This window comes from Aegilops tauschii, chromosome 6, assembly GCF_002575655.3.
Source record: "Aegilops tauschii subsp. strangulata cultivar AL8/78 chromosome 6, Aet v6.0, whole genome shotgun sequence".
In the NCBI taxonomy this organism is placed as follows: Eukaryota; Viridiplantae; Streptophyta; class Magnoliopsida; order Poales; family Poaceae; genus Aegilops; species Aegilops tauschii.
Window position 1 is genome coordinate 477778720 of NC_053040.3, and position 71883 is coordinate 477850602.

General features: G+C 44.4%; 4 protein-coding genes, 1 long non-coding RNA gene and 1 pseudogene across 5 annotated transcripts; 2 read left to right on the plus strand and 4 right to left on the minus strand.

The window, feature by feature from the left end:
- Positions 1 to 12198: 12198 nt before the first annotated feature.
- Positions 12199 to 18039, minus strand: LOC109762209 (cysteine-rich receptor-like protein kinase 10). The gene is made up of 7 exons (XM_020321023.3): positions 17167 to 18039; positions 16955 to 17059; positions 15003 to 15163; positions 14385 to 14595; positions 13998 to 14229; positions 13095 to 13248; positions 12199 to 12835 (listed from the first exon to the last, which is right to left on the minus strand). The coding sequence occupies exons 1-7, from the start codon at positions 17996 to 17998 to the stop codon at positions 12584 to 12586; spliced, it is 1947 nt and encodes a 648-aa protein (XP_020176612.1). The 5' UTR covers positions 17999 to 18039; the 3' UTR covers positions 12199 to 12583.
- Positions 18040 to 20336: 2297 nt separating this feature from the next.
- LOC141026228 (uncharacterized) lies at positions 20337 to 20999 on the plus strand. The gene has a single exon (XM_073502222.1). It carries the CDS (start codon positions 20337 to 20339, stop codon positions 20997 to 20999), a length of 663 nt encoding a protein of 220 aa, XP_073358323.1.
- Positions 21000 to 27316: 6317 nt separating this feature from the next.
- On the minus strand, positions 27317 to 29862 carry LOC109762207 (uncharacterized). Its single transcript, XR_002232691.3, has 3 exons — positions 29640 to 29862; positions 29333 to 29531; positions 27317 to 27810 (listed from the first exon to the last, which is right to left on the minus strand). It is a non-coding gene; the product is annotated as an uncharacterized lncRNA (long non-coding RNA).
- Positions 29863 to 40266: 10404 nt separating this feature from the next.
- On the minus strand, positions 40267 to 41609 carry LOC141026229 (uncharacterized). Its single transcript, XM_073502223.1, has 2 exons — positions 40905 to 41609; positions 40267 to 40824 (listed from the first exon to the last, which is right to left on the minus strand). The coding sequence occupies exons 1-2, from the start codon at positions 41607 to 41609 to the stop codon at positions 40267 to 40269; spliced, it is 1263 nt and encodes a 420-aa protein (XP_073358324.1).
- A 3479-nt stretch (positions 41610 to 45088) lies between these two features.
- LOC109762189 (protein FAR1-RELATED SEQUENCE 5-like) lies at positions 45089 to 46586 on the plus strand. Its single transcript, XM_020321010.3, has 2 exons — positions 45089 to 45555; positions 45671 to 46586. The coding sequence occupies exons 1-2, from the start codon at positions 45089 to 45091 to the stop codon at positions 46584 to 46586; spliced, it is 1383 nt and encodes a 460-aa protein (XP_020176599.3).
- An 8764-nt stretch (positions 46587 to 55350) lies between these two features.
- On the minus strand, positions 55351 to 59231 carry LOC141025444 (cysteine-rich receptor-like protein kinase 15; annotated as a pseudogene).
- Positions 59232 to 71883: the final 12652 nt, after the last annotated feature.

Below are 71883 nucleotides of genomic sequence, written 5' to 3' on the forward strand. Positions count from 1 at the left end.
TACATTGGTTGTGATAATGATCGCATTTGTTATTGCATCGAAAGGTTTTACATAGTTTCAATGTATGGTTTAACTAGATGTTCTGGAGAGCTATATGTTGTTCAATTTGAAATATGTATGTACTTTGGTTTTAATGTGATGATGAACTTCTATTAATTTGGTCACTTATCTATCCATGTGAATCTGTAATGGCTTTCAACCTTTTCAGAGTTCATTTGAAATGCTTTTGAATTTCAGGGTCATTTAGCTCAAAAAAATCAGTAAATGCATGAAAAATAACAAATGAAGTCAGAAAGGGTTAAATATTAATGATGTGGCTTTGAATGGTGCATTTTGAACACACAAAAAGCTGGAGTTCAAAAAATGAAATCTCTTTGTAACAGATGAGTTTCCGTATGAAACTCTGATACTTCAAAAGAGATTGTCCGTTTTGTACACGAAGTGCATCTAGTTTTTGTCGTAACCCTCTCAACTTTTTAGCACATGCTATGTGGGTGAAATGATAATACCATGCAAAATTTCAACATTTTCAGAGTTCATTTGAAATGCTTTTGAATTTCAGGGTCTTTTATAAAACTCCAATAGCCAAAGGAATCAACTAAAAAGCTTTTATAAAACTCTAATAGCAAAAGGAATCAACTAAAAAGCTTTTATAAACCTCTAGTATTTTTTAAACTAAAATTATATAAATTTATGCAGCTAAAATTATCAAAGTATTTTCTGTTCAAAACATGAAAAGCAGAAAGAAACAAAATAATCTTTAATAAATAAGTAGAAACAAAATAAAATAAAATAAACTTTAATAAAATAAATAAGTAGACAAAATAAAATAAACTTTAATAAAATAAATAAGTAGAAACAAAATAAAATAAAATAAAATAAGTAGAAACAAAATAAACTTTAATAAAGTAAAATAAATAAACTTTAATAAAATAAATAAAAATAGCAACAGTAAGTATTTTGTTATAAATAGAAACAAAATAAAATAAATAAAGCAACAAAGAAAACAAAAAAATAAAAAAGTGCCACCTACTGGGCCACCACGGCCTGAATATGACTAGAAACCCAACCATGGGCCAGGATTCAGGAACAGGAGGCCCAGTAGGGCCACCGGCACATCGTGACAAATTAGGCCCGAAAGCCTGCAGTTGAGAGGAGCTCGAGAGGGTTGGCGGAGCAGCGCTGATAAACCACTCTCGAGCTCTCTCGACTAGCGAGGTGGGACTAAACTTTTGGCCGCGACACGGGCAGCACAAGGCCTTTGGTCCCGGTTGGTGCCACCAACCGGGACTAAAGGGGTGCATTGGTCCCGGTTCGTGGCACCAACTGGTACCAATGCCCCCCCCTTTAGTCCCGGTTGGTGCCACCAACCGGGAAAACTTTGGGCTGCTGAAAAGAGACCTTTGGTCCCGGTTGGTGGCACCAAACGGGACTAAAGGGGGCATTGGTCCCGGTTGGTGCTATGAACCGGGACCAATGCTCTGGGTATATAAGCAGAACTTAGGAATTTTGCAGAGTTCATCACCATTTGCCCCCGACGACGCCGAGCACATCGACGCCGCCAGGCTGCCCCGACGCTGTCCGCCGCCCCTGCCGTCGCCGTCGCCGGCGCCCCTGCCCCAGCCCGCCCTCGTCGTCGTCGTTGCTCTCGTCGCTGTCGCTGTCGCCGTCGCCCGCGCCCCTGCCCCGGCCCGTCCCCATCGTCCTCGTCGCCCTGCCCCGAGCCCGCGCGCGGCCCTGCCCCTGCCCCGACCACGCTCTGCCCCGACCACAGGCCGCCGCCACGTTCGGTCCGGCCGCCGGCCTTCCTCTCTGTTTTTTTCATATATATGATGTTTTTTTTTTAGATTATGTGCATATGTGTGATTATATGTATGTGTGTATATATGATTATATGTATTGTTTTTTCAGATTTTTTGTTCATATATATGATGATTTGTTTTTTGCTTTTTTATAAAAATGTATATATGTATGTATGTTCTCTGTGTATATATGGTCATATATATGCAAAAGTTAGATCTTTAGAAAAGTTTTATCTATATATATATATATATATGTTCTCTGATTTAGTACATTTTAGGTTAGTTTCATTTTTAGAATAGTTTTATATATTTAGAAAGAAGGAAGAAGAAGAAGAAAAAGTTTTATATATGCAAAAGTTACATTTTTAGAAAAGTTTTATATATCTAGCTAGGAAGAAGGAAGAAGAAGAAAAAGAAGGAGGGGAAAAAGGAAAATAAGAAGAGGAAGAAAGGAGAAGAAGAGGAGAGGAAGAAGAGGAGAAATAAATAAGAAGAGGAAAAAAGAAGAAAAAGAAGAGGAGAAGAAGAAAAATAGAAAATATTCTATTTTTTCTTCTTCTCCTCCATTCCTTTCTTCTTCTCCTCTTTTTTCTTCTTCTTTTTTTCTTCGATCTTCTCCTCTATTCCTTTCTTCTTCTCCTCTTTTTATTTCTTCTTCGTCTTCTTATTTTTTATCGGGTATGTCGTTGTCGATATACCCCCTCCCGATAACTTCAACATGAGTGGGGGGGGGGGTTGATATACCCCCTCCCCGATAACATTATTTTCCCATGTATGTATGTCGTCTTTGTCGATATAACCCCCTCCCCGATAACTTCGACATGGGCGGTCGATATACATATATACCCCCTCTCGACCCCGATAACTTATACCACGGGAGCACCCCCCCCCCCCCGCCCTCTCGCTCGACCAAAACTCTCGAGGACACCCAAACCCTAGAAAAAAACGATGTCGGTCTCCTACCCCCTCCCGCCGCACCCCTACCCGACAAACTCTCTCGAGGCCACCCAAATTACAAGTTAAAAGAGCATTGTCGTCGAGGCCACCCCAAACCCTTGAAGCATTGTCGAGGCCACCCCAAACCCTTGAAGCATTGTCGAGGCCACCCCAAACCCTTGAAGCGTTGCCGAGGCCACCCCAAACCCTAGAGAAGCGTCCAGGCCACTAATATGATTCCTTATTGTGATTAGCTAGCTAGTTCTACTTTTGCCACTAATATATCCATCTGTCATGTTTGAATAATAATTGCAATGTTGTAAATATTTGCAGAAACTATGGAGCACCCCTGAGACGAAGAAACAGAAGCGGCGTTGGGGGACATAATCGCAGCCGGAAGTGATGTCGTCTTGTCGTTTCTCAACGACACCGATGGTCTGGAAGGACAGGGTGAAGAAGCAGGCTACGGTGATCGAACACTGGAGGAGGAAGGACATGATTATGATGGCTCCGGTTACCGAATGCCGGTGGAAGAAGGACACCGTGATGACGGCTCCGGTGACCGAACGGAGTCCGGCCAGGTATATATATTAATTAAGCATGTGCTGACTATAGCTAATTGATGCATTAATTCTTTTCGGTATGTACACATATTAACTCTCTTCTTTCTTCTTTTCTAGCCCTCCGAATCGAGCAAAACTTCGGTAACGAGACGAGGCCCGAAGAGAAAGTTGCGCTCGGATGAAAGGTACACGATCACCGAAATCGATCGCGATGGCCAACCGATTGAACCCCTCCGGACCAAGCAAGAATTTTCTGCTCAGTGCGGGGTTCTTGTTAGGGACATGATCCCGATCAGCATCGAGCAATGGTTTAAGCCTAAGGACGAAGACTCTGGGGTGTCTTATGTCGACGATATGCAGAAAGCTGATCTTTGGACCGCGCTGAAGGCAAATTTCACCCTACCGCCAGGGGAGGATCCGGAGAAGCCAGTTAAAGAGCCATTGATCAAGGCTCATGCTCTTAAGAAGATGGATGAGCTATTCAGGAGGTGGAAGAATGAGCTGAAATCAACGTTTGTCGACCATGACGAGACTCCAGAACTCATCTGCCGATTTGAGAAGATCAAAGATCACTGGGACGCATTTGTCGCCTAAAAAAATTCTGAGAAGGCCAAGAAGATGTCTGCGACAAACAAGATAAATGCTGCAAAGAAGAAGCATCACCATCGCACGGGGTCAGGTGGCTACCTGAAAGCCCGGCCGTTGTGGGACAAGGCTGAGAATGACCTGATTGATAAAGGGATCGAACCAGAGACATTGCGCTGGCCAGACCGTTCAAGGACTTGGTTGTTCGGGGTTGGGGGAACATTGGACCCTGAAACAGGGAAGTGCGTTTGGATGGACGAGCAGCTGAAGACACCCATCACGAGGCTTCAGCAGTTTATCGAAAAAGCGCAGCAAGGGATGTTCGTTCCGGACAGAGAGAACGACGAGCTCACACAGGCACCAGGCACGCCAGGCTCTGTTTCATGGAAGGCTGGGTTTCCTGAGGCAGGCGGTTACAAAGGCCGGGGGAGGAAGAGGAAAGTGGAGTTGACCGAAATACAGGCGCTAGAGGAACAAGAGGCAGTTCGCAGCTTGCGACCTGCCGAAGCTACCCCCGAAGCTACCCCGCCATCTCAGCGGAGAAGCAGCGTGGCTTCCACCGAGCTGATTCAGGAGCCTGTCTTCATGGCTCCTGCTAGCTACCCCGTGGATGCTATCACGGAGTCTCAACATTGCCACCATATGACGCAATGGCTGAAATTGAAAGTCAAGGCAGTTGTTGGCTCAGTTGCACCTCCTGAACCTGGCGCAACTTATCACTGTCAAACGATTCTTCTAGGGTGATGGTGGATGAAATAATGGCGGATTTGAGGACCTCGAGCTTGACCACCCTACGGGTGAAGGGGAGACTCGGCTGGGTTCTTCTCTGAAGACTCCATGCCTATGGCCGAAGGAGCTCATCAACCTTCCGAACTGGACGCCTCCGCCTCCTCCTCCTCCTCCTCCTCCTCCTCCGGCGAGTCAGGGCACTCCGCCTCCTCCTCCGGCGAGTGATCAGGGCACTCAGCTTCCTTCTCCGGCGCATGGCGGCACTCCGCCTCCTTCTCCGCCTGTGCCGGCGCGCCCGAGCAGCCAGCCTCCTCCTTCTCCGCCTCGCCAGCAAGGGGGGAAGAGACCCGCCGCCGCTCCGGCTGCTCCAGCATGTCGTAGTCCTTCTCCTCCGCCTCGTAAGCAAGCACGAAAGAAGACAGCCGCAGCCGCTCCGTCTGCTCCGGCGTCTAGCAGTACAGCCAGAGGCGGGAGGCATTACATATTCGTTCCATCTCTCAAGCCTCTAGAGAAGTTACCATATGAGATGACCATGGAGGAAAACAAGAAGATCGTGGAAACCGAAGTGAGGGACTTCTTTCAAGCGGTGAAAGCAAAGAAACATCCACCTCCGGAGGAGAAGATAGATCCGGTGAAAGCAAAGCGCACTATCGATGCCCTGAAGCGACCACCACCGTCTCCGCCGCAATCCAACTATGATCGCATTATTGAAAGGTCATTTGTCGAAGCGGATCGGTCGGGAAGTACTGTCAGTGATCGAAGGTTAGCAGAACGACGAGCTGGGAAAAAAATTGCCCAGCTCGGCGAACAAGCGAACCAATCGTGCTCCCCCGCTCAAGGTGTCTAGCGATATCGTCGCTAATCATTCGGATATTTTGCCCAATACCAATCTTGGAGATTACCTGCCCGACGATGTACATTATAATTTCTTGGAGGTGGACGAACACAAATACCACTACGGGAAGCCTCTCGTCAAAGATGAAAGATCTCTAACAACGATGATCCGAAGATTCCATGATTGGTACATGAGAACCTGCAGAGAGTCTGGGGGGAGGAATACTTTGACGCTGAGAGTTAGAGAGGAGCATGACCTCGTTGGAATTGAACTGTTGAATGTTCCATTTGAGGAGTTCTTCCAGTTTTTCAATCAAAAGGCCCTCGATAAATTAACGATCACTTGCTACTGTCTGTATGTACTACTTCTGTCATTAAGTCTCTATATATAGGTCAGCTCTTTCATTGCATGTATATATAATTATCCTCACTATATTATGCAGATTGAAGATCGCCGAATTGAAGAAAAGACAAATCGGTGATATTGGGTTCATTAACACAAATCTCATAGATGCATATACGGTTGAATTTCATGCCAAAGATACTGAGGCCAACTTGCTACGATCGTTGGTATTAAATCAAAACAAAGCTATAATACTCTTTCCTTACAACTTCAAGTGAGTGTTACTGTCTTTTGCATATTCGGTTTCCCTTATTAGTCGAGGTTATAGTAATGTAATTGATGAGTTATGCATGCGTGCGCAGGTTCCACTATATTCTCCTAGAGATTAAGCTTGAGCAGGGACTAGTAACCGTCTTAGACTTGAGACGAAAAGATCCCAAGGAGTATGCGGACATGACTGAAATGCTCGAGAAGTAAGTTAAATCGATCATTATTGCATCATATATATCGGCAACTTTGTTCATTTCCTGATATCAAGTAATTGTTTTCTTTGTCTGGCATGGTTTGGAAAAAATTCACCTCAAACGCTCCAGGACTGCCAAAGAAGCTGTAATTTACACACCCGAAAGTAAGTACTACTAGCTAGTTCCGTGCATCTCCTAGTGATTCAAGCGCTAGTTTCATCAATACCATTTATCATGCTTGCTTATCAGTTTGATTGACCTCTATTTCTTGTAAAGTGGTTGTGGCAGGAAGCCGGGAATAATTACTGTGGATACTACGTTAGCGAGTCCATCCGCCACACGACCTGTGAGTGGGGCTACTCTAACAAACAATATGAAATGCGTAAGCAATAATATTCACAATTTTATTTTATTACCATCATTTGTGTTGAGTTTTATTCATTCATATATATGTATTGACCTCCTTCTTCAAATTTAGATGTTTCGGATGCGGGATGAACTCCTAGCACCAGATCGCATGCGAGCAATTCAAGAGGAATTGGCGGCATTCTTTCTTGACCACGTGATCGATAAAGACGGAGAATACCATGTGGACCCTGAGTTCATATATAATTAGGGGATTATATTGTAAGAGATCTTAATATTGTATATATGTAGCCAGTAGCGTCGGATAGACGATATACGAAAACTTGTTGTTCGACCAATCTCTCGGAGAAGGAGAGGTCGATATCACTTCTCTCTGTATGCATATGTTCATGACGATCTTCTGTTTCCTTCATTTCCTTTACTAGCTAGCATGTCGAGTCCTCTCTATACGTATAGTACGTAGCGTCGACCAAGCACGGAGATAAGAGATGACACTTCTCTCTATTAATTAGATAGCAAACACAATATATGAAACACCTAAATTAACCTCCGAAAACCCACTAACACACACCCCCCCCCTTAAAAAAACAAAAACCCTAGCCCCTGAAATGCTGACGCGTGGACGCTTATTGGTCCCGGTTGGTGCTACCAACCGGGACCAAAGTCCCTCCTGCCCGGGCTCGCCGCAGCGGCCACGTGGAGGCCCATCTGTCCCGGTTCGTGTAAGAACCGGGACTAAAGGTATAGGGCTTTAGTAACGACCTTTTAGTCCCTATTTCATAACCGGGACAAATGGGCCTTACGAACCGGGACAAATGGCCCTTTTTCTACTAGTGGGATATCAGAATTGGATAGTGATGCATACATGATTTTCCATTAAATAAATGGGTGAGTTTGGGTTCATCTGCAACCTTGTATGTCCCTAGAAAATTGAGTACAACACACACATTTGCGATGTGAACTAACCAGAATGGATCATGGAAAAAACAATGCATGTGAGGATGTGCCAAGATGCATTATTGCTATTAAAAAATAGTATAACACAGCTAACTAGGAGCCTCCTCAGTGATTTGACGCTCTGTCCCGTCGAATCATGCTATTCTACATCTCGGATCTCTCATGGTTCCCACAGCCTCACTGGATCATCGTTAATCCGCTCGTGCACACGTAAACGGGCTGCTGCTCCGATGAGCGGTCCAGGTGGCCTGTGGTTTACCAGGCCTTGTCTGGTGGGAATGCCGTTTGGACAGCCAATTCTTACTTCCTTTACTTAGTAGCCCATTCTCGGACAACGCTACACCTACGGACGCTTTGCATGGGATCACGTTACAGGATGAGTTGTTAAGATGGGATAGGAAATCAAAGAAAGAGGGGGGGGGGGGGGGGGGGGGGGGGGGGCACCACTAGAAATCAGGAGGTACTAGATGATTTTTTGGGAAGCGAGTCCGTAGGCAAAACGCGTGAAAACCATCCGTAAGTGTAGCATTTTTGCCCATTCTCTGGAGACATATAATTCATCCGTCCGGCGCAGGATGTAGACAAGAGGGACGCCTAGCCTCCTGTACCTCCACGCAGACGAGAGAAATAACCATAGCCTCCACCACGATCTTGCTTACACCGGGATGGGGCATTCGACACATCCGCTGATTCAGCCATTCAGGCCCCCTCTTCTTCCCTAATTTCTCTCGCTCTCTCTTTCCAAAGATTCACCCAGTCTAACAAACACAATTTGTTGCATCTCATTCGTCCACACCCTGTCTCCAAACGGCCGAACCCTACCGTTGAGAGATCCCACGGCTAGAGACGGTGCACGGGCCGACTGTTGCATGATGCTTTCTCACCTTCTCATGCAGGGCATGCAGTGTTGGCAAGATGATACGGGAAAGGACTAGACGAGGGCGACATTGCTGCTCTGCTGATCCAAGTAAGAACGATCATATTGCCATTGTCCTATATGTACTGTGTCTGCGTCTGCTTCATGTTTTACTTATTTTTCAAGAAACGATGACAGGATCTTGCATATCTTTTTACCTCAGTTGTTCTCGAGTAAGGATTGGGGGTGCCTAGAATTATCATAGTGCTTGGATTGGTGACCATTGAATACTGCTGGTCAGACCTCCTGTCCTATCTTTGATTTGGAGCTACATCATGTACAATTGGTTGAAAACAAGTGACTAGAACACATCCCAACCCTATGCTTCTCATTTTTTGTTTTGATGAAAACTTAGATGATTTGGACTCTCTGAACCATATTCGTAATAACCAGACTTTGTCATTGAACATTTAAAATTTTCTGAATTGATGCTATGTACTACAGGGGACCTCGTTGTTGGTAAAACAGGTGCTTTTTGTGTGTAGGGCTACCGGTGTCATCATAACTTTGATACAAAGTTGTAGGCAGAGGCAAACAAAATAGAGGGAAAAGCCTGCCACATATGAACCAAAAAAGACCAGTCGACAGTGAACCAAGGCTTTTATGGATGTGGCAGACAATGAGTTTTCTCCATTGAATTTGTTTCCCAGCTCCCTCGCATGTGCTATTTTCATTTTTTTATGAAGAACCAACCATTTGTAATTCATACTTATGTTTGCTCTACATGACAATATCGTCCCATTTAAAGGAGAACAAAAGATTTTATGATTCTCTACACAATTCATTGAAGACGTCCATGGTAATTTGTTGTACCAATTATGCCTTCACAATTTATTAGAGTTATGTCTAAACCAATTTTTTGTGACCTACATAATAAAAGGCTTCTCATTCTTTTTACTATGTAATCATGCACAAATATTTATGTTTGCTCTACATGCCAGGGTCGTCCCATTTAAAGGAGAACAACAGATTGTATGATTCTCTACACATTTCATTGTAGACGTCCATGGTAAATTGTTGTACCAATTATGCCTTAACAATTTATTACGAGTTATGTCTAAACCATTTCTTTCGTGCTACTGAAAAATGAACATGTGTTCATAAAAGGAAAGAATTCTCCCGAGGTCACAAACTCACAATGTTGGCCTTTCAAGTCATAAATAGTTGTTTGATAACCAAAATAAATCATGATATACATCACCAATATTAAGGTTATTTATATCAAATACTTGTTGTGTTGAACTTCTGGTGTTCATATATGCTTTTACTAGCCATGCTATAACTCTGGTCAGTATGATCTTATTTCCCATGTTTATGATCTTATTTCTACTGAAAAATTTGTGCATATAATTTTGCAAATTTGTATCTATATCGAATAAAATATTCAGGATATATCTCAAAATGTTCCAATAAAATCACGAAATATTTTGTGCCATAGGTAAAATGTTCTAGTACTTGAAGAAATATGTCTGTATTTCCTAAACAAATGTCCACATATTTTTAAAACAATCATGTATTTTTGGAAAATCATTTCGTATTTACAAAAACTCAAAAACTAGCTAATATTAACAATAAAGAAGTAAGTATAAACAAAAAGGTGGGACATATTTATAAAAGTGAAAATAAAAGGATAAGGTAAAATAAGAAACAAGAAATAGAGAAAAAAGCAAAACTAAAACAAGAAGGACTAGAGAAAATAAGCCAGAAATACCTATTTCTGCATAGGGAGAAATTCCTATTCTTAAAGCGCCCATAATAGGCATACATGTACCCAATGCATACCCTTAAATTAACGAAATTACTAATTAAGGAATACTTCTTTCAAAGGTCACTCCTATCTTCCCACGTTGCAACAAGTAGCGTAATTATTTGAGTCACTTGTCGCAACCTAGGAGCTTTCCCTTTTCTCGTGGATTCGTTTATTCAAAACGTTTGATCTCTCAAACCATGCGTCCAAATCTCGAATCTTGTTGATAGGTTTCAATGAACTTTTTTTTACGAAAAAAATCGAACCGGGGGCACGTTTTCCCCTTTCTGAGAGGTACGACCGTGTCTCTCACGAAAGCAAATCTATGCCTCCACAACAAGTAAATCCGTCCATCTCGTGAAACAAAAAACACGTTTTTTCTTTTCCGAGAGGAAAATCCGTGCCTCCACAAGAAGTACACCCGTGCCTCTCGTGGAATAAAAAAAAAACATGTTTTTCCTCTTTTGCGAGAGGCACAGCCGTGTCTCTCACGAAAGCAAATCCGTGCCTCCACGAGAAGTAAATAAGTGCCTCGTGCGGAAGGGAAAAAAGAAAACGTGTTTTTTACCTTTTTCCAAGAGGCACTGCCGTGCCTCTCGCGGAAGCAAATTCGTGTCTCCATGAGAAGTAAATCTATGCATCTCACGGAAGGGAAAACACGTTTTTTCGTGTTAATCTTTTGTCCAAATCCTAAGAAAAACCGGGGGGAAACCGAAAAGCCAAAAAAACAAAAAAATCATCTTAAAGCCGAAAACATGTATAGAAAAATAAAAAAATCGGAGGAAGCGCCCAGAGCGCGACATGTGACGGCAGCTGAGAGCGTGCCACTTGGCGCGCTTCCAGCCAACCCTAGTTGACCCTTGGGAGACTCCAGAAGTAGTACACCTTGATTAGGCGCTCCCTCAAATTAAACGCTTCTACTGTGCCCAATGCCGAAGTTATTTAGATACATAAGTAACTGGGCTGGTCCACAACATTGAACTGTTCCAAACATTTTATTTATTCTTTTGTTTTTGTGTTATTTAATTTCCTTATTTTGTTTACCTTTTAATTTTTCAGTAAAATTACTAAAATTTTCATTTTAAATTTCCATTTTTTCCTAAATTCATGATTGTTTTCCATTTAAGAACTTTTAAATAATTCGTGAACTGTATTAATTGTATGAACTTTTTACGAACTCGGGATTTTTAAAATTTTATGAACCTTTTCAAATTCATGAACTTTTATCAAAATAGTGAACCTTTTTTCAATTTATTCTTTTTTGAATTCATTAACTTTTTCAAATCCATGAACATGTCTCGAATCCGTGAAATCCACACAAAAAATTCTACATCCACTAACCTTTTTCATAAAAAAAATTAAATCAGATCTAAGATTTTTTTTTTTCAAAAGTGAAGTATTGCCGGGTGAATTGTTGACCAGTCAACTGTGAACCAATCGAACAAGCACTGTCTCGCTACCTCGTGAACCGAGCAAAGAAACAAGTAGCCGGTTGTTGGGTCGGCCAACATGAGGTGGCGGCGAGCGCTACCTCGCTACCTAGCGCGGCGGGCGCTGAGGTGGAGGTCTCCAGGGGGAAATCGGATTGCTGAGAAACGGAGCAAAATTATTTGCTTACATGTGAAGTGTAAAGGTTCACATCAGGCCGCGCAGTAGTGAGCCTACAACCCGTGAAAGAGCTTGCTTCGAGCAAAAGTCCCACATCGCCTAATCATTTGCATCGAAAATCATAAACTTGCCTAAAAATATCGAAAATCCTAAATCTATGGACATGGGTTACAGATGTGTCCTGTCCTCACTAATCTCCCATAGTTTTACTTTGTGACCCCCCTTCCGCCCTATTTTCAATCAGATATTGCCACCGCAACATTGTAGGCTTAATTCCCTAGGATTTGGTCCGTAGGTGTTGCAACTAGCAAAACTCCGTCTGCATGGGTCATTTGGTGTGACGTTTTTTTTCCTTTTTTTATATAGATCTCAAATATGTATATATTTTCACTATTTTTATAAAAAGTGTAATAACAAGTGAAAAGAAAAGTTTAGCGTCTTGCAACTGGAAAAAAATGTTAGGTAAAAATATAAAAAGAAGTATCCATATATCTAAAAAATATGTCCTTTGGTTTATGATCCTCTTTTTGACAACAAGGAATATAGACGGACTGACGGGTCTAAAGATCGCCAGTGAGGGCATTTTTGGCCGGCCAGTAACGGGAATAGTTTCTTTGTACTACTGATGGGATCATCAAAACAGTGTATGTATCATCTTCACATTATTGCTTTTCTACAACAGATTACAAACATCACCAATGTCCACACAAACAAGCCCTTGCTTGGTTCAGGCTCACAACTCTATTTCAGTACCGACGTCGATGTGTACGCTGCAAGAACCGGGCTTCACAGGTAGGAGCAGCCTCTTGCTTCCATTGCTCAACATCATCGTCACGTCGCGCATCGCAGGCCTGTCCTCCGCGCTATCCTGGACGCATAGAAGCGCGATCTGGATGCACCTCATAAGGTCCATCTCCGGGTACTCCTCGCCAAGCGAATCATCCACCAGCTCGTCGCACCTCTGCTCTCTCCACAGCTGCCAGGCCTGTTGTCCAAAGCAGATTATGCATTTGCTATAAAAAAGTATGCCTTGCGGTCAAAGTAAGTACGTAAACGATCATTTTTCTGAAAAGGAAAACAAGGAGATGAACCTAGGTACAGAGGTTATCTTGTGCGGCCTTGCGGGGAACTTATATATAGAGATTGAAACATGAAATAGTACATAATGATTACTGGCTTAGTAGGGATATTGAAGCAAAGCGATGTGCTAATTCTTTGATTTTGACATATTTGATTTTACTCACATATTTCCTGAGCTCGTATGATCTTCCGGATAGTTGGTAGGAACCGACGGCGCTCTTCCCACTTATGATCTCGAGAACTAGGATGCCGAAGCTGAAAACGTCTGACCTTGTTGAGTAGACATTCTGGGAGTAGTACTCCGGTGCGATGTATCCACTGTAATGAAACAATATATGGCAGTAAGCTCACTATAAACATTATTATCATGATCGATCAAGGGAAAAATAATGACAGGTGACAAACACATTTGCTCAAATCATTTTCAATGTTGATTGAATTTTTTATTCAATAAACCTAGTACTATTGCTATCGCAGATCTGCAAGAAAAATCGCCGAGATGAGGAGAAGTTGTACACTTAATTGACTTAAGTGTCAGAATGACTTGTTCAAGTCAACATTGATATAGGTCATAAGGTATGAAGATTCATGCATTAGACAGCTCCCTTGGCTTGTGCAATACGTTTTGAATGAGTATAGACTACTAAATTTCCGCTCCATGACCTCTACACTATGATATTATACATGCACGTATTGCACACACACACACACACAGAGAGAGAGAGGTCTAGTTAGGACAATATTTTGACCAATAATTATGCTATTATTTGTAACTTTTATGTTGCAAAAAAAAAGCATTTTGCAACATGAATCTAATACGTCGATTTTATGTCACATAAAGTCCATACTAACAGAGTAGTTGTTGGTAAGCCTGTTCAAATGAAATCTAATATATGAAATATTTTGAAACCAGGGGGCAATGATGAATCATGGAACTCAACTTACTCTTGATTAGCATGGCACTTCAAGAAAAACACTGAAATATATCCATCATTTCAATAAGATTTTGTTACTAACTAACTATAATTCCGGTCTCAAATGTGAAGCTTGTAAAATCAAAACCTTACAATGTTCCAATAGCCGTTGTCGTATTTGATTCTGTCACGCTGGAGAGGCATATCCTTGCAATCCCAAAGTCAGAAATTTTTGGGTTCATTTCATGATCTAATAGGATGTTGCTTGGTTTCATGTCTCTGTGGACTATGCATTCATGCGCATAGTCATGCAGATAGAGAAGGCCTTCTGATATCCCTTCGATTATGCCGCGACGTACGGGCCAACTCTTCTTTGCTCTTACCCCTATTTAATTCCAATATGCAAATGTGAATATCAAGATACAAATTTATTTTTTTCACTACATTAAATAAATAGAAATTATTTCTGCCTTTTCTCATTTTATGGGGGGCAGTGGGGTGGGCATTATATTTTTCATTTTGTCGGGAAAGTGGACGTACCAAAAATGAACTCTTCCAAGCTACCGTTTGGCATATATTCATACACAAGTATCCTCTCTTTGCTTTTGATGCAGCATCCAAGAAGCCTAACCAGATTCTTATGTTGTAGGCTGGCTATGAGTTTGATTTCATTCATGAACTCGCGGAACCCCTGCACCGAATTTGGAGAAAGCCGTTTGACTGCTATGTCCTGATCGTGACACAACTGGCCCTGATGAAGTGTACATGAACTTTTATATGGCAGAGCAAATGGATAAATGATACTAGCTTGAGTATATAGCATTTTATGTATTATTTATGCAAACATTCTGCATTAAGACAATTAATATGTTTGTTCACAATTCTATGTTGGGTGCATTTTGTAAGGAATAATGATCTTTCATGTATATATGTGATTGATGCATCATTGGGATAAAACAAAGTTTTCTTGAATTTAGGTAAAATAAGCCGCATTATGAATTTTGTGTATGTTTGATTTGATGAATATTTTTGAAAAATAAAAAGAATTGAAATATTGTGTTTCAAAATAAAAAAGTGTTATTTTTCTTGGTAAGTCTAATATTTATGAATGCGAAAATTGAAGCCACGTGTTCTTTTGATTCAAGAGAACGCAATTACCTTGTAAACAATGCCAAATCCACCTTCTCCGAGTTTATTTTTATCCGAGAAGTTATTAGTAGCACTTCTTATTTTCGAAAATCTGAACAACGAAAACCTTGAGTCGCTTTCATTTACAATTTCCTTTTTCAAGGTGACTAATTCCCTCTGCAATAACGATTCTGCACAAGGAATAGGTAGGTAAATATCATATTCATGCGGAAATAAAATTGATGAATAATTCGATATGTGCAAATAAAATAACATTATTATTATTATGTGATACAGAATTCCTGGTGTTTGGAGGGTTTCTTAGAAAATAAACTTTTTTTGCTCCAGCATAGGTTCATATTTGTAAAGGGCACATGCTTAACTAGGAACCTTGTTATTGAAAAACAGCATCAGTGCTTAAGAAAAAGTTGGTTTATTTTTAGAAACGCCTCTCTAAGAACATTGCATTTAAGATGGACTATTATACTCAAACCGCAATAGAGAAGAAAATACAGAAATGTGCATGAAATTCTCGCAAAGAAGCAAAATAGCTAGTTCTACACCATATTACAACACCCTGGGTCGCGCTATTCGTCATCCTGGGTGAGGAATAGTTATTCTTCACCCCTCACTTATTACATCACTACACCATACTTTTACATCCCGTAAATTTTGTCCTAACATTGGAAGTGAAACGAGAAAGTAAGAAAATGTATGTTGGTCGAAAAATATATTTTATGTGACATAAAATTATGAATGTAAAATATAGAAGAAAATATACATATAAATATGAATTTTGTGTTTTATGACTCATATCTTACTTTTCTTATTCCAATTTTTGTTGTATGTATGCATGTATCTGTACATAGCGATACCTAAGCAGATCACATCTGTTAGATCTCCATAATTATACCTAATAAGATCATAGCACGTACATTTTCTTATTTAAAAAAAAATCACAGCCGATGGATCATCATAGTTGCACTTACACAAATCTCAGACAGAAAAAATTAAGCGCACATGTTAAGAATTAGGTGAACTATAAACGACAAGTACATTTCATGCACACAAAAAAGTATATTTTACGCCTGTTTTGAACATGTTGGTTCTAACCACATACTCCAATGCTAATCTAAAACGACGGATAGATACGTGAGTGGAATCCAACGAAAAACTAGTCAATGGAAAAATCTCCTCTTACTTTTTTTTGCTTACTATTATACGCTATGTATGTAGACACTTCGTACTATCAGCGTAGAGAATTCCACAAGAGCAATACAAAAAGAAAATGGCTGAGAGTGATTACGCACCAACACGAGTATCAACAGAGTACATAAATGAGAGTTGATTACTGGCAAAAGCATGAGGCATGCTGATCATTTATTTTTTATTTATAAAAGATGGATTCAATTATATGTTCAAGCATGGACCAATAACCATGCGAGGAGGCCGTATAGTAATAAAGCCGACTAATTCTATACAGTCAGCACAAAATGATAAATGAACGTAGAGTTATATAGCATACAATAACTGTTCTAGAGGGCACATAGATTGTGGGTTAGTTCGGTTGCTGTCCTCACAGCTCTAACACTTGACTGAATAAATAAAAGTTTCACAATTATTATTTATTATTTCTTGGAAACATAATCAAATATTTATATGTAAAATAAAGTCAAAGATACACATTTAGAAATGTTTCAATGTCTAAATACCACGAGTTAGATGTTTCTTATTAATTAAAAATTAGCCATTTTGATTTCCCATTCGGGGTTGGTTTAATTTATACTGCATAATATATACAATATGTAAATGCCGTGAATTATGCAACGAAAAGGGTAAAGAGGAGTACAAAATATGTCTACATGAGACAAAAATAAATACTTAACAACTTCCAATACACCAAGGATATGATGATGCCCTCGCAATTATTATAAGGAGCACCATGCTAATGACGATGATGATGACTTGGCCAAAACTCTTACCTCTGACTTTCTTCACGATGTATGGCCTTAGCAGCAAGCCGAGGATGAGCAAAACTAGGAGAGGAGCTCCAACTATGACAATCATAAACACAGCGCTCTTCCCATCTTGGATATACAAAATACGGAAAATCACTTTAAATTCTAAGTACCACTATTGCGTTTTACTTGAAATATACTGTCACGGGAACTGTAAACGGCAAAGCAGTGCTTACTTTTAGGCATGTCGATCTTGATAGTGTCCCTTGTCTCCTCGAAGAATAAGTCCTTCTCATATCGCAGATTACACCGAACCCCCAAAATCCTGCCCCCGACGCGGCTTAAAGAGGCCTCTTGGTTGCTCATATTATTGCTCATAAACAGCGTCGGCAACTGCTTGATAATGCCATCAAGGCAGCTCCTGCACTGTAGCCCGGTGAGGTCCAGCCTGCACTGCACCACCCCGTACACCGTGCTGACGCCCTGCTCGCCGAACCCGGCCTCGCCGGTCGCGTAACTAGTCGCCCTTGAGCTGGAGATGGCCAGGTCGGCAAGGTCGTTCATCAGCTTCACCACCGTCTCCATCAGCCGCGGCGCCGCCTCTGCGCCCCTGACGGAGTTCATATTGTTCGCCGACCATTCCGGGTCGTTGCTGGTGCTTGCGAAGGACCGCTCGTCGTCGGTGAACCGGAGCATGTACTGGTCGTAGTAGACGACGCCGGCCTTCCGGAAGAAGACGCGCTCGGGCACGCCCTGGAAGGCGGCTCTGAGACCGTCGGCGCAGTTGGCGCCGGTGTAGTCACCCCGGCAGAGCACGAAGCCGTACACCTTGTCAGGCGCCTCGCCGTAGCTGCCCTGTGCGAAGCCCGACGCGCCGGCGCCCGCGGCGAGGGTCGCTCCCAGAGCTCCAAGGTTGGACCCGTAGCTGCTGTTTGCCGTGTACGTGTCGGCGGTCTCGTCGGGGAGTGTCTGCAGCGGGCTCACCATGGCGGAGGCGGCGTCAACGCTCGCCGCCGGTGGCCACAAGCACAAAGCGAGGAAGAGGAGGAGGAGGAGGTACGTGGGCATGGTGGTGACTGGTGACTGCTGGGTGGTGAGGTACGTACGTTCGAGCGTTGGATTGGTTAATTAGCTACTCCAGCTTGGAGCCTTTGACTGGAAGCGCGCGGGAGCTTGCGAACATCACACCGTGACGACCAACCAAAACAACGGGGTCTTCCAACCAATACCGTGACCAACTAATAGTAGAAAATTAGGCTTGACGGGATGTACTTGGCTTGTTTTCCATAGATTGTCATCAGTTTAAGGGTGGACACTGGGCACTTGGGAAATTGCCGCGAGTATTCCAGGGACCAGAGCAGAAGTTTTGTGACTCTGACGTTCTGTTCTTTATCGAAGAATGAACCTCCAGTTCTGACTTCTGACATGGATATGCACACTATATTCTGGATTGGATGTGACGACTATGTACAGTTCTTGAAGTCAATGTTCCACGAATGAATAGACCGCGCCGACTAACATTATGTATATACTCAGTTCGTCCCAAACTAAGTGTCTTAACTTTAGTACCAGTACAAAGTTGGGACACTTATTTCGAGACAGAGAGAGTACATCATGTATTGAATTTGGGTTACTTTTTCGTCTACCTCAAGATGGTTTCAGCTATCATAGTTTCCCTAATATTTTAATAAAAACACTTCAAATCACCTAACGGGTTGCAGCCCGGCATCCATCACCTTCCCTACATGCCACGTGTCCCTCATGGGCCCACCACTGCTTCCATTGCAATTTGTTATGGAGCGAGCGGTTGTGTGTGGATCGTGCTGGCATGGCAGCTTCCACTCCTCTGCAGCTATCCCTCTCCTCTTCCAGCCCACCTATTTTGTGGCATGTCAGCAACCCATTGTCTTCTACCACCATGACCTCGTCGTGATAACCGCCTCAAGCTGTTGTAGGCGTCTCCTCCTTGCGTCCCCTCATCTCACGCAAGCCAGAGATGGGGCAGAACAGGCGGTCGTCCGCACTGGTTGTAAAAGCTTGTCACCCCCTATCCCCTCCTCCTCCTGCCACCAACCACCGATGCTACGAGCCCCAGTGTTGCAAAGGAGGTGAGCTGCAAAGGAGCCGGTCGATACAAGTCTTGGGATTGCAACACTGTACATGTTTTGCTCAAAGGGAAAGGTGACAGGATGGAAAGGCCAAGGTTTATCGAAGGCTGCGAGGGAAGTGCTAGTTAAATCAGGACTACAATCTATCCCGACGTTCACTATGAGTTGTTTTCACCTCACAAAGAAGATATACCGGAATCTGACTTCTATCTCTTCGAAATTCTGGTGTGCAATTAATGGTGAAAAGAAGGTACATTGGATTTCCTGGGAAAAGATGTGTGCTTCTAAGAGAGAGGGAGGACTCGGCTTTCGTGATCATGAAGGTTTCAACCAAGCTCTGTTGGCGAAACAGGCATGGCGGATCCTGACTACTCCTTCTTCATTTTGTGCTAGGGTGCTCAAGGCCAGGTACTTTCAAAGATGAATCAATTCTGTCAGCTACAATCCCATCCAATTCATCATTCACGTACCGCAGCATTTTACATGGTCGAGACCTCTTGAGAGAAGGCCTTGTGTGGAGGGTGGATGACGGCTCAAGAGTTAATATTCACCATGATAACTGGATCCCGAGACAAGGGTACCTAAGGCCACTAGGTCAGCAGTACATACATGGGATCACGAGAGTTTCTAATCTTTTGAGTCAGGATGGAACGAGTTGGGATGCACGTAAACTTGAAGCAATGTTCTCGGATTCTGATCGTGTGGATATCCAGCAAATTGCAGTTGGAGGCCCGGGAATGGAGAATTACCTAGCATGGAATTTCACCAAAAATGGGATGTTCAGCGTCAAATCTGCTTACCATCTATGGGTGTCAAAGAGGAGAGCTAGGAGGGGCCAGCAAGAGAGCTCGAGCTCAGTTCTAACGCACAAAGGCCACATGGCCTTGTGGGAAACGAGGGCGCCACAGAAGGCCAAAATCCATATGTGGCGCCTGATTAAGAACGGACTGGCGGTTGGCGCCGAGCTTCATCGCAGAAGAATCAAACCAGGAGTTTTTTGCGTGGCATGTGGTAGAGAGGAAACCATATACCACCGTTTTTGGGCGTGTCCACACTCCGTCCACTTCTGGAAGATTCTGCGCGAGGAGAAGGGCGTTTCTGTGGCACTTCCAGCGGTTCCGTTGGACAATCATGGTGAGTTATATCGCTGGCTCCTTGAATGGTTCGCTAATGCTGATGGGGATGAGCGGGAGGCAATGATATAGGCCACTTATGGCCTCTGGCTCGCGAGGAACTCAGCAAGAGATGGGAAGAGGATTGACCAACCACATGAAATCATGGAGTCGGTATGCTCTCACATGGCAGAATGGAGCAGCGTGCATCAACCAAAGCCGAGGCAAGAAAGGACGGATCAGCCACAAAAATGGGAAGCACCTGAAGATGGATGGGTTAAGATCAATTCTGATGATGCGGTTAATAAAGGAGGGAGTAAGGCTGGTGGTGGAGCGGTGCTTCCGGACCATAATGGGGCATTTCTGGCCGGAGTGTGCCATCATTTTCCACACATTGTGGAGCCTGAAGCAGCGGAGATTTTGGCTTGCAAAAGAGCTTTGCAGGTAGCTGAGGAGATCAATGTACAGAATGTCCATTTGGAGTTGGACTGTTTGCCGGTGGTGCAAATGATCAACCAGGAGGGCATCAATTATTCGGGAGCTGGACCATGGATTCAAGAAATCAAACAGATGCTGGTGTTGAAGAATGACTACAAAGTGACGTGGGTGAAACGCACCGGTAATGTTGCCGCGCATAAATTAGCAAAAGTAGGGGTAGGTGATGAATTGTGTAAGGTTTGGTTGGGGGTTCCCCCAGACTGCATTTTGGATGTAATTTCGGATGACATTCCGAGCTACACTTCATTAAATAAAAGCGGCAACCTTTTCCCTAAAAAAAAAACTGTACATGTTTTTGAACACATGGGAACCGTGGTAGTGGAACACAATGGTGCCGTGATGTGGGCGTGACGACGTTCCTGCAACATAACCCCTATTGCAAAGGTTGAGGGTGTCGCTCAGTTGCTCGATGGCGCAGATATGACGCGTAACACTCCCCATATTTTAATCACATGGTTTGGTCGCTATCGTGGCTAAAAAAATCTCATTGCAATTTGCCTCCATAACTATATCATGGGAATGTAGGAAATACCACCACTATCTCATTTTAGGGCTGCCACGATAGATGCTTGAAGCACAATTTTAATCCTTGTGTTTTCCCTCTCGTTATAGTATATTTTTTTCTTGTCATCCTACCATTTATTCATGAATATTGTTTCCTTTTTAACCTAAATATTATAAAATTAATAACTATTCTTCCAAGGGATCCTTCTGCCAATATTGACCAATTATGGTATTATAAACATAAGCTTAATAAATTATCTGACTTCTTTTACTTATTGCTCCTTTCATTCCAAATATGGTGTGTACGTATTTTTCGTGAAGTTATGCCTTCTAAATTTTTACTAGGTGTATAGAGACAAATATACAAATCTATAAGACAAAATAAATATAATTAGATACATATTTTTAGTTATTTATTTTGTATTATTAATGTTGATAATTTTATCTATAAACTTTTTTAAAATTTACAAAGTTTGAACTTAGAAAGAATCTATGCACATTAAAAGGGAGTAAATAGTAGCATCCAAATTTAGCAGGCTAGAATTAATAAGGTTAAACTCGCTTAGAATTAACAAACATATATCATGTAGCTTCCATTGACTACTCCTTGATTCCTAATGTAAATAGTTTCATAACTAAATTATTTGAAGAAAAACACTTCACCAATATTAACAAAAATATTTGTAGCATGTACTAATAGTAGAACCTAGAGATCTCTTTGCCCATCGTAATCTAATTGTTTGTGCTGCTTGATATGTAGATTTATCAGTATATATTATCTAAAGTTGCCAAAACATTCTATCTTGCACATTAATTATAGTTTTTCCTAGTGCATTTGTTGTTTTGTATTGACTTATATTCCTTTGGCACAAATAAAAATATCTTATAGTATACTTAACATGAATTTTTCTTTCAACCTTTTATTGTTAAAACATTATACCTTAGTAACTGTTTTATAATCTTTTGCTTTTTAGTTATCATTAGGTCAATATTTTTATTTGCCAATCACCTCTCAGTCACTACAGTCACGACTTGTTCTCTTTAACATTCCCATGTTGTTTTGCCGATTTTTCTGGTCATCTATGTAATGCACAATCTTATCACGGAAGTCGAGTATATATTCATTTTTGTTACAACATCAGCGCCTCTCATTTTTTCATTAATTATCGATGTATATTTATTAGAAAGTTCTAACATATTTTCCCTTTCACTCTTCCTACCATATATTGCTCTCTTTGATAGCACACACATTGTTTAGCTAAGGCATATATATTTTCAGCACAATCAAAACAACATATTGCATACTTTTATTGCTATAGTCACTCCAAATATCATTATGGAATATAATTCAATACAAAACAACAAATCTATGTCATAACTTTTCTATGGAAATACGTTCTCTATGGAAATACGTTTCTTCCTCAAAGATGGTTTGATTTCTAAATAACCTATGTCATGACTTTTGCAAAACCATCTCAATTTTTTACCACGCACTACAAGGATCATATGATGAGACCATGCCAAGTTTCATGTTTTTTAAGTTCGTCTGCATTTTTTGAAATAAAAAAAACTCAAAAAACTCATGTTCAGGGTCAAGTCTTGGCACCCTCATGTTTGTAATTCCTGTCCTTTTCTTCTATAATTCCTAAAAATAGACTCAAGAACACAAATATGATTTTTTGAAACCAGTTTTGCCAAACTTTTCAACATCTTACAACTCAAATTTAAATTATACTCATTAAATGTCTAGAAATACACTTAATGATGAGACCATGCCAAGTTTCATGTTTTTCAGAGTTCGTTTGCATTTTTTGAAATAAAAAAAATCAGAAAACTCACATTCGTGGTCAAGTCTTGGCACCCTCATGTTTCAAATACCTTTCCTTTTCTTCTATAAGTCCTAAAAATAGACACGGGAACACAAATATGATTTTTCAAACCAGTTTTGCCAACCTTTGCAGCTACTTACAGTTCAAATTTGAATTGTATTGGTTAAATGTATTAAATATAGCAAGCACACTCGGAAATATGCTAATTTTTTACATGGTTCATGTAATGGTGTATCTTAGTGTAGAATTTTTTTTCGATGCCAACGAATGAAGCATCGGTTGCATTAACTTACTGCCTATAAAATGAAATAGAGAAGGAGAAAGAAATAAATAATAAAAACTCAAAATAAATGAGAGAATATAATAAAGAGGAAACAAATAATGTAAAAAAGGAGAAAAAAACACGAGAAAGAGATGAAAACGGAAAAAAATAAATGTTTGTCGGGTGCAATAAAAAGATACCCGGCAAAGACACGAGAGAAGAATATTTAAAAAGGAAAAAAAATATTTGCCAAGTCCGAAAAAAAGAACTCGGCAAAGATTTCTTTGCCCAGTTCAAAAGAAAAAGAACTCCGCAAGGATTTCTTTGCTCAGTTTAAAAAAAAAATCGGCAAAGATTTCTTTGCCCAGTTCCCCAACAAAAAGAACTCGGCAAAGATTTATAACTGGGCGAAATCTCGGATTCTTGTAGTGTCTGTACTCTCCATCCAGGTGTAGTTGATCGTTTCTACTTCATGCACGTCCATGTCCCAGATGAATCAGAAAGCAACCGGATCAACTCAACCGGATCAACTTGTTGGTTGCTGGCATCAGCAGCAATGATGTCATCACATATATCTCACCGGATTGCTCTGCCGTTGGCTATCTCACATATATCTCGGACGTGCATGAAGTTCATCATCATACTACATTGATCATACATAGATCATCATTATACTACATTGTACTACTAGGGGCGAATCTGCGGGCCGTGCAGCGTATCCGAGCCTACGCTACCAAATTCGACGAGCTCGCAGCGGCGACAACGTGGCGGAGGAGCCGAAGGAGCTTAGTCCTCGCACTAGTAGAAAACAAGGCTTTCGTTCGAGCCTGGCCAGCCCATTAGTCCCGGTTCTGCACGAACCGGGACCCATGGGGTGCATTAGTCCCGGTTCGTGAGCCCAGGGGGCCGGCCGGGCCACGTGGGCCACTGGTCCCGGTTCGTCTGGACCTTTTGGTCCTGGTTCCACGCACGAACCGGGACCAATGCGACTCGCCCCTGGCCCATGACCATTAGTCCCGATTTGTGCCACAAACCGAGACTAAAGGGTTGGTCCTCGTTGCGGTCAGAGTTTAGTCCCACCTCGCCAACCGAAGGGCGCTCACACCGGTTTATAAGCCCGTCCCTCTCTGCCTTATTGAGCTCCTCTCAAAATGAAAATAGATGCCCTTATACAGTGAATTTGACCTAAATTCAAAGTGAATTTCTCTGAAATTCATAGAAATTTATTATGAATTTAGGTTGAATTCTCTCTATATGCGCATCTATACTCATTTTTTTATGTTGGGGTTGGCGATTTTTGCAGACTTTTTGTGTGTTGAATATGCACCATTCAAAATCAGTCTCTGCTTTGAATGCTTCATTTTGAACACATAAAAAGTCTGGAGTTCAAATAAGTTCAAGAAAATGAAATCCCTTTGTAACAGATGAGTTTTCGTCCGAAACCCTGATACTTCGAAAGAGATTGTCCATTTTGTTCACGAAGTGCATCCACCTTTTGTCGGGACCCTCTCAACTTTCTTGCACATGCTATGTGGATGAAATGATGATACCATGCCAACTTTCAACCCTTTCAGAGTTCATTTGAAATGCTTTTCAATTTTAGGGTCTTATAGCTCAAAATAATTAGTAAATGCATGAAAAATAACAAATGAAGTCAGAAAGGATTGAAAATTGATGATGTGGCTTTGAATGATGCATTTTGAACACACAAAAAGTCAGGAGTTCAAATAAGTTTTAAAAAATGAAATCCCTTTGTAACAGACGAGTTTCCGTATGAAATCCTGATACTTTGAAAGAGATTGTCCGTTTTGTACATGAAGTGCATCCACCTTTTGCCAGGACCCTCTCAACTTTCTTGCACATGCTATGTGGATGAAATGATGATACCAGGCCAACTTTCAACCTTTTCAGAGTTCATTTGAAATGCTTTTCAATTTTAGGGTCTTATAGCTCAAAATAATTAGTAAATGCATGAAAAATAACAAATGAAGTCAGAAAGGATTGAAAATTGATGATGTGGCTTTGAATGGTGCATTTTGAACACACAAAAAGTCAGGAGTTCAAATAAGTTAAAAAAATGAAATCCCTTTGTAACAGACGAGTTTCCGTATGAAATCCTGATACTTTGAAAGAGATTGTCCGTTTTGTACACGATGTGCATCCACCTTTTGTCGGGACCCTCTCAACTTTCTTGCACATGCTATGTGGGTGAAATGATGATACCATGCCAATTTTCAACCTTTTCGGAGTTCATTTGAAATGTTTTTCAATTTTCGGGTGTTATAGCTCAAGAAAGCAGTAAATGCATGAAAAATAATAAAATGCATAAAACTATAATATTTGTTATGATCAACTAAAAAACTAAAATCAATTAAAATATTCTGTTATGATGAACTAAAATAATACTATAATATTTTTCAATAGCAAAAAGAATCAACTAAAAAGCTTTTATAAAACTATAATAGGAAAAGGAATCGGAAAATGCCAATGGTGGCCGCGCTACAGGCAGGCCTTAATCTCAGTCGTCGGACGACCATGGGGATCCGCGGGGGCAGGGTATAGGGCATGTATTCGATTTATTTTTGGGTTGTATTGGATCAGCGATGGCCCACGCACATGCAAAGGCAGGTAGGCCTCTTACACGCACCTGACATGTACGCACATCGTTGGTCGCGGACTGGCGGTAGTACTCCTGCACAATGCGCGTGGAAATCTGTACGAGCTGTTCATGCACGTGGTGGACGTTTTGTGGCCGAGCGAAGAGCACCAACAGGCAAAGGTGCCTACGTGCAGCATTTGGGTCCAGTGAAACACCAAGTGTTTACCACTACGTTACTAATCAAGTTTTTGGGCCTGTTAATTATGATGTTTGATTTCACCATCGCACTGGCTACAGATGTGCTTAAAATCGATAAACACTAACATCGAACTGCAGTTTGTGTCATTTGTACCAGCCAGGATAATCCAAGCAACCTAGTTACACGCGTTATTATATTAAATCAGATAGATCAATCAGTTTTATCCCCGAGTAATCACGCTTATATGTACAAGTGTTCTAAATTAGCCTTAAGTTTTAAGTTTCAGGAGAGAGGCCCGATCCAGTGCTACAGCTACCCGCCGCGATATGTGCTCCCCTTTCCTCAGTCTGTCACTTCCCCGAATTTACTATGCCCTCCCAAGAAAAAGTTTTGGGGGGCAGCGCTTCCATCACTTGTCACTTCGCAGTCCAACGGCATGTGTTCGTCCAGCATGCAAACTGCTCATCTAGGAGACCAGACGGAGTGGCGTGCACACATACAAGATGAGCAAGGAAGAAACCGATTAAGTTAACATGCTCCATTGCTCACACGATCGATTTAACGCTAACTTTTTCACTGAGTCATTCGTTATTTTCTTCGGTTCCAAGTCATAATCTATCTCTTTTTTCCCGTGATTATATTTTAGAAAGGGAGTAAGCACGGAACCCAGTCAACCAGCGCCTGCAGATACACGTAGCTGTAGACCATGGAATTCAGCAACACCCACGCTACTCTCCTACAGACATTCAATGCCTGTACATCGACAGAGGGCGCATGCTCTCCCCTGCCAGCTGGTTTCAAAGTGCAATGGAGAGAATCCTACGAAAGCTATGACATCTTATTGTCAATTCATCTGGCGTAACAGCACGCCCTGTTTAAAACGATAAACCTAGCTGCCATGCCATGACCGAGTTGAATAGATTGAAAAAAAATGAACTCGTATGAACCTGGTTGCCATGTCACACATAAATAAATGGAGAAGAATCATTTGCATGGCTAAATGTTGACACAACTAAGCATGCTACCACAATTTCTTAAAAAACAGCAGTTTGGTACTGGAAACAACAACGTAGCCAATGTAGTTTGCACAGAATAGACAAGTGCGTTTAGAAATAAAAAGGAACATTAATTAGTATTGACACACCCCTGGCCAGCAGCCTGATCACATGCGCAGATAGCAAAACAACCATTCTTTTTGTTTCAGCGGCAGCAACTACATTTTTTGCTAGTGGGTACATGGATTAAGAAAACTATGCTGTATACACTAGCACCGGCAAAGTAAACCAGCTGGAACATCACAATCAGTTCAGGCAAGTTGTTCCACTACAAGAAAGACAAAGTTTGCACCATTTGGGATTTTCTGGGAAGAAACATTACAAAGGATCAGCACATCAATCCTTAGTCTAGAGGAAGTTTGGTTCGAATGGACCGCTCTTTTTAGCGCCGCAAGCATTGCAACGATGGCCGACCACCCCACAGTTTGTGCATTTCGGAAATTTCCTTGGAGCCTTCGGCACATCGCCTCTTTGGGGGCAAGTTGCACCCTTGTGGCCCTGCACTCTGCAGATCGTGCAAAACCCAAACCCAGTTTCTCATGAGTATAGGTTGTAGAACTCATAAGCCTCTTCCAATGAATCAAAACTTGTGCCAATTTTGGGATTGACAACATGCCATCCCCCTTCTCTGCGTAAGCGCGCACAGATTATTCAAGAATTGTCTTCCTGTCAGGGTTCATCTCCCTCTCATCAGGTGCTTTCCCAATCCTAACCCTGAAGCAATGTCTCACAACAAAAAAGACAGAATTATAAAAATCGACAGACAATGTACAAACAAAGGGATTTGCACCAAACAACGTGTGATGCAATGCTAATCACCAACGCCAAAATAAGAAGACCACCCGCTGCAGTTTAAAACTAAAAAAATCATGTACACCCAACTGACACTTGGAAATCCCCTAAACCAAGGTCTCTATGGAAAAAATGGACCAACCAACCACTGTCACTGTTTTTGTTCTCCAAGCACATGTATCAAAGAGAAATCTTCCAAATATCAGTATTATACCAATTCTAATTCAGTCATGTCCCGCCCACCAAAAACCATACTTCATCACAAATCTTCCGGATAAATAATTATTACACCACTACTTACTTATTGCCGTGCCTTCCACTGAATCCAAATTCACCAAATAAACACTATGATATGAACTGAATCCGAACCCAATCCAGCCGATGCTTGGAAATCCCCTAAACCATGGTTGTGTATGCCACCAAAAATGGACCAATTTGTCACTCTCACTGGTTTTGTTGTCCAAGTACATGTATCAGAAGCAATCTCCCTAATAATAAATATCATACCAATTCTAATTCAGTACTTTCCATCCCACCAAAAACAATACTTCATCACAGTTCTTGCCAATAACCAGTATTACGAAACTACTTATTTAATCCCGTGCCTTCAAATGAAACCAAGCTCATCAAATAAACACTCTTAAGATAGACACTGAATCCAATCCCACTTGAGCATTTTTTTCATTGCAGACAGACACTGAGTCGGAAAATCAATATTTTCCACAAAATTTATTACTCACTCTACCATGCTCGCCCTCCCTCCACAAATGCCAGAAACCTATCTAATTCTTTTACCAGAACAACTAGCACTAACAATCCAGATAAAAACAGGGCACAATCCAGAATCAGTGAACCATTTCTTCTAAATGCCAACAACACACATTTTCCCTGTGGTACAGAGAAAATATCCAAAACAGCACACCCCCATCCGAAGCAACTTGTTCCCAAACAAATTTGCATTGCAACTATAACAGCACACCCCCGTCCAGCACCATTTTCGCCACACCAACATGCTAATCAACTTGCAAGCTAGCTAGCCAAATTCAACTAACTGAATCCGAACTCAATCCGACCAAAATCCAGAACTAAAACACAGAAAACTGAATCCGAACGCTTCCTGTGTCTTACAGAAATAATTCCTAACAACAAGAATTTTCCACTGAAACCAAGCTCACCAAATAAAACGTTGCAACATATATACTGAAATCCAAACCCAATCCAGCACTCTTTCCATTCTTGCAGGCGTACACTGATTCGGCAAAATCCAACCATATTCGCCCAACAGAAGTACTGAAGCTAACGCACATCCGAACTGAAACCAAAAGTTCATTTTTACCTGCCAAACTGCCAAAGTGAGCTAGACAACACACCTACGACGCCGGATCACTTGCTGAACAGCCGCAAAATCACATGAGCAAATACGTAGAGAAGTTTTCTTACTAACCTCCGTGTCTACTCTAGCCACTCGTAGTTTCAGAGGACACCTTGTATCTGTCTCCATCTCCATCTCCGTCTTCGTTTTCTTCGCCTGCCTTGTCGATGTCTAAACCTGCTTGTCGATGTCTAAACCTGCTGCACTCATGGAATCCTGGAACTCCACTGGGAAGACAGAACCATTCCAGCCCGCCGGCACGGAGACACCCCTGCGAGAATCAAATCTAGCCACATGAGCAAGTACTTTCCAATCACACGCCATTGAATCCACACGCAAGAGAGAGAAGAAGGGAATCAGCGTAGCAAAATGAACATACCCGTCGAGCTCGAGGCCGTCGGTGGACATATTGCCTTGCTGGAGCACAGTCGCCGCCGCCGTGCCGGTGTGTGAAAGAGAATGGGGTGGGGAGCGAATCTTGTGCCGTGGCTCTATCTGCCCCATAAGGTAAGCCCGAGCGGCGTGGGGTGGGGTCTGACGGAGTCGCATTGGATCCATTTACCTGTGCTGTTTTGAACCACCCAACATGTCCCAAATTCCCGTCGCAGGACACACATGTTCACAGCCCTTTCCAGGCTCGGGAACAGCTCCGTCCGATGGGTCGAACACAATACACCTACGCGCAGATAGGAGTATCATGGGCCGTATTTTCCTCACTAGGCCTGGCAACGCAGCTGCCATGAACTGACAGGTTCCGTATCCCAAGGCCCAAACAGACGAGCCGGATTCCGGCCTGCCTGTAGCTCGGCAACCAAAAGCCCTCACTCGGAATCGGAAAATGCCAATGGTGAAAAGGAATCAACTAAAAAGCTTATATAAACCTCTAGTATTTTTGAAACTAAAATTATATAAATTGTATGCAACTTATATTAACAAAGTATTTTTTGTTCAAAACATTAATAGCAAAAAGAATTTAATATCAAAAAAATTAACAAAATCTGGTTTTGATTAAAATAGATATTTAAAATAACCTAAAATTACCAAATTGAGTATAATGATAAAACATATTAATATTAAATAGCAGGAAATGGAATCACTCAAAAATCTATTTTTATAGTAAATTTATTCATAAAACTAGTGATTCACATACATTTAAAAAATAAATTTTAAACTAATGGCACTAACAGAAAGTTTATAATTTTTGTGACCTAAAAGCAAAAAAGAAATCACTAAAAAACTATAAGTATTCAGTTTTAAGTAGAAATAAAAAAAGAAAAAAAAAGGAAAAAATGCCACCTACTGGACCTCCACGGCCTGAATACGACTAGAAACCCTACAATGGGCCAGGATTCAGCCCCGCAGAAGGCCCAATAGGCCCAACAGGCATGGCAAAGTAGAGATTAGGCCCGTAAGCCTGCAATAGAGAGGAGCTCGAGAGGGTGGCGGCAGCAAAGCTTATAAGCCACTCCGAGCCCCTCTCAACTAGCGAGGTGGGACTAAACTTTCCACCGCACCGTGCCAGCACAAGGCCTATGGTCCCGGTTCATGCCACCAACCGGGACCATAGGTGGGCATTCGTACCGGTTCGTGGCACCAACCGGTACCAATGCCCACCTATGGTCCCGGTTCGTGCCACCAACCGGGACCATATGCCTCAGTTTTCCCGCCCTTTGGGCTGCCGAAAAGAGACCTTTGGTCCCGGTTCGTGGCACTAACCGGGACCATAGGTGGGCATTGGTACCGGTTGGTGCCACGAACCGGTACCATTGGTTTTGCTATATAAGGTAGCACTTGTGAAAATTTCGCCAACTGCTCCCATTCCCCCTAACGCCGCCAGGCCGTTCCTCGTCGTCGTCGTCGTCGCCCCGATCCCCTGCCCCGACGCCATCGCCCCGGCCCTGACCCGCCGTCGACGTCGTCCTCGCCGTCGCCGTCGCCGCCCCCGAGCCCTCGCCGCGCGCGTAACCCCTCCCCCATGAGCCCGCCGTCCTCGTCGCCGTCATCGTCGCCGGCCTCGTCACCGGCCTCGTCGCCGTCCTGCCTCGAGCCCCCAGTGAGCCCTTCCCATCCCGATCCGTGCGCTGCCGCCGTCCCCCTGCGCCACGCCGCCGCCCCTGTTTTTGTATGTATGTATGTATGGATGGATGGATGGATATGCATGTATATGGATGGATGTATGTGTATGTGTTCATAGTTTTTTTTTGTTCATAGCATTTTTAGGCTGTATAGTTTTATTTTTGTTCAATGTTTATGGTTAGAAGAGGAGAGGAAAAAATTGTGTTGCAAAAGTTACATTTAAGGTTAGTTGATTTAGTGCATTTTAGGTTATTAGTTCTACTGTTAGTGCATTTAAAGTTAGTTTATTTTTAGTTGAACTAGTTGATTAATTAATAAAACTACTTTATTTTACTATATATAGAAGTACTTTATTTTTAGTAAGTACAACTTTATTTTATTTATAGTAAGTGCTTAATTAGTAGTTGAACTAGTTGATTTAACAAAACTAGTTTATTTTACTATAGAAGTAGTTTATTTTTAGCAAGGAAATTAATAGAACTAGTTTGTTTTTTTAGTTAAAGCAATTATTCCCGCATCGACGTCGACGATGCCTATCCCGCATCCTCGTCGTCGACTCGGCGGAGGAGGCCGGCTTGATCAGAGGGGCCATGTCCGGGACTGGGCTCCGCCGGGCTGGTTTTGGGAGGTGCTACCTTCCGGTGGGCGTAGGTTGGTGAGGAGCCAGCCCGTCGTTGACCCGATCCTTGTTTGGTGGCGGTCGCGTGGGCCAGTGACGGTGCCGAGGCTTCCGGACACCGCGGAGGTGGTACATCACCGTGTCAGCGAGGAGGGCCAGCACGTCCGTCGCTACATGGTTGTGCTGGAGGGCAGGTTCGACAATACCTGGCAGGTTCTTCAGGGATCTCACTGGAGCTATGATCCTGTGATGGTTCCGTCCCTTTGGGTGTCCGCCGCCCGCGCCGATACCTGTCGGGCGCTACGGTTCTAGCTGTACTAGCGATGCTATATGTATGATAGTATTCGAGGTGTATTAGTGATAATATTCGACGATGTACAGACGCATGGAGATGATGTAGTTTTGCTTATAATTGAATGCATCCTAATTTGAATACTATTTTATTTTGTGATTTGATTTTGCTTATTGAATGCTCAAAGTGGAAAACTACTCCTACTTTGAATGCTAAAATTGGAGAGCACTATGCAAGGCGTATGCATATGATTAGTTGATAGCTTATAGGGTTTTTGTTTTCGCAGAAATCTAGGAGCCCCCGGCCCCTCCATCATCCCCGTCGTCGTCCCCGTCACCGCCCCCTCCGACATCGAGGTGAGACCAGCCAAATCCTCTTTTAGAAAGATAATTAAACGATATTTTGGGTTGACTTTAAGTCTGTCGAGTCTCCACCATATATGAGAGGACGAAGAATCCCGACTGTTGTCGTGGGGGTAGCTTCTCCTTCGTTCCCGTGTGCTAGACAATTTGGTGCAATGCACTCGAGAACGAAAGGAGGAGCTACCATCACCGACGATCGCAAATGTCAGAGAGGAATCAGTGAGGGAGAGTTCCACCATATATATATGAGAGGACGAAGAATCCCGATTGTTGTCATGGGGGTCGCTTCTCCTTTGTTCCCGTGTGCTAGACATTTTGGTGTAATGCACTCGGGGACAAATGGAGGAGCGACCATCACCAACGGTCGAATGTATACACCACATGAGCTGAGAGTTTTCAAGAAAAGACTCGACAAACCGATAGTCAACCCGTGATGAATAATAATGATCTAACTTAGGTTTTTTAGTACATATATTTAACTGTAGACGTTTAATATTTGAATTATGAACATAAGAAATGTCGTACTCGGACGACGAAAGTCTCCCGGGGGAGTGCGACTGGTGCCACGACGACCGAGGTCTGTGCGACAGGCCTCACCAGGACGAAGATCGGCGCTTCAGTATTAAGCTGGAGGAGACCTTCGATGTTGAAACGGTACGCATGGACGACAAGTGTTATTTTTTCGTAATTAAGCACGACTTCAACTATTTCAACATGTACTTTTCATCTTTTACAATTCGACTAGCTTATCCCATGCCATGCAAGACGCTACGTCTTGGAGGATGGGTTTTGAAGACCATGAAAGTATGGAAACAAAGAAAATTCACCTAAGGACCCATCATGATATAGATTTTGAAGTAATCTGTATAATTCTGAGAGCGTAACCCATTTTGGTTGCAAAAATTGGGAAGCATTTTGCAAGATGTATGGTTTTGATTAGGGTATGCTTGTCACCATGGATCTTGGTGATCCTGACATCGAGCAAGACAATATGGACATTTGGGTCCTTGTTGATACGCCTCCAATTCTACCACTATGTGAGTTTCTCAAACATAGTTATTAGCTAATTTATATTGTTCATTTCAAAATAGTTGACAGCTTATTTTCATTGACAGCTTATTTTGATTGTTCAAACAATGTGCGGAACATGGTAGACAGAACCTACTACACCGATGGCTCTGAGTTAACTTATAAGGAGAAAACTCATCTGGTCGGATTTTGTACTGATCTTGAGAATTACAATATCTATTGTAAAACTCCTCCACATTATGGTCAATACGTGCCACTAGTGCACGTGTTGAACTACGGTAACTACTATGGAGATACCCTGGTAAGATTTCTTACTATTACGACATCCGTGCATCTTTTGCATACTTCTAAAACTAGTACATCATTGCTAACTATGAAGTTATTACTATGTTTTTCAACAGATAATCCCAGAGGATTGTGTGCCTCATTTGATGTATCAGAATGGTAGGCTTGATGTTTTGAACATACAACCAGGTCATCCTACGAATCTCAACTGTCCATACCGGATTTCTAAAAGAAGTGGAGACATGAAAAATTAAAGAATGAAAAAAAATGTATGGACAGTCGCAAGGAGGTTCTTGGAAGCAAAAGGAAGCGAAGCGCAAAAATTGGAGACAGGATGATCTCCATTCTCCATAATGGAGAGTCGGGGTCTATATTGTTTTATGCTATTTTACCTTAAAGAGGGTATTTAGGTCCTACCTAATACTGATGATCATGTGCTAAGAACAATTAAGTAGGGTTGGTTCGATGACTATGAGGATGATGATCGTATGACTTGTTATTAATAACGAGTAGAACTTGTATGATGATGATTAGTAGGACTTGTTATTATGATGATGCATGATGCGGGCATGAAGAGTTATTATATATCAGTGGGTGAAATGAACATGGATTGAAATGAAGTGAAGGCAACAAACATGTGGTGCATGTCGAAAGTAGTACTAATCCAAACTTGATCAAGTTAGGATTAATATTACTTTCGACATGCACCACATGTTGCCTTCACTTTAATCTAAGCCATGTTTAGGCATAGCAGTAGCGTTGGTAAATCAAGCACGGAAAGGACAGTTCTCTCTGTTAGCTAGCTTACACACCCTAAATTACCCACTAAACCCTCCCCTCTTTCAAAAAAACAAAAAACCCAGCCACTGAAATGCTGACGCGTGGAGGTCTTTTGGTCCCGGTTGGTGCCACCAACCGGGACCAAAGGCCCTCCTGCGTGGGCTCGCCGCACCGGCCACGTGGAGGCCCATCTGTCCCGGTTCGTGTAAGAACCGGGACTAAAGGCCTAGGGCTTTAGTAACGACCCTTTAGTCCCGGTTCAACAACCGGGACAAATGGGCCTTACGAACCGGGATAGATGACCCTTTTTCTACTAGTGTCGTCGGAGTCGAGGTCGATCCAGACCTTGGCCTGCTTGGCCTTCATGACGCGCAGGTCCGCCTCCTTGGACGCGTGCGCCTGCGACGCCCTGCTCGAGGAAGATTTGCTCGATCTCGAGCTCGCGGCGGCGGCGCGCGTCGGCCTCCTCCTCCTCCCTCGCCGAGCGCTCCATGATGGCACGCTCTAGGTGCTCCTCCTGCCCCAGGGGGAGGTAGTCCTCGGGGCCGTTTACTCCTCGACGCGGCGGCGCGTCGGCTTCGATCTTGACGGCGAGCGGCCCGAGCTCCTCCGGCTCTCTCTTGACCGGAGTGAGCTGCGAGCTCGAGGCGCCGCGGACGAGCTCCCCGCGGCAGAGGAGCCGGAGGAGGCATGGCGGCGGACCGCGAGCTCGCCCTCGTACTCGTAGAGCTCGTGGCGTTGGAACGCCGGCGGCGGCCGGCTCCTGTGGTTGAGCCACCTCCGCGCCCCCCGCTTGCGTGCGGCGACGGATCTACGACGGCGGCGGTGCTCCGCGTCATCCCCACCGCTTTCGTAGCCATCCATGTGTCGCTAGGCCTTTTTTAGGCGGAGGAGGAGGGGAATCGCGGCGGAGCGGCGGCGAAGGCAGATAGAGTTTGACCCGTATCCGAGCGGTGAAACCGCATATGTAGCGGTGGAGAGCGACTTTTTCTGGGCCACGGTAAATTTTTTAAGGGGCCAGGCCCGACATACGGTGTCTATTCTGGCCAGAAAAACGGGCCCATCCGTATACTCGACGGAATTATACAGGTTCGGCCCTTTTACGGGGTCTGCTAGAGATGCTTTTAGAAGACAAATCACATAATAAGCTGTGAGGACATGTGGTCCAACTCAAAACTTCTTCCAGTTTGACGAAAAACGAACATGAGAACTGGTCAACGGATGACTGGGGAACTGTGTTGGATGACAAAAAGTGTCTGGACCACGCCCTTTACTGGCAGTCTGGCACTTTAAGGGACCGCGTTGGAGATGCCATCACCCTGGATTCTGCGTCAGGTGTGTATACATATCTCCTAAACTCGTGTTATTTTTCAGACAATTCATATTATTATTTTCTTGAATACGCACTCATATGCGTATCATAAAGAAGGAGGGGAGAGAGACTCCCAAAAGCTCCACGGTTTTACAACATATTTACATGTGGATTTTATCCGACACCACCTCACTCACTATGCGAACTACTCCTGGTCTATCCACACTCCACTTGCCTCCTTGAAGCCAATTATCTTGCCCTTAAACATCCCTCCTTTTGCCCAGAGCGTACCCTCCTCGAAGATAATTCATATGAAGCCCTTCTCCCACTTACAATCTCGAGAACTAGGATGCCCAATATGAAAACAACAGATTTTGTTGAGTAAATATTCTGCGAATAATAGTCCCACGATGTATCTGTCAGAATGAAATAAATTCAGACTAGAAAACAATGTTGAAGTATCACAGGGAAATGACTGGTGATGCATATTAATTTGACTAGTCATCTTCAGTGTTGAAATGTTGACTGCTGACCTGAACTCTTGATTGACTAGGTTGGACATTGTACTAGAAAATGAAGCTCAACATTTACTCAAGAAAAAGAAAAAGGATACGCAAATTTCTCATATAGATTTGACTTGAATAATGGGCACAGTACTCACGTCTTGTATGGATATTTTTCTTCTAGTAGACAAGACTTTGCTTGTGACATACTGTACGTAGATGCATGTAACCTGGTACTGAAATCTTCAGCTCCATGACTTATGCACAAAATTATCAGGAGGAAAGATGTAACCTGAAATAATTAACTACTTCATAGTTTTGGCACAACTAACCAACTTGAAGTGTTCCCCTCTACGGAGAGAAGAATAAGCTCGTCATGTTCCCAGCGCTGCCGACGTTTTTGACTCTGTGACACTGGAGAGGCGTATCCAGAAAATTACAAAGTCGTCCTGGGACTCATGTCATGATCTAGCAGGATGTTGATTGGTTTTAGATCTGTATGGACTATGGACCATGGATCTAGAGAAGGCCTTCAACATTCCCTTCGATTATGCAGCGAGGCACGGGCACACTCGGGTTTTCTCCTGCTCCCGTCGAATTCCAAGTGTAAACTTTGTAAGTGGAACAAACTTGAGATATAAGAGTAGAATAGTGGATTGATTATCTCACACACATTACACCATGGTACAGCAGGTTTACATAGAGGAGAAGCCCGGAGAGGTAGGCACGCAGGCCTGGGCTACGGTTCAGATCCTAGAAACTAGGGCTGGACGTGCTAGACGTGACAGACTGTTACAACACAAGAATTACATGTTAACACCCCCCCCCCCCCCCCCAGCTGGTACGCCATTGGGTTGGACGTTCAAGCTGGATCGAAACTCAGTGAACACCAAGGATGGCAGCCCTTTAGTGATGACGTCCGCGAATTGTGAGCTGGATGGTACGTGAAGCACACGGGCCTCACCAAGAGCGACGCGGCCACGCACAAAATGCAGATCAATCTCAATATGTTTTGTGCGTTGATGCTGTACCGGATTGGAGGCAAGGTATGACGCACTGACGTTGTCACAGTATATGAGAGTCGCTCGGGACGGTGGACGTCGAAGCTCATGAAGCAACTGTCGGAGCCAGCAGGACTCGGCAACGCAGTTTGCCACACCGTGATATTCAGCCTCGGCACTGGATCTGGAGACTGTAGGCTGGCGTTTAGAGGACCAAGAGATCAAGTTCTGCCCGAGAAAGACGCAAAACCCGGAAGTAGACTGGCGCCTGTCTGGGCAACCGGCCCAGTCGGCATCGGTATAAGCAAGAAGATCCAAGGAGGAAGACCGATAGAACTGGAGACCGTAGTGAGAAGTGTCGCGGAGGTAGCCGAGAATGCGTTTGACTAAAAGCATGTGGGACTCCCGTGGTTCATGCATGAAGAGGCAAATTTGTTGGATGGCGTAGGAGATGTCCGGGCGAGTGAGAGTGAGGTATTGGAGGGCACCGGCGATGCTCCGGTAGGCAGTGGGATTGGTGAGTGGTGGACTAGCGCTAGTGGATAGTTTAGACGTGGTGTCTATGGGGGTGGACATGGGTTTGCAGTTCAACATTTTGGCGCGTTCGAGAAGCTCAAGCGTGTACTGTTGCTGATTCAAGTACAAGCCGGCTATGTTGGGTGTCACATTGATGCCAAGGAAATGGTGGAGATCACCCAAGTCAGACATGGAGAACTCCCGCTTGAGAGAGTTGATGACGAAGGTGAGAGTGGTAGGTGTGCTAGCGGTCAAAATGATGTCGTCCACGTATACCAATAAGTAGGCAATGGAGGATCCATGAGTGAGAATGAACAAGGAGGAGTCACTTTTGGAGGCATGAAAACCAAGTGTGAGGAGAAAAGTTTGAAAGCGATGAAACCACGTACGGGGAGCCTGCTTAAGGCCATAGAGGGACTTACGAAGGAGGCAAACGTGATCCGGATGAGAGGGGTGCAGGAAGCCAGCCGGTTGGGCACAATATACAGTCTCCTTGAGATCTCCATGAAGAAATGCATTTTTCACATCAAGTTGATGTATTGACCAGGAGCTGGACACGGCGATGCTCAAGACCACTCGGATGGTGGCCGGTTTGACCACCGGGCCGAATGTTTCCCCGTAGTCCACACCCTCCTTTTGTGTGAACCCGCGAACGACCCATCGCGCCTTGTAGCGAGCCAATGTACCGTCAGTGTTGAACTTGTGGCGAAATATCCATTTGCCCGTGACCACGTTGACACCTGCAGGTTTGGTAACCAAAGACCAAGTCAAATTCTTCATTAGAGCATTAAATTCGTCACGCATTGCTTGTAGCCAGTTGGCGTCTTTGAGGGCGGAGTGGTATGTGGGGGGAATGGGTGAGATGGAAGAAGAAGTGGCATCGGCTAGGAATAAGCGCCGGGGTTGGCAGAAACCGGTTTTGGCTCGTGTTCGCATTTTATGTGAGTTAACAGGTGGTGCAACAGGCAGTGCACGAGGCGGGAGTGGGAGGGGCGTTGCATGGGCGGGCACGGAAAGCGAGGGAGATTTGGTGGGGCTCTGGGCAGGAGAATCGGTAGTGGGTGCGGGATCCGGAGTGGATGTGGTGGCAGACGCGGCAGGCGAGCGATCCGAGGCGGATGGCGGGCCAGGCGCGGGATCCGGAGGTGATGGGGGGTGGGAGCCACGCAGGGGAGACCGAGGCAGGTGGGGCTGGCCGTTGGACGGGGGACGCGTTATGGTGGGGGCGGAGCGGTCGGGTGGGTGGGTTGGCGGGATTGGTGGAGACCGAATCCGGCCGGGGTGGTCGGGCGGGTGGGGTCCGTCCGAGGTAGGTGGGTCGTTGGGATCGGGGAAAGGGCGGATCTGCAGTGGGATTCGGCCGGGATTTTCTGTGGCGGGGGAGGGGGAGGGCGCAGGTGTAGCTGGCTCGTATGGAAAGGTGGACTCGTCGAAAATAACGTGACGAGACACAATAACGCGTCGAGATGAGAGGTCGTAGCATCGATAGCCTTTGTGCTCAAGGGGATAACCGAGAAAAACACACCGTGTAGAGCGGGGAGCAAGCTTATGGGGGGCCGTGGCGTATATAGGTTAGGGAAGCAAAGGCAACCGAAGATGCGTAAATGATCATAGGTCGGGTGTATGCCATGGAGGAGAAAGTATGGGGTGGAGTGGTGAACGGCACGAGATGGTCGACGATTAAGGAGGTATGTGGCGGTGTGGAGTGCTTCAACCCAAAATGGGGGTGGCAAGCTGGCTTGGATGAGAAGGGTACGAACAATGTCGTTAGTGGTTCGGAGAAGGCGCTCGGCTTTACCATTTTGTGGAGAGGTGTGTGGGCAGGAAAAGCGATAGACAATGCCATTTGTGGAGAAGAAGGAACGAAGGGAGGAGTTGAGGAATTCGCCGCCGTTATCGCATTGTAGAGCTTTGATGATGATGTTGTATTGGGTTTTGACGTAAGAGAAGAAGCGTTGGAGCGTGGTGGACGTGTCGGATTTGTTACGTAGCGGAAAGGACCACGAAAAATGGGAGAAATCATCAAGTATGATCAAGTAATATTGGTAGCCAGAAAAACTCACGACGGGAGTTCCACAAGTCACAATGTATTAACTCGAAGGGTGTATAAGTGCGACTAGTAGAAGTGGGAAAAGAAAGACGTGGTTGTCGCCCAAGTTGACATGCACTACATGGGCGGATGAGGGTTTATTACAAGGGACAAGAAAATCATGTGCTAACGAGCTAAGAGACTAAGCACTAGGGTGGCCGAGCCGACGATGCCACACATCACCGGAAGAAGCTTGGGCGGAGAAAGCAGCACGCCACGTCTTGTTATTGCTGATGAAATGGTAGAGGTCGCCGGAGCTAATGGAGATCATGATGACTTTCCTGGTGCGAAGGTCCTTCACAAGACAACCAAACGGGTAAAACTCTATAGAGCAAGAATTATCTTTGGTAAATTGACGAACAGAGATGAGACTAGTGGTGACATTAGGGGAGAAAAGGATGTTGCGTAAATGGAAGTTATGTGGTGAGAGAGTAGTGGAGCCGATGGAGTGGATGAGCATGTGGGAGCCGTTGCCTACAACAATGCTTGACAAATTATGCTTTAAGGAAGAAGACGAGGTGGTGAGGTTACCAGAGTTGCCAGTCACGTGGTTGGAGGCGCCACTGTCGAGGTACCACTCGTTGGGCGCAGCGCCGTAGTTGGGGAAGCCTTGGGCGCTGTAGGCGGCGTTCAACATGGCGAGATGATCCCATGAAGGTTGGGGCGGCTGGTACGACGTCGGAGCGGAGTAGGGTTGGTACTGCATGGGGTAGGCCTGGGGTAGGCCTGGGCATGGGAGCCAGGCCGGGGACCGAGGATGCCTGCGGCGTATGGAGGGACCCAGCCAGGACGAGGCGGCGGCAGGGCCATCCCATAAGGAGCGAAGAAGCCCGTGTACGTAGAGAAGGGTAGGGCGGCGCCGCGGCCGCGCCCACGTCCACGTCCACGGCCGCGTCCGCGACCGCGCTCACCACGATCACCGCCATCAGGTTGACGCGAGTTGTAGCCGTGCCCATTGGACTGGTCGTGGCCGCGATCATTGGAGCGCTCTTGGGGACGATCGCCACGATCACCGGAGCGAGAGCTGGAGCCGTTGGCCCCGGAGGGACCGCCCGGGGGAGCACCACTCCCGTGGACCGCGAGGACAGTGGCGCCTGCCTCGGCGGCGCGCTGGGCGAGGTTCTCCTCGGCGAGTTTGACCCGCGAGAAGACCGTCTCGAATGGCGGCAGAGGGACGGTGTCACCCAAGACGACGCGGATGTTGTCGAGGCGTTGGTCGAGGCCGTGGAGAAACTGGGTGGTGAGGTCGACCTCGGTGACCGCGTGATCGATGTCGGCGAGGCCGGCGGTGAGCAGCTTCATGCGGCGCGCGTACTCGTCCACCGAGAGATCCCCCTGTTTGAGGTTGCGATACTGCCTGTTCAGCATCATGTACTGGGCGGCACGATTGGAGAGGAAGTAGTCGCGGATCCGTGTCCAGAGCGCGTGGGTGTTGGTGGCGCCGATCACATGATCAACGAGAGTGTCCGCGAGGGTGGAATACATCCAGAGAACGACATGAGTGTCGAGTTCGAGGTACTGGGCGTCAGCGTTGGGGGGAGGGTGCTCTCGTACTTATCTTGAGCCATCAGTCAGATTGAATGCAGCGCCCTGCCGCTATCACTTTTGCAGGAGGGGAATTACATGGATTTGAATGCAATTTGGAATTAACAAAAGAGGTAAGTGACGCCGTAGCGGACGAGAACCATGAGGAAGGAAGTCTTCCACTTGTGGTAGTTGTGTTTGGCAGGATTGAGAAGAAATTTTATGTGGTTCGAGATGTGATCTTGGAAGATGGGGTGTTTGGCAGGGGGCGCTGGCGGCGGGGGACAGAGGAGGAGAAGATGGGGGCGAACTGGAATCCGGTGTGGGGGGAGGTACCGGAGAAGGAGGAGGGGAGAGTGCCGAAGACGAACGGAGTCGCCATGGCGGGGCCGGTGGCCGGAGTGGTGCCGAAGGTGGAGCTGGGGGAGGAGGCGAAGCTGGTTGCCGCGGAGGAGGAGGAGCCGTAGGTGTCGTCCATGGCGAGGACCTGGTGTCAGATACCAAGTAGAATAGTGGATTGATTATCTCACACACATTACACCATGGTACAACAGGTTTACATAGAGGAGAAGCCCGGAGAGGTAGGCACGCAGGCCTGGGCTACGGTTCAGATCCTAGAAACTAGGGCTGGACGTGCTAGACGTGCCAGACTGTTACAACACAAGAATTACATGTTAACAATAAGCGCAAAGAAGAACATGCTGTTGGAAAATATTAACGGAAAGGTGCGATGGCACCTGGGAGTCCCGGCACCCTCCTATCTCGTCCATCCCACTGGCAATAAGATTGGAGCCAGATGCTGACAATTTGCAGCAGCAGCGTAATTAGGCAGACTTTTGTCAAGAAGACAAACCACGACAAGAGGAGGAGCATGCAGAACTAGGTTTGGCAGGGCTAGGCTGTTCAAAATATGTACATTGTTTGTCAGGATGTTTGTCTGCCGGATGCTCTCTCTCCATTGTTGCACATGCATGCACAATCTCTCTCTCCTCTCACGCCTTCTCCCAGCTCTCTCTCCTGACACTCTCTCCTTCTCTCACCTGCATGCACACTTGCAGGTTCTCTCTCACTTCATTAGAAAAAGCGTTCTCTCTCTCCACCTTATTCATTCGTTCCGGTAAGGGTGTATTTGTTTGGGCTCTTTTTAGTGGCTTCTGGCCCGAAAAAGCTGCAGCCCAAACAAACATCCATTTTTCGAGCCGGCTCCAACGAGCCCTGGGTCGGGGCGCTCCGAAATTTAGGTCCGAAAGCCGCAGCTGCCATTTCGGGCTTTTCGCAGTAGAAGCTGGCTCCAAATACACAAAAGATAAGGGGCAGCGATCTGCGCCGGCGCACCGGCCCAACTGTTGGGCCGGTCGAGGCCCAGCCGTCCGATGCGGTTAGCGTGAACCGTTAGATCTGCGCGCGAGTGTGTACCAAACCAACCGTTGCAGCAAAAAAAGAACAGTTTTGTTGCAACCGTTGTACGAATAGCCACAACGAGAAAAACAGGGGAGCTGGATCCCCCGCGTCTGCCCGTCCCCGATCCGCGGCGGCGGCGGCCGGATCCGCCAGTTTTAAGTTCCCCACGGCCGAATCATGTCGAGGAGGGGCTCCCCCATCTATCAAGCGGCCTTGGAATTGCTTCAATCATGTCTTACATCCGTAATGACCTCCTTGCCTCCATGGATTTGGGCTCGAGCTCCGCTGCCGTTCATGGCCGAAATCCCCTGAGGCGGCAAGGCCCTGGTGGTAGTGGACCGGTGTTGCAACGGTACTACAACCCTGATGTGGTCTTCCAAGATGCAGCACGGCATGGCCGGGATGAAATTGATCTGGTATGAATTCCAATTGCAAATCGTAGATCCTTTTGTTCACAAAAAAATGTTGCAACCTTTGATTTCAATTGATGAGCGTGAGATTAAAAAGAGATGTTCTCAACATACTTGTGTTTGATTTTTGTGTAATGTTTCTGAGATGTTGTCAATTAATGCAAGCATCTTCCTGTTGTCTGCTAGTAAAATGTTACAAGTATGTGTTGCACTTGCTACATGCGTCTTGCTGGATGTTGCATGCTACATCCTAAAATGCTGCATGCAGGAATTGTTTTGGAATTGTGATTGACATGCTGCGTCCACTTTTTTTGTTCACGCTTTTTGCGTGTTTTTTCAGGCAGCAAAAAAATGACTTGGGTGCTGATTTTGTTGCAGAATGTTGCTGTGGAGCCATCAATTTTCCTTGATGATGATATGCAAAATGTTCCGCACGAAGAAGAAAATGATGGAATTGATCTGAATGGTACTTCGGGAAATGATAGTGACGATTCGTTGCATCTGAACACGGATGGTGTAGCTCCAAATCATGGCAATGCCCGTGTGGCTAGTGACAATGCCAATGGAAATGCTGCAACACTTGTTGACGAACCAGATGAAGAAATATCATCACAGCCAGTTGTCCCTTTTCTTGGAATGGTTGTTGACAATGTTGAAGAAGCTCAGCGTGTTTACAATGAATATGCCTCGAAGATGGGCTTTGGAACTCGCATTGTGACATGAAAGCATAGTAGGAAAAATAGCTCGGAGCATAAGCGCATTCTAATCTATAGAGTTTTTGAGTGCGTACACTCACGGAAAAATCCTTCAAAGAATGTTGGTGGTAGCATTTCTGACGGGGCTGCAACAAATCAGTGTGAAGATGTTGATATGAGCTATTCCAGTAACAAAAAATCTGCAAGCAAACAAGCTGGCATCTATATGGATGTGAGTGACAAGAGGATAAGAAACCGGTTGGAGCGGTATGATTGCAAGGCTCGTATGGGTGTTAACCTCAAAAACGGTAGCTGGGTTGTGACAGTTTTTGAGGCCGATCACACACACCAGCTGATTTTGCAAAGGGGGCGTCGGAGATTTTGCCGCTCTCACAGAAAGATCCCGGATGCAGACATGCAGTACATCACTTCACTGCACTATCGCAACATATCAACGGCTAATATGATGGGCTTGCTTGGAGATGCACCGTGTTGCGATCCAAGGAGTTTGCCGTACGTGAAGACTGATGTGACAAATGCAAGAGCAAAGCTGCGAAGGGGCCTGTCGGAGCGTGATTTGGAGCTGACAATCGAGTACTTTGAGAGAAGACAAGTGGAGAATCCCAACTTCTTTTTCTCGAAGCTAGAAGAAGATGGAGCTGTTAGGGCGCTTTTCTGGGTTGATGGGAGAACAAGGGCCTTGTATCCAAAGTACAAAGATTGTGTGTTTTTCGACACCACATTCTGCACAAATCGCTACAACTTGCCCTTTGCTCCGATTGTTGGCATTAACGACCACACACATACTATTTGCTTGGGGTGCGCTTTGTTGCCTGATGAGACCATCGAAACTTTCAAGTGGGTCTTCGAGCAATAGATGTTGGCAATGAATAATGAGCATCCGTTGAACATTATGACTGATCAAGGCCAGGCAATGGCTAAAGCCATCTCAATGGTATTTCCAGATTCAACACACAGATGTTGCAAGTGGCACGTCTTCCGGGTTGCAAGGACGAAACTAGGGAAGATGCTGGGCAAGGATGAGCCCTTTGCTAAAGCATTCTATGGTTGCATCAATGATTCAGATACCGTTGAGGAGTTTGAAGAACGGTGGAAGCAGATGGTTGAGTCATTTGGTGTGGCTGATAAGAAACACCTCAAGAACATGTGGGACAGCAGGGAGATGTGGGCTCCTATGTACTTTAGGAATAAGTTCTTCCCATTCACAGGAACAACCGGGCGGTCCGAGGGCCTGAATTCCTACTTCAAGACTTTAAATCATCATGGAGACTCGGTTTGGACATTTGTCCAGCAGTTTGAGCTTTGCCAGGAGCTAATGCTTGATCGTGAAGACAATGCTGGCTTCATCAATGAAGCGACGAGGCCGCCACTCTGGGGAAAGTAAGTCCAAAGTCATGTAGCATTTTTTTTAGTTTTCCAGTACAGTGGGGTTGCAGCATTTCTTTGAAACATATGTAGCAATTCTTATTGATGTTGGAAGCTTTTTTGTTTGCAGTTACAACATTGAAAAGCAAGCTGCAGATTTCTATACCAGAGAGGTATTTTCCAAGTTTCAAAAAATGTTGGCTAAATCAACAGGCTATGGTCTACAATATCAGCTGCAAGGGTTACACGGTGTCGTCTGGTTTCGCATTGTTGCAAATTATGGCGTCAACCCTAAAGTGTACGCGGTGCGTGTTGCCCCTAAAGACCAGACATACATGTGCACCTGCAACATGTTTGAGATGTGTGGGCTGATCTGCCCACATATCATCCGTGTCATGGTGCACCTGAACGTGCAAACGATACCTGCGACTTACATGCTTCCAAGATGGTCTAAGAGAGCAACCGACCTTGCGCCTGAACCGGGCGATGGGCATAGAGCTATGCATTTCGGCGTCCCCACGACAAACACCCTAAAGTTTAACTCTCTATGCCGGAAGTTTGGGAAACTCGCTTCTGATGCATGCTTCAATGATGAAGCTTATAGTTTTGTCTCTGGGCTAATTGATCAGGGTAGTGTTGGGGTTGCTGCAATAAAAGTTAGAGCAACTGATGGGGTTGCAGGAGACGAAGAAGCCCAAGGTCATGCAGAAAATGCACAAGTCTCAGGGGGTCCAAGTATAGGTCGGCGGGATCCACCCCCCGTAGGACTGCGGAACCCACCAAAGTCAGCAAAGAAAGGGAGGCCAAAAGAGAAAGAGAAGCGCAGGAAGCCACTAATTGAGATTCGAGAAGATGAAATGAAGAAGAAAGCAAAGAAGGACGCAGCGAAAACGAAGAAAGCTCCAAAGCCAAGGGAAAAGAAGACTACATGCAAATATTGTGAATATGAAGATCACAACATGAAGGATTGCCAACTCCTTGCAGCTTTTCTTGCTGCGAGTGTGAGCGTGAAAGCTCCGGGCGTCGAAACAATCCTTACACTTTAGGATATTTTCATGAGGGAAAAATGATGAATTGCCTTGTAACACCCCATGACTTATGATAAAAAGTTGTGTTGACTAGCTGTGAATGTTTGTTTTGTGGGATTGCAACATATTACTACATGCGTGGTTTGAAAAAAAGCAGAATGTTCCTTTTTACAAGAGTTGATTTAAAATAATTCTTATTGTTATATGTTTGTGAGAGCTTACTTTTTGTAGTATGATGGTGCCAAAATTTGTAGAATTTTGTTGTAAAAAAAGCAGAATGTGGGTTTTTCCTTATATTTTTTTTAGAATAGTACTCAATGGTTGTTGTAACCACAGCTTGATTCATGTTTATAATGAACATGTTTTAAGCTTTTGAAAAGCATGGGGTAAGCTTTTTGAAAACATGGTTGAAGCTTCTGTAAACAAGGTTGCAGCTTTTAGGAAACATGTTTGAAGCTTTTGAAAAACATGATTGAAGATTTTGGAAAACATGGTTGAAACTTTTTCAAAATATGGTTGAAACTTTTTCAAAATATGGTTGCAGCTTTTAGGAAACATGGTTGAAGCTTTTTAAAACATGGTTGTAGCAAAATAACAAGTTTGAAAAGGAAAAATCCTTGAATGATTTAAAGTGTTGATTTAGCTGTACAGCAAAAGTTGGGAAAGGAAGCTTATTTACATTATGCTTCCAGCAAAAATATTGTAGGGATGTAGCTAATTTGCAGGTAAAAATGTATATTTTGGCTCTGCAACAAATCTAACAGAAGGTTGTAGCTATTTCCTGTGAGCTTCCAGCAATTTAAGTGTGTGACAAAAGTAGCATTCACATATTATTTTTTCAGAAAATATGTTTTGAGGGAAAAAATGCACATAGATTCCCTTGAAACTTCGATGGATGAAGTTTGAAATATTATCATATTTCAGAACCAGCGAAACAAAAAACAATTGTCAATGCATGATCAAGTTGGCAAACAGAAGAACGCATCCATTAAAAACATAAGTGCATCATCCAAAATATCAAGTTATCATCGGCTTACATACCAAAAGGACACATATGTTTACTGGAGGTATCAACAGTTTACATACGAACGCGCACTACTCTAATCCTATGAGAACGCTACCACCTCGGACATGATCTAGACCTAACGAAGAAACAAGCTTGTTGGTCTTGAACCTTCCAGAAAATCAAGCCGCCAACTCATCCTTGAACGCCCGCTCCTTTGGGGCATTGTTCATTGGGTGACTGAAAAGGTTGTATGCCACATCGATGCGGTATCGCGCCATGTCTTCCTGTAAAAAATGAATACAAAAGGTAAGCAAGTATGATACTAGTTATTCTTGTGTTGCATGAGTATTGAAAACAAAAGGTAAAACAAGTATGATACTAGTTATTCTTGTGTTGCATGAGTGGTGAATGCAAAAAGTTCACATCCATCCACCGCAAAACATTGATATGGATGTAGCAAAATTATTATATGAATGAAGCAAAAGCAGAATGTAGTTGTAGCACACTAGACATATGGATGTAGCAAAAAAGCCTAGTAGGTACAAACTTAAACCACATATGAAGCAAAAACAACACATGGTATTCTTCTGTTGCATGAGTATTGAAAACAAAGAAAGTAGATTGTAACAAAATGACAAGACAAAAAATTAAAAATGTGTACCTGCTTGAACTCTCTCATTGACTTCCCATCATAGTTCTCCACATATTTGAGCCCAAAAAAGCCACAATCACATCTGTGAGATAAAAAAAGTTCAAAAAGTTTGTGATCTAGTTTGATGATGATATGCAAAAACATGATTGAAGCAAAATTCAAAAAGAAAACTCACAGGGTATCTTGCTTTGGGTAATCCTCTAGGTCAACACGGGCAAAGGATCCAACATTGACATTGAATTCGCTGCACTCTTGTGCGAGGGTTGTAAAGTTTGTGATCTAGCACCAAAAACACACACAAAAGTTTCAAAATAAAATAAAATGAGGTGTGTAAAGATGACAACAGGGCATTTATGTAGATGAATCAGAAGGGTAAACAGAAAAAAAAAATAGAGAGCATGAGCCTACCAGGTTATTGGCTTGCTTCTTCAAAGGAGATTGTTTTCCTTTTGAATGGATTGAGTCAAATACATTCCACTGCTTGTGAAGCAAGTTTGCGCAAACAACTATCCAATGGCGATCATGCACAATTGTGAAAAAAAGCTGGAAAAAACAAAAGAAAGGCAAAAAGGTACTCAGAACATGTAAAAAATGTTACAGCCGCGTCACATCATTGGATCATATTTGTTAGTATTTTGTGGTGTGGAACAAAAGAAAGCTTCGTGAAACTTATGAGGTCAAACTTTTGAACCTTGAACAATTTCATAGCCCTTTCAAGCTCAGCCATGAGTTTTGCTGGTTGGAAGGTTGATGGGTCTTGTTTTAGTAGGATCTACTTGAAAGATACAACAAAATGGTTAGTGTGTGTTGCAACGAAAATGTGAAAGTAAGAAAGGAATGAAGCATTGCTTGTTTTTACAAAAGCTTACCCCCGTGTGGACTGAGAACATGTATTTCTTCACATCCCTTTCTTTTGCTGCACGGGATGCGAGGTTGTTCATCTCGATACATAGGGACATAACCTCATCATTCATATCCCCGCGAGGCTTGAAGCATACAAGGAATTTCTTGTATCCAATGAAAAATCCACCTAGCTTGATGAAAGGCGTCCTGTTACCATAGATGCAACCGAATGAATCATTTGTTTCGAGCAGAAAAAAATAGAAAGCAAAAACAGATAGGGCTTAGGTAGCTCACACTTGTTCATTGGGTTGTGATTTCCTCAATGGTTTTCCATGCTTTACAAACTTCTCATACATTTCTGCAGCCTTGTCCACCTTTTGCTTTTTTGCCCTGGTATTTTTTATGGCTGGAACTTTGGCCATCCTCTTCTCCCTAGTGTTCTTGTCATGTGTGCTAGGGCCACTGCTTGCATCAGCAAAATGCTCTTCTATAGCGACCATCTTAGGAGCTGTAGCAAAAAAAATAAAAATGGATGTGTTTGCAAGAGATTGTACAAAAAGAATTTGCTGGAATCACACAAATGTGAAAAAAATGATATGGAGAAAAATAAAAAGAAATGATGCAAGAGGAAGGAAGCATACTTGGGCTGTCATCATCGTCTGAAACAGGAAACACGGGGATGTTTGCATAGATGGGGCTGACTGTGCTCTTCTTAATTGTAGGCTCATCCGTGGAATGCATCATCTCATAGTCTTCGGAGCCCTTTGGGAACAACTCACAAGATGGCTCGTCGTCCCAAATGCCGGCTGTCGCACTCCTGGGTGCATCATAGAAGAGTGGGGGGCTGTGAGGTGAGGCGTTGCCTTCCATCTCGAAACTCACTCTTTGTTGCTCACGAGTTTCCGCAGCCTCTGTTGCAACTTCTAGATTCAATCCGGTGACTTCATCCTTGTTGATGCTAGGTGTTGTACCTTGAGCTTGAGCTTGAGCACCAATGTCGGCATTTGCAGCTTTAGCATCATTCTCTTTTCCGCGACATTCGTCCATGATAGGTGCTTCAAAGGAAAAGTTGGGCTCATTGGTAGCTGTGATGGCGTCTCCAACATCACGAAGGAGAGCGGCCATCCGGTTGCACTGCAATCCCTTTAAACACTGTCCAAACTTGCCTACTACACCATCCACCTCTGCTGCAAAAATACCCTTGTGCTTGTCGTAGAGCATTTGAAACTGAGTTGGTACCTACAAGAAGGCAAGTGTCCAACATTTTTAGAGACAAGTATATCCAGATTTTGAGAAGTATGGATGTAAAAAAAACACAAATATGGGTGTAGCACCTTAGAGGTATGGATGAAGCAAGAAACAAGTAGGTGTGGTGCTGTGTCACTATGTATCAAATAAATAGTGTGATTGTAGCAATTTACTGTCATGGATGAAGCATAAAAAACAAATGGTCTATACCTCTAGGTAGCAAATTATTGATATGGATGTAGCAAAATTATGATATGTTTAAAGCAAAAATAGAATGTAGTTGTAGCACACTAGACATATGGATGCAGCGAAAAAGCCTAATAGGTATGAACTTAAACCACATATGAAGCAAAAACAGAACATGGTTGTAGCACATCAGAATGAGGGATGCAGCAAACAAAATATACACTTGCAACTGGGTATAGTAAATAATGCAAAGCCAAAGGTAAACAGGAAATGAATACAAAGAAAAAGATAGTGTAGATTGTGAAAGAGTACCCTTAGATCTTGCATGCTAGGGAATGATTGCTGCAGCCAATCGTTGAGCGATGATGATAGGTGTGGTTCAGTATCAACATTTTGTTGAGCCTCGTTTGATTGAGAGTCCTTTGCTTGAATGTCAGCACCTTGAATTTGGCTTCCTTGGCCACTAGTTCCTTGGCCACTAGGTGCTTCAGCACCAACTCCCTGCTCACTGGCTGCTTCAGCACCAACTTCCTGTCCCATGAGTTGTGCTGCATAGGGGGTGTTGCACAAACTCCGGATCTAGGAAAACAAAACATGAGGGGAGACAAATAAGAAGGCCGCCATAACCTAAATGGAAAAGCAAAGATTGCTACATGCAAATTCAGTGAGCAAAAAACATGGGGGTGTAGCAAAATTACTTGGGTGTGTTTCCCGTAGAAAGGTTGGACAAGAGTGAGCTTGTTCTTGTCAACTTTATCCAATCAATCAAAATCCTTTTGGCAAACAAAGCGTATCCTCGGCACGGAATAATCAATGGCATGCTCATTTGGGAGGTCGGGCGGGATATCAATATGATCCATGTATATGATCTGCATGGAATGTAAAAAGGACATTAGCCAACAAAAACATAAATGCGAGCTATACAAGGAATTGCGTTGTATAATGTTGCGTTGCATACCGCTAACATGGGAAGGCATGAAGCGATCTGAAACTCTGCTGCTTTTTCTGTATTTGCTTGCATCCTCTTCTTCTCTTGAAAGACTCCAACCTCCTGCATCGCTCGTGCCAACAAGTGCTCATCCCAAGCGAATTCATGCACCAAAGACATATCTTCCAGGGAAGCAAGATACTCGAGATTCACCATATTGCCCGTGCCTGGGCACAAAACTGTTGCCAACGCAAGGAGTGCCCAAGTCCTATTTATCATAACCACGTCCTCCTCACTGCAACTAGTGAGCAACTTGACAACATGGGCGATTGGAGCCCTGTTCCCCTCCTTGTAGATGCTGCGAAGATCATGTTCATCACTCTTCTTTAGAAGCTTCACGGGTCTATCACCGGATGGCACGTTGAAAATCCTTTTCACCATAAGCTTGCTGAAGGTGATAGATTTGTTCTTGTGTTTGAACTCAGAGAGTATGTGATTCGTGTTCATCGCAACAAACTCAATGAGCTCATGGGGCACCTTGAAAGACCGGATGTCCAACAAGTCTCCAAACGGTCCCTCCCTTATGATTCTCTGTTTTTCCGGCGATACTTGCTTCCCAATCTCAGCCAGCCTTTTTGAGTTAAACCTTGACTTAAAGCCACATAGATTGTACTTCTTCTTATTCTTCTTCTTAGCCTTCTTACTCCCCTCATTCTCACCAGAGGTGCCTGCAGCATCTACAAAAAGGAAAAATGTATAAGCACACATAAAAAATATACATCATCAGTTGGACAGTGCTTAATTTAAGCTACTAACACCACTTCAAAATGCTACTAACACCACTGAAAAAAGCTACTAACGACAACATTTTGAACTTATCACAGGCCACAACATTTTGCATCTAAAAATGTTACATATATGTGGAACAAACAAATCCTAATGGGATCCTAATCCCATCCCAAATCCCTAGCCACCAAAAGCCTAAATAACCACCACCCCCGCCCCCTCCCACAACCCTGCGGGAACACCACCCCGCCCGCTCCCTCGACCCGCGGGAACACCACCCCATCCCCGTCCGCGCCGGCGCCGGCGGCGGCCCGCGGGAACCTCGCCCCGCACCATAACCCGCCCTAACCCTAAAGCCAATGGGGGAGGGGGAGACAACACAAAGATAGGGAGAGGACGAGGGGAGAGTTACCATCCGGGGGTGCCATAGATCGCCGGAGAATCGAGATCCGCCTTGGGCCGCCGCCGCCGCTCCTGATCTCCAGGCGCCAACAAGCCAGCCACTTGCCGGTCGCCCTGCCTCCTCGCACCAAAATGACCCCCCCGTGCGGTTGCAGCAAAAACACGGGAAGGGATAACCCGTGCGTGTTTAAAAAAAATAACGGGTCTGGTAACACGTGGCGCAAACAGCGTCCTTGGATCAAAAGAGATCCAACGCACGAAGCGCGACCGGCCCGAGCGTTCCGCCGGCGCCCCGGCCACCAACACTTTCCAAAGATAAGTTTACCCTCCCACCATTTACATACTACACTGAAACTGCCACTGAATGGTTCGTTCTCATCCTCCTCACATATGTCTCGACAGAGAACATTCGCCTAGGTTTTCCTCTCGTCCCTCGCTGCCGCCGCCGGCGAATCTCCGGCGACCGGAGCCCCTTCGCTCCACCGGCCGGTGGAACGTATCGACCCGTCCCCGAAACTCCCCATCACGAGCTTCCCCTCCGCCCAGTTCCTCTTCTCCTCCCAACGCTGCCGGCTCGCCCCAAGCCTCTTCGACTCCGTCACCGCCGCCCGAGCCTCTTCGACTCACCACGTTGCCGGCTCGCCGTGCTTCGACTCCAACGATGCCGGCCCAACCCTCTGCAATTTCGACGCCGTGTAGCGTGCACGTTTATGCGTCGTTTGCGTGGGCTGTTGCGTTGGTGTGTGCTCTGCTACTGCCTGTGTTGTGTGTGTGTGTTGCAAATTTCCTCTGCTAGTGCTACTGATATGTGATGCAAATTTTAGATTATTTTCTAATTTGAACTGCTACTGTTAAACCTACCGAGAACTACTACTGCCGTATGATGAACTGCTGTTGTCATATGTGCTAGATCAACCAGGCCCTTCATTCCCATTGCCAATCAGGGCTTAATGACACATCTTAAAGCAAAGACGGGTTTGTGTTCGGTGATGACGGTCAGAGTAGCACTATTGTATTTTCACCATAACTATTGGGTTCTCGTATGTCCAATATATGTCAAATTTGTTCGAATATACTATTAATACCATCAACTAATGTAATTTCAGTTCAATTATATGAAAAATAGCCATCTACAACAAAAACAACTCTTAATCGGGTCATTTATTGTCAAACCAGTACATTCAACACTTAAACCCAATCTACATAACAACAGGGGTGCTATGGTCATTTCAGCGTGTGTGTGTGTGTTTTTTTAGGACGATGGCAGAACTCAAGCCATGGGTAGTACAAACTCTTCCCTCATTACTTCTCTAGCATCTGGCGGGACGTTTGAGATCAAGATGAAATCACCCGTTCTCTTAGCAATTGCTGCCATCTCGTGCGCCAGCTTGTTTTTGGACCTGGGAACGACGCTGATTTCCGAATTTGAAAACGCTGTAAGGAGCCTTCTAGCATCAGCAATCACAGCACGGCATGCTGAAATGCAAGTCCGGCTAGATTGAAGTCCACATCCCAGGCTTGCATTGTCCGTTTCAAGGACCAGCTGACCTACAAACAACTTTGAAAATTCTGCTAGGCCCATTATAGCTGCTGCACCCTCTGCTTCTTCTGCTGAACTGCATCGAGCCAGTCGACGTCATTTCAGCGTGTTTCGTTATCAGCGGCAGCTGCTACAGTATGACTACCAAACGACTGCACCTCAACTCCAACCTTTCAGCCGCAGCTAGCATCTACAGCCGCTCCTTCCAGCCGGAGCCATTCCAGCTGCAGCCGGAGAAGTTGCAGCCCAAGCAAACACACCCTTAAGCTGGGTCACCTGTCTCACCGCTGGCTCACTGTTGTTCCTCACCCGTGAGACGCTAGGTGTTGAAACGAAAGAAGAGGAGAGAGAGTGCGCAGCATGCAAAAGTGAGCAGAGGGAGCTCTATTGGATGCAAAGCTTTTTGGATAGTTTTTTAAGAGGTATTTTCACAACCGGGTCAACATGTCAACTCCTGCGCTTAACGAGGTGCCAGAACTACTAATGGTTTCCTTGGTTACAGTGAGTCGCACAAATCTCGATGCGCCATTTTCTGAATGAATTGTATAGATAAAGGGGTGCCTAGGCACCCGAGATCTAAAAATCCACTCTGATGTTAGAAATGAAATATGTCTATTTGCTTGTACGTATCCGATATATCTTGTTCGCTCCTGGTCCGGACCCACTACGAATTCGTAAATTGATATAATCCACATCCAGTCATTATTCGCTCCGCTTCGAATTTGGCAAATAAAAATGTTTAATGATATTAAAAAAGCATTATCTTATCCGACCGTATCTATTTACATTCTTATATATATAAAAAGTGTTAATGTCTTGTATCAAAAGAAGTATTCACATATTTTAAAAACCAGAAATAATTTGCTACCCTTGGTGGTAGCTACATGTGGCTCCAATTTTTATCTCAAATTTATTTTGGGCCATGAAAAATAACTATATAACGAAAATATCATGACTTTGGACCAGCCAGGCAAGCAAAAAGACTAAGAGAAGTGAGAAAAGACCATTTCTACACAACGCAAAGACACTTGTGTCAAAAAGGTAATAAAAAACAAAGAGAAGTGAGAAAAAGTCATTTATATACAACAAAAATGCACACCAACAGTTCCTTTACCATCTGCACATTGCTTCTCTTCAACAGACAACAAACATCACCGATGTCTACTCAACAAGCCTTAGTTTGCTCCTGGCTCACACCTCTATTTCAGCATCGGTGAAGATGTGTATACTGCAAGAACCAGGCTGCGCAGGCCGGAGCAGCCTCTTGTTTCCGTTGCCCAGCATCGTCATGACGTCGTGCATGGTAGGCCTGTCCTCCGCGACATCTTGGACGCACAAGAGCGCGATCTGGATGCACCTCATAACGTCCATTTCAGGGTACTCCTCGCCTAGCGAATCATCCACCAGCTCGTCGCACCTCTGCTCTCTCCACAGTTGCCATGCCTATTATGCGAACAGAGTATGCGTTAAAACTAGTGACCTTATTCATAGTCGCCAGGTCTATTAGCCAAACATATTAGTTGTGCGTTCAAGAAGTATGGCTTGCGTTCAAGAAGTATGTCTTGCAATCATATGTACAGGTCATTTTTTTGAAAAAAAGTTCAAAGAGATGAGTATTTCTTTTTCATGACAAAAGGAGGTGATAGTTAACTAGGTATAGGGATTATATATAGAGATTGAAAAAGATAACACATAATAATTGCTGGCTTTGTAGAGGGACATCTGAAGTAATATAATGTGTGGATTCTTTGTTTTTGAAATGTTTTATTTTACTCACATATTTCCTGAGTTCGTATGATCTTCCAGATAATTGGTAGGAACCGATGGCCCTCTTCCCACTTATGATCTCGAGAACTAGGATGCCGAAGCTGAAAACGTCTGACCTTGTTGAGTACACACTCTGGGAGCAATATTCCGGCGCGATGTATCCACTGTAATAAAACAATATATGCCAGCAAGGTTATTATAAATTATCACGGTTCACGACAAAAGAAATATCATGGGAAGATGATAGGCGTGACATGTGCTCATTTGATCAAATCAGTTCCATTGCTGATTGAACTTTTCCTCTTTTGTATTTGACAACCCCAGTATTCTTATCATTGCAGATTTGCAAGAAAGATCACGGAAGGGAGGAGAAGTTGTAGACTTAGTTGACTTAAGTATGACAATGCCTTGAATAAGTCAACACTAATACAAGTCATAGGTGTGCAGAGATTCATGTCTATTAGTTTGTGCAATAAGTTTTGAATGCATATACACAGATAATGTTATGTTTCCATCTCCATGACCTATACAGTGCGATAGTATATATCTATGTATTGCATACGCTCAAAAATATTAACACCATCTCCTTTAAATATACGTCATGTAATTTTGATGAATCATTGGAACTCAAGTTATTCTCAACTTACAAGGTACTTAGCTAGCTAAATAAATATTCCCTTAATTATCTTCAGTATGATTCACTTACTAACAAAATATAAAGTCTGACCTAACATGTGAAGCTCATAAAAATGAAAACCTTACAATGTTCCCATAGCTGTCGTTGTATTTGATTCCGTCACGTTGGAGAGGCATATCCTTGCGATCCCAAAGTCAGAAATTTTTGGATTCATTTCATGATCTAATAGGATGTTGCTTGGTTTCAAGTCTCTGTGGACTATGCACTCATGCGCGTAGTCATGCATGTAGACAAGGCCTTCTGTTATTCCTTCAATTATGTGGCGACGCAAGGGCCAGCTCTGCTTTGCTCCTGCCCCTAGTGAATTACAATTTTAAATGTGAACACAGAGATACATTGTTTTCACTAGAATAAAGAAATAGAAGATATTTCTGCCTTTTGTTATTTTTGCGTGAAAGTAGAATGGTGTTATCTTTTGTTTTTCCCAGGGAAAAGTGAACTTACCAAAAATGAACTCTTCCAAGCTACCACTTGGCAAAAATTCATATACAAGTATCCTCTCCTTGCCTTTGATGCAGCATCCAAGAAGCCTGACCAGATTCTTGTGCTGGAGGCTGGCTATGAGTTTGATTTCATTCATGAACTCACGGAATCCTTGAACTGAATTCGGAGAAAGTCGTTTGACCGCTATGTCCTGATCACGAGTCAACCGACCCTAGTGAAGTTTACATGTATTTTTACATGAGAGATCAATAGATGACTAATGCTATCTTGAGAATATGGTAAATGTTATGCATGGCAATCTATGCTTGTTCACGATGCTATATTGAGATGATTTCTATTTAATAAAGTGTCCTTTCATGTGCATGTGTCATTGATGCTTCGAGGGGACAAAATAAAGCTCTATTAAATATAAGAAATGAAGTCACATATGTTTTTTTAATCTTTGAATTAACTAAAAAATAACAAGCGGAAAAAGAACTGAAATTTAAGATTGCAAAAACTAAAAGGAATGTTATTTTGTCTCAGTAAGGCTAACATTCACAAATGTTGATTCAAGTAAATGCCATTACCTTGTAAACATGACCAAATCCACCTTCTCCAAGTTTATTCTCTTTTGAAAAGTTATCAGTAGCACTTCTTATCTTGGAATATCTGAATAGTGAAAACCTCGAGTCGCTTTCACTTACAATTTCCTTTTCAAGGATGACTAGATCCCTATGCAATAATAATTCTACCCAAGAATGGGCAGGTAAGTTACATATTCATGTGAAAGAAAATGAAGAATAAGTCGATGCAAAAAAACACAACAACAATATACCTCGGACTTTCTTCACAATGCATGGCCTTAGAAGCAATCCTAATATGAGCAGAACTACAAGAGGAACTCCAAATACGACAATCTTAAGCACCCCGCTCATTCCATCTTGGATAAATGTATGGGAAAGAGAGAGAGAAAAATCAGTATGAAAAGAAGGCAAATAAGTAGTACTCCCTTTGTCCCATATTAATTGTCGCTCAAACGGATCCATTTAGCACTGAAATACGTTTAGATACATCCGTTTAAACGACTATTAACATGGGATGAAGGGAGTACATTTTAGGGACTTGGAACAAGATTTGTTTCCCTTTTGCTTGGATTAGAAAATTATGTTCAACTATGCGCGTATGGTTTCCTCCAGATTTATCGGCATATCTATAAACTTCATATTTGAAGGTACCGTATTATCTCTGTATCTAGACAAATCTAAGACAAGTAATTCTGGACCAAGAGAGTATAAGTGTTCCTTCAAAATTAATAATGCAAATGCAAATTGTAAGCAGTGAAGCAGCACGTACTTTTCGGCATGTCGATCTTCATAGTGTCGTTTGTCTCCTCGAAGAAGAGTTCCTTCTCGTATCGCAGATTACACCGAACTCCAATGAGCCTGCCCCCGATGAGGAATGAAGAGGGCTGGCCCTGGCTGCTGTCGTTGCTGAACAGCTTCCTCATCTGCCCGATGATGCCGTCAAGGCAGCTCTTGCACTGTGGCCCTGTGAGGTCCAACTTGCACTGCACCATACCATACACCGTGCTCACGCCCTGCTCGCCGAACCCCGCCTCGCCGGTTGCATACAGCTGGCTGGTTGATCTGGGGCTGCCGGAGGTGGCCAGGTCGGCTATGCTGTTCATCAGCTTCACTACCCTCTCCAGCAACATCTCCGCCGCCTCGGTGCCCTTGACCCAGTTCATATTATCTGCGGACCATTCCGGTTCGTTGCTGACGCTCGAGAGGGACTGCTCGTCGTCAGTGAAGCGGAGCATGTACTAGTCGTAGTAGACGACGGCCCTCCTGGTTAGGCAGAGCATGTCCAGGTCCAGGAAGGCGGCTGTGAGGCCATTGGTGCACTTGGCGCCGGTGTAGTCGCCGCGGCAAAGCACTTCACCGTGGACCTTGTCGGGCGCCTCGCCGGAGCTGCCCTTGGCGAAGCCTGACGCACCGGCATCCCTGGCCAAGGTCACTCCGAGATCCTGCAGGTTGGACCCGTAGCTGCTGTTTGCCGTGTACGTGCCGGCGGTCTGGTTGCAAATTGGTTTCAGCGGGCTCACCGTGGAGGCAGCGTCAACGCTCGCCGTCGGTGGCCACAAGGCGAGGAGGAGGTAGAGGGGGAGGAGACACGTTTGCATGGTGGTGACTGGTGAGGTACGTACGTTCGAGAGCGTTCAACTGGTTGGCTTGGAGCCTTTGAGTGGAAGCGTGAGCTTGAGGCTGTCTAATATAACCGTGACCAACTAATTTTTTTTCTTTGAAACATCGTGACCAACTAGTAATAGCAAACTGTAGTAATTAAGTTGCTTGATGGGATGTACTTTGCTTGTTTTCTACAAATTGTCAGTTTAAGAGTGACATTGGGCACTTCGGAACTTGCCGCGAGTATTCCGAGGACCAGAGCAGAAGTCTGACCTTTTGTTCTTTATTGAAGAATGAAGCTCAATTCTGCCATATGGAGATGCATACTCCATTCTGGATTAATAATTGGACATAGACTATACAATTCTTCAAGTCAATGTTCCATATGAATGAATAAAGTGCTCTATATGAATGGATAGGTAACCGCTACGTACTGGATTGGATTTGGACTACTTCTCTACCTCAAGGTGGTTTCCCCATGCGTTTCCCCAAGAATTTTAGTGTCAGTGCTTTGGCCACGGCCGCGCATGCGAAACTTGGACGCGATTTTCGTCCATAACTAAAGGACCCCAATATACATCTGATGTCATAATTTTAGCGTAAATTTTTTGGCTCCCTCAAGTATGTCGGATCCCAATCAAACACATGACAATTACCCGCTGCAGCATGGCAATTCTTCTAAAAAGAAATTACACTACATGGCAACTTTTACTTTAGAACATTGCAAATTCTATACGAAAACATGGTAATTTTATCAATTTTCGCATGGCAATCAGTTTTTCGCTGCACTAATTCTCTGGCCATCCTACCATTTTGTTATGTAATTTGTTTTTGAAGATTAAGAAAGATCATAAATAGCTAAAAATAAATAATTAACAATAAGCATTATCTTAATGAATTATTTAACTTCTTTTGCTTATTACTCTTTTCATTCCACATATAGTGCGTCGCCATGGCATTGGCTTTGGCTGGGGTGAAAGATATTCCTAAATCGTAATCCGAAATCAACTTGATTCAACTTCTTTGCGTGAGATTAATATCTTGCTAGGTGAAGATATGCATCAGACTCTGACGATCTGTGCAGGGCCGGGAAGGCAAAATCCGGGGCCTGTGAGAAACTAAAAAATGGGGCCCTATCTCACTAGAAAAGTGAACTAATGAGCAATTATAATGTATATATATCTTGCAGAAAAATTTATAATGTATATAATACAATGTCTTACATAATAATTGGGCATATAAAAAATCATGCCTATTGAACTCCCAGTTGCGTAATATTGATTAATTAAATTTTGTTCTCTTTCTTTTCTCTTGCGCTTGTAGGCACCAAACTGATGTTTCCCCATGATGACTCCAATCTGAATTATTGAAACACGAGATACAAAAGACGAATAAAATAAAATTGAGGTGATACGGCAGCAGATAATTGGAGATTATGCGTCAATGTTTGACAATTAGAGGAACCGTCTAACTCACCTAGTCTCGTGTTCTGTCCGGTTAAATTGCTATACTGTGATCTTTAACCCAGAAGGCAAGAATCAATCTGTAATGATCCCTGCCAAAAGATAATTAGAAAAATATTCCTTTTTTCCAGAATATAAGGTGAATTGATTTCCGTGCAAGTCAACCATTTGAATGTTTGACCAAGATTATAAAATAAAATAACATCCACAATACCTAATAGATAAAATATGGAACTACTTTTTATGATGGATCAAATGATATAAATTTCGTGTTGTGGATATTGATGTAGTTTTCTTAAACCCGGTCAAACATGGACTGGTTTGACTTTTGAAAAGAAAAACAAATACACCTTATATAAAGAAATGGAGGGAGTAGTAATTAAGAGTAGGAATTTAAACTAATTAGAAAGGAGGACACACCAATGGCATGTTATCTGTTTTGAAGCCATGAAGCACCTGGAGGATGTAAGCCGTGAGACGGTGAGATCACCCGGAGGATGGAACTATCGCGGTCGCCGATCGATCAGACGATCCCATTTTCAATCGAGGAGCGGCCTGAGGATTGTCGCCCAATCGCTGATCGATCCTCCTGTAGGCACTAGGCAGCAACACCAGTAGCCGAAGCGGCGAGGCCGAGTAGTGATGGCTGACGAGGATGCGATCGCTGTTTTGCGACCGATCTAATCTAACTCCCGATCCCGTTTTTTTTTTTTTTTTTTGAAGGGAAAGCCTCATGGCACTTTATTCATCTCGTGGCAAGGTTACATCAAAGAGTACACGCGATAACAAGAAGTTTGGGGCTTCCTCTGCCCATTCATACGTACTACCTTGCTCATAGCTATACCTAGCTAAAAAATGTGCCAGCTTATTAGCTTCCCGCGGGCAATGCTGAATGGAAATGGAAGGGATTCCATGTGCTAATTCAAAGCAGTCCACTAGTATGGGCGTGTAAGCACTCCAGATTTCATTGCCACCTTTGAAAGCATCCACTAGTTCCAGGCAATCAGATTCCACTGTTACTCTGGAACATCCTCTTTCAAAGAGCATCTTCAGACCCCATTTTACTGCAAGTGCCTCTGCAATTTGTGCGTTCATAGCGTTCTGGATGGGCTGAGCCACTCCTGCAATTGCTTCACCACGCCAGTTCCTCAATACAACAGCAATTGCTCCGCTTCCATCCTCAAAATATGTGGCGTCGGTGTTCAGTTTGTAGTGACCAGGCAAAGGCTTCTCCCATCTTGCACTAGGTGCCACTACTTTCGGCGGTTGCGCATGATTAATTGTTATTGCCTGAATAGCAAAAGCAGTATGCCCTGCACTCTTAATATTTTCACCCTTAACAGCTTCCCGACGTTCATACCAAATATACCACGCTGCTACGGCGATTGTCTCCTGCAGTCCAAGCTGACCGAGTACTGGGGATTTCCTTATTGGGCTCCTAAGTAATTCTTCTAGTACCACCGAACCCGATCGATCAACACAAAGGGCCTTGTTAATTTCCTCTTGCAATCCAAGTCTCCCCCACACCTCCTTTGCACGCTTGCAAGTGAAAATCAAGTGACGGATATCCTCAGGACCTGACTTGCAGATTGGGCACTGGGGATTTACTTTGATGTGTCTGTTGCACAAAATGCACATGCCCGGGACAATGCCATGTAGGGCTCGCCAGACAAATATTTTAACTTTACTTGGTACCTGCAGCTTCCAAAGGATTTCCCATACTGGATTTGTTCTTGACATTCCGGCGGAGTCATTTCTTACTTTTGCACCAAACTGATGTTCCCACTCGATGTAATAGGCTGATCTAACTGAGAAGGTGTGAGATTTCGTTCCATTCCAGGCCACAAAATCCTCAAGCAGCGAGGATAGTGGAATTCTGAGAATTCTTTCGACATCAGTAGGAAGAAATATATTCCTTAAGAGGTCCTCATCCCACCATTCTGTTATAGGGTCAATTAGTTCATCCACATGCCGTAGTAAAATATTCCCCCTTCTGTGTCATAACCCTCCGAGTTGGGACTGTCCGGGATCCAATGATCCTCCCATGTATTGATGCTTGCTCCTGATCCCACTCTCCAAATATGACCCCTTCTAAAAGTTTGGAGTCCCGCCACAAGGCTCTGCCAAGTGAACGAAGCTCCCTTTTTTGGCCCTGCCTTTAACAAGTTCCCACCCGGATAGTATTTTGCCCTCAAAACTTGTGCACACAAAGTGTTAGGATGAGTAATAAGTCTCCAACTTTGTTTTGCAAGCATTGCCAGATTGAAAGCATGTAAATCTCTGAATCCCATTCCACCCCTACTCTTTGGCACACACATTCTTCACCAGGCAAACCAATGCATCCTCCTATGGTCATCTGTATCCCCCCACCAGAAAGAGGCCATTGCATCCGTCATCTCCTTACACACCTTCTTCGGAATTTTAAACACCGCCATTGCAAAGACCGGGATAGACTGGATGATGGCCTTCAATAAAATCTCCTTACCCCCCATGGATAGGATTTTCTCTTTCCATCCTTTAAGCCTGTTCACAATTCTTTCCAGCAAGTATTCAAAGCTCTCACTCTTATCTAGACCCACCATTGCAGGTAGTCCCAGGTATTTATCAGAGACAGCTTCTGTCATGATATTAAGTTCAGCACAAACTTGGGCCTTTACTTCCACTTCAACATTAGGACCATACTTTTAGATCGCGGGCGAAAAGTGAGCGATCGCGGCGCAATCGCGGCCTGGAGGCCTCCCCGCGACGCAATGCCTGAAAAAACGCTAACTGCCCGCGAAAGGGCGCGATTTGACTTTGCGTTCGCTTCAGTTTCGCTGGGATGGGCCGAAATTCTGAAAGAGAGGCCCAAATAGAGGTCAGCCCAAATCTTAGCACTTACTCCACGAAACCTAGCCTCGTCTCTCCATTCCCTCCCCTCCCACCCACCGAAAAGGTTGGGGCGGCTGCGCCGTTCTTCCTAGCTGCGATCGGCAGGCCGGCTACTGCTTCTCCGGAAACCGGATCTGGTGACGGGAGAGGCGGCAAGGCAGCAAGGTAGCGAGGCAGCGACCACGGCAAGGCAGCCGGCGACGAGGGGCCTCTGCACGACGACGACTCCGCGACCACGGCAAGGCAGCAAGGCAACGACCACGGCAAGGCAGCCGGCGACGAGGGGCCTCCGATTCTATCTATCATTTGTTGATTCAACAAGAGCAGCACGACAGGCTCTTGGGATTGCATTGCAAACTTGTAGGTTCAGCCGTTCAGGTATATCGGTTCAGGTTGTAGGTTCAGGTTCAGGTGGTGCCAAATGTTGATGACGAACAAGCTGAAGATTAACATCAAGAACGAGAGCTAGCTCTGACCATCAACTTCTGCTCTCTGCTTCCTCTGCTTCAGAAAATCCTCTGTTTTCCGCTGAAAATCCCCTGTTTTTGAGATAAATATGCGCGTGTACATGCACATGTTACTGTTCCCACGAACTGGGTTAGCGGCCGCTATCTCCCGCTATAGCGGCTGTAGCGTTTGCATGAGCCGGCCGCGAAATGGGTTAGCCCGCGATCTTAAACTTTGATTAGGACTGAAGAAAATGCTGCATTTACCTTCACTTACTAACTGTCCCGAACTCGCACAGTAGTCATCCAACACCTGCCTCAACGAGGTTGCATTGATCATATCAGCTTTCATGAGGATAAGGAAGTCATCAGCAAAAAGTAAATGAGACACTGATGGTGCATTTCTGCACACCTTAACCCCTTCTATGCCACGAACCTCCTCCTTGTGAGCCAGTAAACTAGAAAGGCCTTCTGCACAAATCAAAAACAAATAGGGTGATAGAGGATCACCTTGACGGAGTCCCCTTGTAGGGATAAAACCTTCAGTCTCCTGATCATTGTATCTCACTTTATATTTGACAGAAGTGACACAAGCCATCAACAGTTGCACAACTTTTGTATGAAAGCCAAGCTGCAGCATCATTTTTTCTAGGAATTTCCATTCAACTCTGTCATACGCCTTATGCATGTCGAGTTTTACCGCACAATATCCAACTTTTCCTTTCTTTTTATTCTTTATTGTGTGAAGACTTTCATAGGCTAGCAGAATATTATCCGTGATCAATCTGCCTGGCACAAAGGCACTCTGAACAGGTGAAATGATATCATCAAGCAAAGATTTAAGTCTAAAACCAATCATCTTTGAGATAACTTTGTACACCACGTTACAAAGATTGATGGGTCTATATTGTGCGATTTTCTCAGGAGTATCAATTTTTGGAATCAACAATATAACTGTATCATTCCACCCCTCTGGAATTTTTTTGTTATTTATTGCCTCAAGTACTTCTACAGTAAGCACATCCCCAATAATGGGCCAACATTTTTTGAAAAACAAAGCATGTAGACCATCCGTCCCCGGTGCTTTCATGTCACAAATGGAAAATAGGGCATTCTTTACCTCTTCCGGAGTATATGGCTTCAGGAGCTCATCATTCATGGCTGTGGTGACTCTAGGTATAACTTTTTCCAACAGGGAGGGGTCAGGCTCCTCTATCTCTGTTGAGAAAAGACCCGCAAAATAGTCAGAGGTCAGAGGATTTAAATACGCCGTACCTTCCTTCCATACTCCGTGTTCATCCTTTAACTTTGTTATCCGGTTTTTTATGCGGCGAGCCGAGGCAAAGTTGTGGAAGTATGAAGTATTTTTGTCCCCATATTTCAGCCAGTTTAGTCTACTTCTTTGTGCCCAGAATAGTTCCTCCTTCTCAAGGAGTCGTTCCAACTCCTCAGCAAGCTCCTTTTGGTGAACAACATTCTCCGGTGTGAGCTCCTCCCGACTCACAACTTCAATCTCCCTTTGTATGCCTTTCAACTTTTTTGAACTGTTACGGTGAACCGTTTTATCCCAATGGTGCAGTGCTCTATGGACTTGGGACAATTTTTCTACCAGGCTCACATCTGGGTCAAGAGGATCTGACCCCTGCCATGCTTCCTCCACCACAGACCGAAAATTCTCCTCTTTAACCCATCTGGCTTCGAATCTGAGCACTGGGGGCCCTCTATCAACATGCACTTCCTCGTCCGCCATATGCAGCAACAGAGGCCTGTGATCCGATTTATGATACTCTAAGTGTTCAACTCTCGCTGCTGGAAACATGTTGTTCCACTCTTCATTTGATATAGCTCTATCCAGACACTCCCGGATCAGACCTCGGTGCCACGTTGAAAGGATCGAGAAGAGGTGTCTAGAGGGGGGGTGAATAGACTCTAATCAAGAAAAGTTGCAGTTTTTAATTTCCTTTAGTTGATGTGAAGTTTGAGCACAAGTTTAAACATTCACAATACATATCAAGCAAACATGCAAGCATACAAAGAGTATATGAGCAGCGGAAAGTAAAGCATGCAAGTTGCAAGAATGTAAAGAGATGGGATTGGAGTGTGCAAACGCAATTTGGAGACACGGAGATTTTTTATCCGTGGTTCCGATAGGTGGTGCTATCGTACATCCACGTTGATGGAGACTTCAACCCACGAAGGGTAACGGTTGCGCGAGTCCACGGAGGGCTCCACCCACGAAGGGTCCACGAAGAAGCAACCTTGTCTATCCCACCATGGCCGTCGCCCCACGAAGGACTTGCCTCACTAGGGTAGATCTTCACGAAGTAGGCGATCTCCTTGCCCTTACAAACTCCTTGGTTCAAATCCACAATCTTGATGGAGGCTCCCAAGTGACACCTAGCCAATCTAGGAGACACCACTCTCCAAGAAGTAACAAATGGTGTGTTGATGATGAACTCCTTGCTCTTGTGCTTCAAATGATAGTCTCCCCAACACTCAACTCTCCCTCATAGGATTGGATTTGGTAGAAAGAAGATTTGAGTGGAAAGCAACTTGGGGAAGGCTAGAGATCAAGATTTATGTGGTTGGAATGGAATATCTTGAACTCAACACAAGTGTAGGTGGTTATCTCTCAGAAAATATGTATTGGAAGTGTAGGCATGTTCAGATGGCTCTCTCCACGAATGAAGAGTGGGTGGAGGGGTATTTATAGCCTCCACACAAAATCTAACCGTTACACACAAATCACCAATCTCAGTGGGACCGATTCAGAGAACTCGGTCGGACCGATTTGGTTCACAATGTGACCGTTAGGCATTTCGGTGGGACCGACTTGATCAACTCGGTGGGACCGATGTGCTAGGGTTAGGGTAAATCCAAAACTCGGTTTGACCGATTACACAAACTCGGTGGGACCGATTTGGGTAATAAGTGAAACAGAATGTTGGCCAAGCAAACTCGGTGGGGCCGGTTGCAAATCTCGGTGGGACCGAAACTATTGCAACAGACAACAGAGAGTTTGCAAGCCCATCTCGGTGAGACCGAGATCCCATCGGTGAGACCGAACTGATTAGGGTTTCTGGCAGTGGCTATGTCAACTGTACTCGGTGGCTCGGATAGAAAGAATCGGTGGGGCCGAGTTGGACTTTTTGGATTTAGGACATGTGTGGAAGTGAGAAAGTGGTTGAGGGCTTTGGAGCATATCACTAAGCACTTTGAGCAAGCAAGCCATTAAGCAACACCTCATCCCTTCTTAATAGTATTGGCTTTCCTATGGACTCAATGTGATCTTGGATCACTTAAAATAGAAAATGTAGAGTCCAGAGCTTTGAGCTTGAGCCAATCCTTTGTCCTTAGCATCTTGAAGGGGTTCCACATCCTCTTGTCCATGCCACTCCATTGTTGAACTTATCTGAAACATACTAGGTAGAAGCATTAGTCCAACAAGAGATATGTTGACATTAATTACCAAAATCACCCAGGGAGCACTTGTGCTTTCACACGTGTATTTGTCTCCATAGTAGCCCAATTCAGAGAGCCCACATTCATCAACTGCATCTCTGAATGCTGCCATGAAATGAGCAGGTCGTGGGTTACCTCCTTCTTTCTCGAAAGAGAACATGATATCATTCATATCTCCAATTACTACCCACGGCATATTACACACAGCCTTCAGCTCCTTTAACCGTTGCCAAGTTAAGTGCTTATCAGCCCACTTTGGTTCCCCATACAGTCCAGTGAAGCGCCAGAAATTATCTGCCGCATTGCCAATGAAAACATCAATTAAATTTTTATTCTTATCCCTAAGTGAAACTGGCACTTCCTTCTTCCAGAACAAAATTAGACCTCCACTCTTTCCATCACTCTGCACCACATATTTATGATCCATTTTCAGCCTTCGACGTAAACATTCCGCAGGATAGTCATCTAGATGCGTCTCCATAAGAAACATTACATCACGACTCCTGCATTTTTGAACATGCAGAAGAGCCCTAATAGCCGCGGCCTGCTGGAGACCACGGCAGTTCCAACTTAGAATCCTCATTGCATCCGGCCAGCCTCCTCCTCGGAGACCGCCTATATCAGGTTTTCTTGGCCCTTGCCAGTCATGCGTGTTCGTTTCAACGGTTGATGCTTTCCAGGAGTAGTCTCACCGGGCGCCGCCGATGCTCCCCCAGCTCCTACCAACTGTAGCTGCCCTACAATCTCCACAACCCTTCCTGACGAGTCTAAGCTCGTCTGTCCTTCAGTACTTTGTGCACCAAACATTAGACGCTTCCTGCTCATTGGATCCTTCTCTGAACTATCCGTTCCATCACCCAAGTCCTGCTATCCTGACTGATGCTCGGGGACATAGTTGTGCCTCCAAGAAGTGTACATATTCCGTTCATCCACAGGAACGCGGCCACCACGGCCCCGGCCTCTGCCCATTGGAGGGGTGCGGCCTTCAGAGGAGGTCCGACCACCTCTACCTCTTCCTCCACCTGAGCCGCCATCAGCCAAGATAAAATCACCCCAGTCTAATTTGGACTCATCATGTTCGCCTGTCCCACATTCCTCATGCCAGTGACCCAGCAGTCCACAATGCCCGCAAAATGTCGGAAGCTTCTCATACTGAACTTGATACCACACCTTCTTTAGGTCCTTTGTGATAGATGCAAACCGCATCAATTTCTTCCTCACATCTATCTTCACCCGGACACGAACGAACTCCCCAATGTATCCTGCTGGTAGCTTTATCTGAACTTCAGTTATCTCTCCCATAGGGCGACACATGCCCTTGATCACGGCTTCATGCAGAAAATTGTCAGGGAGACGCAGGACTCTTGCCCACACAGCTAATTTGTTCAGTTCTATTGATTTAGGATCCTCAAACCCATCGTACTCTTCCATGATCACCCCCTGGTGTCTGAAAAGCCATGGTCCTAGATTCATCGCTTTGTTCCAATCGGCAAGGCAGCCGAACTGCACCGTAAACAGGTTATCATTAATCTTCCTCCACACCACAGTCTTTGCCGGGTTCCATGCAGATCGCATGTCGGCGTACAAAGCAGATGGACTGAAACCCCTAGTTGTGTGAACTCTGGCTATTGCAAGCCACTTCGCCGCCGCCGGCGGCTCAGCGACCTCCTCTTCCCAAACGAAGGACTCCTCCTCTTGTTCACGGAGATTCAGACGTTTCAGTAGATCCTCGATCTGCTCCTTCCCCGCCCTGCTGTTCGATCCTTCCGCCATCTTTCCGATCTCAGAAACCCTCAAACGAAAACCCTAGTTCCCCTGCTACTAAGACCGGGAAGGTAAGCTAGTTACCCCCTTGATCAGTCCGAGCAGCGCAGGGGTACCAGGGATCGTAGCGTTCCAACTGGATACTCTCGGCGGCGAGCGCCGCAGGAGGACAAGCAACCCTAGGTTTTTCGCTAGGGGAAAAAGTCTTGTTGAGGGCTCTACCGCAAACTCCCGACCCCGTTTTTAATTATGAGGTGTGACGATTCCTGGACAACCGATGAGAAAAGAGAGCAACGATCGTGTGCACGTGGGATCGAGAGCAGCGGCCTTGCGGCTGGCTCACGTCGCGGATGCCAGCAGCCTAGGAAATAACATTTTTATGATAAATATATACGTACTAGGCTATAAAAATTTGGGGCCCCCAAATTTATGGGCCTTATGCGGGCCGCACACGCAGCACACCTATGGGCCCGGCCCTAGATTTATGTATATATATTTCACAACGGTTACTGAGAAGGTAATGTCGCCATGTTTTAAGAGCATAGACTACAACTACTAGTTCTAAGTCGTGTGTTGGATAATTATCCTTATGTGTCAGAAGCATATGCAACCACATGTCGATCTTGCATCAGAATGCAACCTAGTAATTGTCGCGAGGCATCACAATAGTTTGTAAAGTCTTTGTGAACATCTCGGGGCACAAGTACGGGGCAGTTGTTGTATTCTTTTCAATTCCTGGAAACTTTCCTCCCGCTAGGTGTCCACTCAAACTTTTTACCTTTCTTGAGGAGTTCAATCAGAGGTTTGGCAACTTTGGAGAAATGCTTGATTAAGTGGCGGAAATAGCTTGGTAGACCAAGAAAATTCCTAACTTTCTTAATCAATTCAGGTGGAGTATAATTAAGAACAACTTGAACCCTCTCGCGCAGCCTAGATAAGTCACTTCTGGTAACCAGAATTCGCACTTAGAGAATTTGGCATATAGGTGATGTTCTTGAAGTTTCATCAATACGAGCCTAAGATGTTCAATATGTTCTTATTTGTTAAATGAGAATGTCATCGAGGTAAACCAGGACGAATTTATCCAAGTACTCCATGAATTCATTAAGGGGAGAAGGTGGTAGGGGCATTCGTTAGACTGAAAGGGCGGTGTTCTCACATTGGCCATAACAAGTAACGAAGGCCATCTTGAGGAATGTCCCCACTCCTGATTTTGATTTGATGATAACCTAATCACAAATCCATATTGGAAAAGACTGCAGATCCAACAAGCTGATCATACAGATAGTTGATCCTACAGAGCAGATATTTATTCTTTACCATGACTAGATTGAACGGCCAATAATTGACAACGATATGATTTGTACCATCCTTCTTCTTGACGAAAAGAATGGGGCAGCTCATGGAGACAAACTAGGACGAATGAAAAAAATTCCTAATGATTCATCGAGTTGGCTCTTAAGCCTAGCCAACTCATGCGGAGTCGTCTTATAAGGTGGTCCAGAGATTTTTTTTGGGGGGGGGGTCCTGGAACAAGATCCATGACAAACTCTATATGCCTGGTAGTTCTTCTAGAAAGACATACGGAAAGTCATGGACTACTGGTATATCTCACTAGTAGAAAATAGGGCTTTCGTTCAAGCCGGAAAGGATCAATAGTCCCGGTCGCGTTACGAACCGGGACTAATGTGAGCATTAGTCCCGGTTCGAGCGGCTAGGACGCCGGACGGGGCTCGGCTAGCTTTAGTCCCGGGTCAAACGCAACCTTTAGTCCCGGTTGAAGACACAAATCGGATCTTTAGTCCCGGTTGGAGACACAAACCAGGACTAAAGGGATTCGCACCGGCCGCAGCCCCAGCGGTTTGTTCTGGCTGGCTGGCTCCAGCGGTTTTTGATCGAGGCATTGGGCTGTACACCATAGGCTGTTATTTGGGCCTCCTGACCTTCCATGCACCATCCCATCAAGTAGCAGGGACACATTCGGTTTCCCGAGCGACAAAAAAACAGACCGGACAAGCGTTTTTCTGGCGATTTTCTAGCGGCAAGGGCGCAACTAACAGTGCGATCTTGAGTTGGTTTTTTTTCCGATGGGGGCCCCAGGATTTTGGGGGCCCTGTGCTGTCGCTCAGTTCCCTCCCCCTCATCAACGGGCCTAAGGCATCTACAGTCATCTCGCCTTAGCTCAGATTGCAAAATCCAATTTCTTACGGTCCATCAGTCCTTGCGGAATATGATGCTGGTGGAGGGCGTCACAAAAATCCCTCCATGAAGCCTCTTGGCCAGCGGGACACATGGCCTCATAATTCTCCAACCAGGGATGACTTTACCATCTGGTCATCCTGGGCACGTGCCCGGGCTCGACGCTGCCACTTATCAAAACTTTCGTGAGCTCCCGAAGCCGCAAGAATCGTAAAAGTTGCTCACATACGATGAAAACTCATGAAAACACCGCGGCGACTATTTATTGCCTTAAGCGATCGAAGTGGCAGCGCTCGCTGAAGCTTCCCCCCTCCTCGCGCTGTATTGGGCCGGCCCATTCATGTGCGTGTAGTTGTAAAAAGAAACTGGGAATCGCGAGAAGGAGGAGTCGAACCCTGGTCGCCCCGGGATCGCGCTGTATTGGGCCGGCCCATTCACGCGCG

Coding starts and splice junctions, on each gene's coding strand:
- LOC109762209 (XM_020321023.3), bottom strand. CDS start 17,998: ATGCCCACGTACCTCCTCCTCCTCCTCTTCCTCGCTTTGTGCTTGTGG. Junction 14,596..15,002: donor GATTTGGCATTGTTTACAAG/GTAATTGCGTTC, acceptor ACACTTCATCAG/GGCCAGTTGTGTCACGATCA. Junction 14,230..14,384: donor CTTGGAAGAGTTCATTTTTG/GTACGTCCACTT, acceptor GGAATTAAATAG/GGGTAAGAGCAAAGAAGAGT.
- LOC141026228 (XM_073502222.1), top strand. CDS start 20,337: ATGGCAGAATGGAGCAGCGTGCATCAACCAAAGCCGAGGCAAGAAAGG.
- LOC141026229 (XM_073502223.1), bottom strand. CDS start 41,609: ATGTATTCCACCCTCGCGGACACTCTCGTTGATCATGTGATCGGCGCC. Junction 40,825..40,904: donor CGCCGCCTCGTCCTGGCTGG/GTCCCTCCATAC, acceptor TACCCCATGCAG/TACCAACCCTACTCCGCTCC.
- LOC109762189 (XM_020321010.3), top strand. CDS start 45,089: ATGGCTAAAGCCATCTCAATGGTATTTCCAGATTCAACACACAGATGT. Junction 45,556..45,670: donor AGGCCGCCACTCTGGGGAAA/GTAAGTCCAAAG, acceptor TTTTGTTTGCAG/TTACAACATTGAAAAGCAAG.